Source organism: Balaenoptera physalus, assembly GCF_965194825.1.
Source record: "Balaenoptera physalus genome assembly, chromosome: 2".
In the NCBI taxonomy this organism is placed as follows: Eukaryota; Metazoa; Chordata; class Mammalia; order Artiodactyla; family Balaenopteridae; genus Balaenoptera; species Balaenoptera physalus.
In genome coordinates, this window is record NC_138883.1 from 652868 (window position 1) to 718914 (window position 66047).

Consider the following 66047-nt stretch of genomic DNA (forward strand, 5'->3'; position numbering starts at 1 on the left):
ACTGCCCAGAGAGACCAGGACAGGACAGAAGTGGACTGGCTCAGCCGCCCACCGTCACTCGCTCGCACCCCGCCCCTCCGACGCCCCTCCGCGGCTATCAAGAGACTGGACGCATCAAACAGGCAGAGCAGTGCCACGTTCCATACAAAACTGTAAACAAGAGTCTTTAAAATGACAGAGGCCTCCTTAGTCCCAAACTCTGAGCCAGAGGCCCCCACCCAGGGACCCCAGGGGACCAGACCTCCGCCCACTCTGTCCTCCCTTCCCACCCAGGCCCCCAGGAGGCGGCGGTGGGACCCTTCCCGCTCTGGCTCGGGCCGTACACAGCGGCGCCCACGCTGGGCGGACTGGCCGAGCAGGGGCTGAGGTCCGTGGTCCGAAGGATTCCTGAGATGAAGAAGCGGCCGGAGGGCCCCCGGGGTTCGGGCACTCTCCGCACCTGGCCCCGTTGGGAGCCCGCCCCCACCCCATCCCATGCAAACCGCGCGCCTGCCGCCACGCGTCTCAGCGCCCCGCGGCGGCCCCTGTCACGTGTCCAGGGCGTCTCGCGTGGGCGAGGGCCCGTGCGGGCGGCCCGGCTGGCCGTGCAGCGGCGCGTGCGGCGGCACCGAGTTGCGCTGGGGGGCTGGGGGCTGCAGCTCCAGAGCCAGCGCGGGCGGCGGGAAGTCGCGCACCTGGCGGCGGTACTCCAGGAAGGTGCAGGCCTTGGTGGCGAGCGCCACCACGTTCTTGCCCACGAAGATGGCCGAGACGCGGCTGTCGCGGAACAGAGCCATGTTGGCGGCGCGCGCCAGCACGGCCACCACGTTGACGGTGGCGAGGCTGAGCCCCGGGTAGAGCATCATCTTCTGCGGCGCGATGTGCTCGCCCTGCATGCTGACCTCGCTGAGCGCCACGCACGGCAGCACCAGGAGCAGCATGTAGCAGTAGAAGAAGGTGAGGCCCTCGGCCCACAGGGGCAGCCCGGTGCGCGGCGGCTCCCACAGGTTGGCCTGCATGTCCAACAGGTCCAGCAGGTCCAGCGCCACCCAGAAGAGGCGGCCGCGCAGGTCCTCGCGCTTGCGGAAGGTGCGCACGTACTCCATGCGGTCGAGCGCCACGAGCAGCAGGAAGAGGCCGGGCACGCACACCGACAGCAGCAGCGTCAGCGCCTTGCGCGCCACCGGGTCGGCCGCGCTGCGCCGCGCCGCCTTGTAGTTCTGGAAGATGAAGTAGAGCTTGATCTCCAGCACGAAGATGTAGAGGAACCAGAGAATCATGGCGTAGCCGCGCTTGGCCGTGCGCACCTCGGCGCCTACCCACACGGCCACGTAGCGCAGCACCAGCAGGAAGCACACGTCGCCCACCAGCACGATGATGCACACGCCGATCTTGCGCGGGCCCTGGCTCTGCTCCACCAGGTACGCGTCCATGACCGCCATGCTGCCCACGACCACCAGCGTGGTCAGGCACACGTGGCGCCGGTCCGGGGGCGGCAGCACCATGGTCGGCCGCCGGGGCCCCGACCTGGGCGCGCGCGGCCCCACGCTAGGCGGGACGAGGCCCTGCGGCGGCGGCGGCGGCGGCGGCGCTCAGCCCTCGGGCATGGCGCGGGGCCCGTCCAGCCGCCCCGAGGGCGCCGCTGCTCCCGGCTGGCGAGCTCAGAATCTGAGGAGATCAGAGCAGATAGAGTCAGGATGCGGAGGGGGCGGCCTCTCCCACCCCGGCGACGTGCTTCCCGCGAGGGGCGCTGTCCCCGCTCGGGGCCCCGGGCCTCGGCCGCACGCACGCGCCCATGTGCGCACGGGGGGCCGCGAGCCAGAGCGGGGCCTCCAGGGGGCGCCGCAGCCCCACCTGAGACCCGAGACCTCGTTCCCGCCACCGCCGGGGAGGAAATGGAACGGAAGTGGCTTCTCCCCGCCGCGCGCGCGTCCCCGGGGACCCGGAGGTTTGTCCCTACTGGGCCCACGCCGCCGTCCCTCCGGCTCTGGCGGCCTGCGCCGCAGGCCCAGGGTTCCGTCCCGTGGCCGTTCCCGCGGGAGCTCGGGCGTCCTCGCTCCCGGCGCCGCACTGGGCGGGAGGCGGGCCTGCGCTCTCCGCTCTGCGCGCTCAGGGAAGGCCGGAGGAGCCGGAGCTCTGGACAGGTTTCCTGATCCAGGACTGAGAGTCATCCAAGGCCTGCGGATTCCATCCCAAAAGCCTCTCCGTGCCTCCCAACCCCTGCCTCGCAGCCCCTGCATCTTCCCTCCCTGCCTGGGCAGACTCAGTCTCCCCTCCCGTCCACCGTTCACAGGGCGTGTGGACCAGTCTCTGCCCTGCTCCCACCGTGGCTCCCTACTGCCCTGGCTGCGTCTCCTGCCGTGTACATCCCCCCAGCCCCGGCGCCAGCTCGTCCACGCTGCCCTGCCACCATGAAGGGGGGGGCCCCCTGCCACTCCCTGCCCCCTGCCCTTGGGGGCAATCTCAGGAAGCCTGCCCTCCGCTAACGCCCACCTGGACCTGCTCTGGGTTCCATGGCCCCCTGCGCCCCTCTCACACCCCTGGCACTGGCTGTCATGGCTGTGCTGGCCAGAGTCCCGCCGCGGGCTGCGGGTCGCCACACCTGTGCCCGCTGACACCTGGGGGACGATGGAGGCCCTGCGCCCTCACCCACCCGAAAGTCACTTGCAGGCTCACTCCCAGCCAGGCTCCCCATCCCTCCTGCCCCTCCCACAGCACCCCTGGCCCCAGGGCTCTGTCTACTGCCCTGTCTAGACAAGGACATAAAATTTAATGTCACGTGTGACTGTGGAGCCAGTGCCCAGCCTGCCCCTGGTGATACCGCAGCCCCCACTGCCTGGGGAAGGAGGTCCCCTTCCAAGTCGGCACCTCCACCCCTGCCCTCACTGCAGTGCTGCCCCACCCAGCACCCACCTCCCAGGGGTCCCTGCCGCCACATCCAGGACCCCCAACCACTCTGAGCTCGGACGCGTCGAGTAGTAGGTGCTTCGGGAGGGTCATCGGCCTATTATGCCCCTGCCTCCACACTTTCATGAGCTCCTGCTCCCCACTCACACACCCACCCCGTGTCCACCCCCACTGGGTGGACACGCTTGACCCACGAAGCCCCCCCGCCACACACACACACACCTGGGCCTCCTATGGCTGCAGCAGCGGCCTGGGAATTTCCTTCATCCCAGCCCTTGGCCAACTAGCCAAACAGCCGCTGCACCGCTAACCCCTTCCTCCCCACCCATACCACGGCTCACTCACTCATCAAACATGCGCGCAGGGCTGAGGGTGCCGGGACAGACCCCGTCACAGAGGGAGCCCCGGCCCCTGCCCCAGGCAGCCAGCGCCAGGGCCTGGCCACCCCTCCCCCACACCCTGCCGGGCCTCTCCCTGGGGACTGGCCCTGCTGCCCTGGCCGTCCCGGGCCCGGCCCGGTGCCTCCTGCACGCCCCACTGCCCGGACCTCACAGACTCCGGAGCCTCCGGGCCCTTCACTGCCCGCCTCCTCCCCGGCGCCTCACACGCCCTCCCGCCCCTACCGTCCCTCAGTGCCCACATGGGTGGCAGGGGGAGAGAAAAGGGCCGCCCTCCCCCGGCCCCAGCCCGATCGGACAGAGGGCGGTGAAGGGGTTGGGCCGCTCCCCGCAGGCTGCGTGTCAGCTCCTCTGACCCCACCGCCCGCTCCCCCGCCAGGCCTCACCCCTGCAGCGCCGCCCCTGCATCCCGCCGCCCCTGCGGCCGGGGAGTCGGGGTTCACCGGGAGCCCCAGCCCACGCACCCTGCCCGCGCGCCCTGCCCTCCCTTACCCGCTGCCGGCCAGATGCTGCGCCGCGCCGGGGTCGGCTCCGCGGAGCCTGTAGATGCGCGGGGCCGAGGCCGCGCTCTTCTGCGCTCAGCTGCGCCCGGAGCCCGCGCGCGCGCCCCGCCCCCGGCCTGAGGCCCCGCCCCGCGCTCCCAGCCGCCTGTGCCCGCCTGACGGAGATGGGGGTCCCCGCGCCCCCGCCCCCTCCGCAGCGCCGGTTGCCAGGGCGACGGCACTGCGCAGCAGCGGCCCCCGGGACCTGAGGCACTGGGCAGCCTGACGCCCCCAGGGTCCACGCGCAAGCCCGGGAAGTCTCCTCTCCACCGTCCTCACCCAACAGCCGGAGAATCGCCCCGCGGGCGCCTCAGTTCCGCTCACGTCCTGAAATTCCATGGCAGCCCGTACCCGGGCCGCCCACCAGGGTGACCCCGATCGCCTGCGACAGGCGGCCTGCGGGACCCTGTGCCTTACCCGCGGAGCTAGCCCCGACGTGGGGGCCGGGCTGCCCGCCGACTATCTGCAGGTGGCCCCCCGGGGACCTCGTTTGGGGACACGGCGCCGCGTCCCAGAGAAGCCCTGCATCCTGGGTTTCTCCAGCCTTCCCGGTTCTTATCTGAGGGCGGAGAGCAGGGCCACCGGGCAGCCCTCATCCTCTTCTCCAGCCACCCAGGGAGCATGCTAGGGTTTGGAGGCTCAGGCTTCCTTCCCCCCCACCGGAGTCCCCACCCTGCCCTCACTGAGCACCGCCCCCAACATGCCAGCCATGCCCACCCCAGGATGGAGGAGGGGACCGCACCGGCTGCCTACCTGCTGCCTCTGACAGGAGGAGACCAGGTCAGAGGGTGAAGGGACACCCCGGATCCCTCGCACCGGGTCGGCTTGCACCGAGGCCCCGCATGTGCCTGCTTCCACCCAGGTGGCCGAGTCTGTGCAGGCGATGGGATCCGCCGCCCTCCATCAGCACAGGGGGCCGGCCAGCGGTGCACCGGGGCCCGCAGGGAGTGAGGACAGCAGGCCGCCGCCCTGGGCCGTCCATAGAGGCACACGTGAGGTGCCGAGATGCTCTTGGGCTGGGCCCTCAGGATGGTTGACTGGGGGACACCAGCCCCCATAGCCACTCACACACTTGCCCTCACTGGGGGACACCAGCCCCCATAGCCACTCACACACTTGCTCTCACTGGAAGAAGTGTAGTCAGGACCCTAGAGCTGCCTCTGTGCCCAGGGAGGGGCCCCAGACCCAGGGATGGTTTACCTTCCCCAGGGAGGTCTCCAGGGACAAAGGGCCTGGGTAGCAAGGCCACTTCCTGCAGCATGGAGGGAGGCGGGGAGGAGGCCCAGGGAGCGCAGGTTCCGCCTGGCCAGCGGGCACCACCAGCAACCGCCTGGCACAACCACCCTAGCAGGCCCAGGAGGCAGAGGAGGGCCAGAAGCACCTCCAGGGCCCCCTGAGCCCACACCACAGCCCACACGGCCTGCTCCCTCCCTCCACCCTCCGCTCTCAGGGAGGGGCTGCCCCCCAGGCGACCCTGCCCATCTCCTCCCTCCCTCTGCCCTCCCCACCTCACCCAAGGGCTGCTGGGAAGGCCCAATCTTTAACCCCCGTCCTGCTTGCCTGAGTCAGTGCTCTAAACACCACACACCTCATCGCCACCCCGGCACCCAGTTCTTGCCTCTCAATCCCCCTATTTGTGTGTCCACCTCCCGTTGGCGCCAGGCCCAGAGCCCTTGGGACGTGGGCTGGCTCCCTCTGGAGGATGTCATTAAATTAAGGGCCTGGAGATCTGGGATCATCCAGATTATCAGGTGGGCCATTGTCATCACAAGTGTCCTATTGGGAGGGAGGCCGGGGTGCAAACACGCACTGAGGAGGGTGGCGTGTGGGATCGCCGAGGGGGTCTCTGTGTGAGGACCGCCCCCCAGGAGACCGTCCTTCTGGAGCGATGTGTGAGGAAGTGACTGGGTGAATTGTCAGGGCACCTGTAGTTTACCCTAAATGGTCCACAATACAATGTACATTTATTTCTACACGCACACTCACTTCAATAAAGAGAAACCAAATGTGGCAGGACAGTGAGAGTTGCCAAATCGAGACCAAGGATTTATATATATATATATACACACACACACACACACACACACATTTTTTTGGGGGGGGGAGGCGCCACACGGCTTGTGGGATCTTAGTTCCCTGACCAGGGATTGAACCCAGGCCCTTGGCAGTGGGAGCGCAGAATCTTAACCACTGGATCGCCAGAGAAGTCCCTGTTGTCTTTTTCTTTTACGTCTCCTGGGTTCCATTTTGGGTGAGATGGGATAAACCCTGTCTCATTCGCTGAGTGCAGCTATAAAAAGAAGGTAATGCATGAGGTACTGAGGGCTCTGAAGACTGGGCAGTAACAGGCAGACTGGGGGGAGAACCAGCATGTGAAGCAGCACCAACCTGGTGGTGAGTTTCTGGATCTTCCCCCCATATCCCCGGGCTGGACTCTGCCTGGTCCAGAAGCCAGACAGGGGGGCATGACAGGGGCAGAGAGCTCCAGGAGGGGCCCCCTAATTCTGGCTCAGGGAGGGAAAGAAGAGAGACTGGGAGAAGAGAGATTGGGAGGGGGGGTTCTGTTTGCTGCTTTGGGGCCCCTGGGCAATCCCACCTCCACCCAGGCTGCAGTCAAGGCATCGGGGTTCACAGGCGCCTTTTTAGGGAGAAGACCCTCCTCTCCAGTCAGAGGAGACGTGGTCCCAGAGGGTGGGACCCAGTTGCCTTGAGCGGACGGGGAGAGCCAGGCCCTTCTCTCTTTCTCAAGGTGCAGGCACAGTCAGGGGGAATGTGCAGGAGGGTGGGGTGACTAAAGCCCCCAAGTTCTGCCAGAGGGCTGGAAAGGGGAGCCCCAGCGAGCCAGAAAGTAACGGAGACATGCCGGAGAAGGGGCTCCAGAAGGCAACCCATGAAGTTGTTCATGACTTCTGGGCTCAACCCCAAGCCGTGTGTGCCCGGGTCCGATCCTAATTGTCACCCTGAGTCCGAGAACTGAAATACAGGACACAGCACTGCACAAGTCCCACACTGGCCACTGGGCAGTGCCCACACAGGATGGATTCAAATAACACTGCAAAGGCTTTGAAAACAGAACTGACATTGAAACCACTACCCACAGAAGGCTATTTGGAATTTTCTGCCTGAACCCAACTGGGTTGATTGCATGCTAAAACAAAAATATCACCATTCTCAATAGGATTTAAACAAGACCAGATATTCATAACGTAACGTTTGAATGTGCAGAATACAATCCAAAATTACTCTACATATGAAGAGCCAGGAAAATCCAACCCACAAGGGAAAAGAAAATCCAATGCCATCATGTCACAAATATTCTCAACAAAATATTAGCAGATAGAAGCAAGCAACATAAAAAATAAAAACAAAGAAATACCACAACCAAAGGGAGGTTATCTCAGGAAAACAAGACTGGTTCAACATGCGAAAATAAATCAGTGTGATCCACCATATTAATAACCTAAAGAAGAAACCATGTGATCATATCAATTCATGCATAGAAAGCATTTGACAGAATTCAATATCCATCCATGATAAATACTCTCAGCAAACTAGAAGTAGGAGAAATTTTACTGAATTTAATAAAGGGTATCTAAAAAGAAAAAAAAAAGAGACAAAACAAAACTACAACTAACACGATAGTTAATAATGAAGGACTGGGTGTTTTGCCCTAAGATCAGAAACAAGGCAAAGATGTCCACTCTATCCATTACTATTCGCTATTGTACTGGCAGTCCTAGCCAATGCAATAAAATAAGAAAACCAAATAAATGACATAACAGAATAGAAGGGAAGAAATAAGACTCTCTCTATTCGTAGATGGCATGAAAGTCTATGTAGAAAATCCCAAAAGTTCTACCAAAAAAAAAATCTGAGTACTAATAAGTGAGGTTAGCAAGGTTGCAAGATACAAGGTCAAAACAACTTCAATCCTGCTTCTACTGGAAGCAAACAACTGAAAACCAAAATTTTTAAAGCAATAATATTTACTTTAGCTCCCCCCAAAATTAAATACTTGGGTATAAATCTAACAAAACACATACAGGATTTATATGCGGAAAATGTCTGTTCAAATTCTTTACACATTTTTCCATTGCATTATGGTCCTTTTATTGTTGAGTTGTAAGAAGGAATTCTTTTTATGTTTTGGATACAAGTCTCTTACCAGATATGTAATTTGAAAATATTTTCTCCAATTCTGTGGGTTGTCTTTTCAATTTTTTTGATGGTGTCCTCTGAAGCTTAAAAACTTTTGATGACACATGCCGCAACGAAGATCCCACGTACCGCAACTAAGACCCAGCGCAGCCAAAGTAAATAAATAAATAAATATTTAAAAAAAAAAAAAAAAACTTTTGATGAAGTCCAGTTTATCTATCTCATCTTTTGTTGCTTGTGCTTTTGGTATCATATCTAAGAAGGTTTTGCCTAACCCTAGTCATAAAGATTTTCCCCCATGTTTTCTTCTAAGAGTTTTATAGGTTTAGGTTTTACATTTAGGTCTATGATCCATTTTTAGTTAAATTTTATGTATGCTGTAAGAAAGGGATCTGTTATGGGTTAAATTATGGTGCCCCAAAAGATATGCTGAAGTCCCAGTACCTGTGAGTGGGATCTTATTTGGAAATAGTCTTTGCAGATGTAATCAACTTAAATTGAGGTCATATTGGAGTAGGGTGGGCCCTAAATCCAATGACTAGTGTCCTTATAAGGAAAGAGAGATTTGAAGACACAGACACATACACAGAGGAAAGACAATCATGTGATGACAGAGGCAGCTCTTGGAGTGACGCAGCTGCAAACCAAGGAATGCCAAGGATTGCTGGCCACCACCAGGAGCAGGAGCAAATTCTCACTCAGAGTACCCAGAAGGAACCACCCCCGCCAACACCGTGATCTCAGACTTCTAGCCTGCAGAACTGTGAGAGAACAAATTTCTCTTATAAGCCATCCAGTTTGTGGTCATTTATTACAGCAGCCCTAGGAAACTAATACAGGATCCAGTTTAATTCTTTTGCATATAAAAATTTCATTCTTTTGCATATCCAGTTGTCCCAGTACCATTTGTTGAAAAGACTTTCCTTTCCCACTGAATTGTCTTAGCACCCTTTCAAAAATCAATTGACCATAAATGTAAGGGTTTATTTCTGGATTCTCAATTCTGTTCCATTGGTCTATATGTCTACTCTTATTACAGTACCACACTGTCTTTTCTTTTTTTATATTTATTTATTTATTTTGGCTGCGCCAGGTCTTAGTTGCGGCACACAGGATCTTTAGTTGCGGCATGCAAACTCTTAGTTGCGGCATGTGGGGTCTAGTTCCCTGACCAGGGATTGAACCCGGGCCCCCTGCATTGGGAGCGCAGAGTCTTAGTCACTGGACTACCAGGGAAGTCCCACACACTGTCTTTTTTTTTTTCAAATAATAATTTTATACATAATTTTAGGAGGTATGAATGTGATAAAGAATGCTTCGAGTGGGGTGTGCTACTTTATTATTTTTTTAATATAAATTTATTTATTTATTTTTGGCTGTGTTGGGTCTTTGTTGCTGTGCGCGGGCTTTCTCTAGTTGCGGCGAGCGGGGGCTACTCTTGGTTGCGGTGCGTGGGCTTCTCATTGCAGTGGCTTCTCTTGTTGCGGAGCACGGGCTCCAGGCACGCGGGCTTCAGTAGTTGTGGTACGTGGGCTCAGTAGTTGTGGCTCGTGGGCTCTAGAGCACAGGCTCAGTAGTTGTGGCACACGGGCTTAGCTGCTCTGTGGCATGTGAGATCTTCCTGGACCAGGGCTCGAACCCGTGTCCCCTGCATTGGCAGGCAGATTCTTTTTTTTTTTTAACATCTTTATTGGAGTATAATTGCTTTACAATGGTGTGTTACTTTCTGCTTTATAACTGCACACTGTCTTGATTACTGTAGCTTGTAGTAAGTTTTGAAATTGAGAAGTGTGAATCCTCCAACTATGTTCTTCTTTTTTGAGATTGTTTTGGCTATTCTGTATCCCTTGCATTTCCATATGATTTTAGGATCAGTTCGTCACTTTTGAAAAAAGCCGTCTGAGGTTTTGATAGGGACTGCATTGAATCTATAGATCAATTTGGTGATAAACATAAGATGTCTTTTCCATTTATTTAGACCTTCTTTAATTTCTTTTTTTTTTTTTTAAGCTCTTTTTTTTTTTTTTAATTTTTTAAATTTATTTATGGCTGTGCTGGGTCTTCGTTTCTGTGTGAGGGCTTTCTCTAGTTGTGGCAAGTGGGGGCCACTCTTCATCGCGGTGTGCGGGCCTCTCACTATCGCGGCCTCTCTTGTTGCGGAGCACAGGCTCCAGATGCGCAGGCTCAGCAATTGCGGCTCACGGGCCCAGCCGCTCCGCGGCATGTGGGATCTTCCCAGACCAGGGCTCGAACCCGTGTCCCCTGCATTGGCAGGCGGACTCTCAACCACTGCACCACCAGGGAAGCCCTCTTTAATTTCTTTCACCTGTGTTTTGTAGTATTCAGAGCACAAGTTTTACCCAACATTTGGTTAAATTTATTCCTAGTTTATTCTTTTTGATGCTGTTGTAAGTGAAATTGTTTTTCTTAACTTCATTTTTGGATTATTCACTGCTAGTGCATAGAAATACAATGGACTTTTGCATATTGATCTTGTATCCTGCAGCCTTGCTGAACTCATTTATTAGTCCTAATATTTTTTTGTGGATTCCTCAGGATTTTCTATATACAAGTTCTTGTCATCTGCAAATATAGTTCTACTTCTTCATTTCCAACCTGGATGCATTTTTTTTTTTTTTACTTGCTTAATTGCCCTGGCTGGAACCTCCAAAATAATGTTGAATAGAAGAGACAACAGTAAACATCCTTGCCTTGTTCCTGATCTTGGGGGAAAGCTTTCAATATTTCACCATTAAGTATTACGTCAACTGTGGAGTTTGGGTAGATTCCTTTCATCAGGTTGAGGAAGTTCCTTTCTATTCCTTGTTTGTTGAATGTGACCAATTAGCTCTAACTAAGGTGTGAAGGTGATTCAACAGAGAAGGGATAGTACTTTCACTAAATTGGACATCCATATGCAAACAAAAACAAAAACCCTCAACCTAAACCTCAAATCCCATACAAAAATTAACTCAAAATGGATCATATACCTAAATGTAAAACTATAAAACTTTTAGAAGGTAATGTAAAAGGAAATCTTCATGACCTGGTGCTGGTCAAAAACAAACAAACAAACAAACAAACATGACACCAAAAGCACAATCCATAAACAATAAATTGATAAACTGGACTTCATCAAAATCAAAAACTTTTGCTCTGTAAAATTCAAGTTTCAAGGAACAGTTAATTCCTACCTTAACAAGTTTTTCCAGAAAATAGGTGGCAAAGGCTGTGATGAGGCCAATGTAATCTTGATTCCAAAACATAATAAGGAAAATATGAAGAAAAAAAAGAAGAAAATTATAGACCTGTTTCACTTCAAGCATAGATATGAATGTTCTAAATAAAATTTTAGCTAACCAAAACCAACTGTATATTTAAAAGTTATAGTATCATGATCAAATAGGACTTCTCACAGGAATGCAAGGATGGTCTGACTTGGGAAAGGGTGTTGATGTGTTAATATAATGTAATTCATTACAATAAAGTAAAGGAGAAAATCATATGATTGTCTTGATTAATAAAGACAAAGCACTTAATAGTGATGATTCTAAAAAAGCTCCTAGGAAAATAAGAGTGGAAGGAAACTTTCTAAAAGCTATAAAGAGTTGGGACTTCCCTGGTGGTCCAGTGGTAAAGAATCCACCTTACAATGCAGGGGACGTGGGTTCAATCCCTGGTCAGGGAACTAGGATCCCACGTGCCGCGAGGCAACTAAGCCCGCGCGTCACAACTACTGAGCTCGCGCGCCTCAACTAGAGCCCGCGTGCCACAAACTACAGAGCCCATGCGCCCTGGAGCCTGCGCGCCACAACTAGAGAAGAGAGAAACCCACGCACGGCAACAGAGAGCCTGCACGCCACAACGAAAGACCCTGCATGCCGCAACTAAGACCCAACAAGCCAAAAATAAAAATAAGATAAATAAATAATAAATAAATCTTTAAAAAAAAAAAAAGCTATAAAAAGTTATATACCAAAAGAGCACAGCAAGCACCGTACTTCATGGAGAACCTCAGCCACATGCCCCTGAAGACTGAGAATCAGGATCACCACCTCGGATTGGTAAGCGTTAGCAAGACGGCCAGAATGAAACTACCATCATCACAGTATCTTTCTACACCAGCAACAGTAGGCAATAAGTCTCTTCATATAGAACCCCTACCGGTTCTGCTCCTGTGGTTGGACCCTGATGAAACACACGGTGATAAAAGCAGCGTAGTATTGGTACATGAACTGACCAGTGGAACAGAAGGGAGGTCAGGATGGACGGGAGCTGAATATGGAGAAGGCCCAGATCCACGAGGACAGGATACGTCTGTGTGTAGACGGTGCTGGAAACTGGCTCACCACATGGAAGAGACCTGGATTCCTGCCTGACGCCACGCACAGAGGACTCTGACGGAAGGAGGTGTAGGAGAATATGATACGAGAAAGGGAAACACGTCTTCAAATGTTAATTGTGAAAAGCAAGAGGCAAAAGCATGATGAATTCAATTAACACAAACTTTAAATTTTCCATTCAACAAAGGGAAACCATGAGCAAATTTTTAGACAGATGACAGAATGCAGAAGATATTTATAATATGTAAAACCAATGAAGGATTCATATCTCGAATTTTCAAGGAACTTCTGCAAAGCAATTTTTGAAAGTCAGCAGCCCCCAAACACCAACGATTAAAGGATATGACCAGCCAGTTGCAGAACAGGAAGGCCCCAAAACTAAGCAAGTGCATGAAAAGATGGTCAAATTCAACGATCAGACAAATGTCAAGTAAACTGGGAGACCACTTAATGCCTATTCAACTGGCAAACCTGCAGAAGCTAGGACATGCTGAGGGAGGGTCACAGGGACCGAAGATGTAGGAACTGGTGGGACCGTGGACTGGAACATCCAACCGACCAACTGGAGAACTCACTGGTCTGCTCCAGGTGTGCACCCCAAAGCCCGGCTCCCACAGGTCCACCCAAGAGCAGGGGCTTTTGTGAGGCAGCCAGGGTGTCCACGTGTAGGAAATGGTAAATGTAGTGAATCTGGGACCTTATCCGCTGGGCAGAAGCAGTGAAGAGCTGTACACACAGCTTCGAGGATGGAGCTTTAAAAACACAATACAGGGAATTCCCTGGCGGTCCGGTGGTTAGGACTCCAGACTTTCACTCCTGAGGGCACGGGTTCAATCCCTGGTCAGGGAACTAAGATCCCACAAGCCACTCGACAAAAAAATATAAAGTAAAATAAATAAAATACAATAAAACACAATACAAAGTGGAAAGAAACAGAATAGGGAAACACAAAGACTTGAGTTGATTAGGGCCACAGTTCCCAAACTGTGTGCTGAGGCACCCCAGGGTGCTACAGTGAATTCTCAGGGCCACTACAGGGTATTTTTCATTTTTGAGGGAAACACGGGATACAGAGCATGCCAGACACGTTGTGAATAATTCGACTGAACTCAGAGTTTCCATATTGGATCGCACTGCTTTCCTTTCTAAGATATCTCTTTGCAAAGCTGGTTAAACAGCAGTTGCTGAAATAAAAAAGCAAACACCAGGCAAAAATCCACATGGATCAGGTAATGCAGGTGGCAGTGTCCAATCTGATTAAGGTTTGAAAAGGTGTGTAGAGTCTTAACAGTTTCAGATATCCTATTAATAAGTAATCGTAGTTTCTAAGAATTAAGGTTTTTTTCAATTTATGTGTTGTTGGTTCGTTTGGGGTTTTGGGTTTGTTTGCTAAACTGCTACTAAGTTGTTAGTACCTAAATACTTATTAAGCTCTTTGGCCACAATACACGGAAGTGTTAGGTATTTCTTTGGACCAAGAGGTGCTGTGAAAAAAATTACTGAGCCATTGCAAGCGCCATGAGCTGAGAAAGTGCAGGAACAGTGAGGGCAATGCTAGCTGCCAAAACAATCAGACCCAAGAAACAACTTTAGGGGGAGCTAACAGTCACTGCTACCTTCCTCCCAAGGGAGACAAGCCAGGGTGCCCCATCTGGTCCCTGCCCCTGGCTCACCTCCCAGGGGCTCTGCGGGCTGCACGGCTGTCTCCATCAAGCCATGCCCGGCTCTTGATGACCCAGAGATACCCTAAAACTAAACTAAAGAGAGGAACGCCTGCACACCCACGTTCATCGTAGCGTTCTTCACAACAGCCAAGAGCTGCAAGCAACCCAAATGTCCACTGAAAGCTGAGGGGGTAAGCCTATCGAGGTCTATCCATAAATGGAATATTACTCAGCCTTAAAAAGGCAGGAAATCCTGACGCCTGCTACAACATGGACGAACCTCGAGGACTTTACGCTGAGTGAAATAAGGCAGTCACAAAAGGACAGATCCTGTGTGAGTCCACTCGTATGAGGTCCCTAGAAGGTCAGATTCACAGAAACAGAAAGGATGGTGGGGGCCCGGGGCTGGGGGAGGGGGAATTAGTGTTTAGTGGGGACAGAGTTTCTGTGCTGCAAGATGTAAGAAGTTCTGGAGATCTGTAGCACAACTGTGTAACTATCTTAACGCTCTTGAACTGTACACTTAAAAATGGCTAAGATGGCAGAAAAAAGAATGAAATCATGCCATTTTCAGGAACATGGATGCAACTAGAGATCATCATACTAAGTGACGTAAGTCAGACAAAGAGAAATATTACACGATATCATTTATATGTGGAATCTAAAAAATAATACAGATGAATTTATTTACAAAACAGAAACAGACTCACAGACATAGGAAACAAACTTACGGTTACCAAAGGGGAAAGGGGGTGGGGAAGGATAAATTAGCAGTATGGGATTCATAGATACAGTCTACTATACATAAAATAGATAACAAGGATTTTTTTTTTTTGCGTTTGACAAATTTATTTAACCATGAAATGACCACCCCAGTCTAGATAAAAGGCAACAAGGATTTACTGTATAGCACAGGGCACTATATTCAATACGTTGTAATAACCTATAATGGAAAAGAATCTGAAAAAAAAAAAAAATATATATATATATATATATATATATATGTGAATCACTTTGCTGTATACCGAAAACTAACACAGTATTGTAGATCAACTGTATTTCAATTTTTAAAAAATGGTTAAGATGGCAAACTTAATGTTATGTGTTTTTTACCACAATTTTAAAAAATTGTCCCTAAAAGGGAAGGAAAAACCTTGGGAATTGTAAATAAAGACGGTAAGAAGAAAAACAACTTAAAAGAGGAGCCGCCAGCTCACAAGCCCCACAGCCAAGAGAGCAACAGCTCCCAGGCCCCAAATCTACCAGCGCCCACCAGGCCCCAGCCCGACACCCCTCACCCGCCTTCTCGCTGAACCCCAGAAGCTCTCCCGCCAGGGGCAGACGGGGCCTTTTGGAACGAAGACAGGACCTGGCCCTGAACGGTGCCCTGACCCCGCTCAGAAGAAACTCCGAAATCCTGACCTGGGGCACAAAAGCCTGCAGCCCCTGCCCCTCTGCGACCCCACCTCTGAGCTCATGTCCTACCCCCTCCCAGACTCCCCCCATGCAGCCCCCGCATAAGCACCCCATTTCCTTTGCCTGGACCACCCTCCTGGGTGGGACACTCAGCACCCTCTCCTCCCCTCCTTTACCGTCTGGGCAGGCCTCCTCTGACCACCACCCTCTGTCACCTCGCGCCCCGACCCCGCACGGCCTGGGCCATCGCCCCCTGATGCATATTCGTTTATGGTGTTTGCTCTCCCCCAGACCCTGCCCCCAGCCCCGGGGCTGGCACACGTTGGGCACCTCGGGAATCCTGGCTGATGGATGAGAGGAGGAACAGCCCAGCTCGCCCAAGAAGGACGGAGAGGCCGGCGCCCAGCTGCTCTCAGCACCCAGGACCCAGTTGGGGGCCCCGGAGCTCCAGAGGCACGACTTCATGGCCACCAGCCACACCCACAGGCAAGGACACGGGTGCCGGGGCCTATGGACCAAGGTCGTCAACGGTGCCCCGCCAACAGGGATTGTCTCCTAAATGCCGCTCCTGCCCACCCAAACCTGAACTTCAGCAGGCCCCGGGGAATACCCCTCAGGCTGCAGCTGGGCCCGGGGGGGCCTCAGTCCTGAACAGCCAGCCACGCCCCCAAGCCAAGGTCAAGCCAAGGTCGACCAATGCAGACAAGGACGAGGGAGAGGGAGGCCGGCAGGTGGGTAGTGGGGTAGGGCACCAAAAGGACCGTGAAGGTGGAGGTGACAGAACAAGAGCCCGAGCACAGGAGGCAGAGCGGTCTGGCCGCGGGAAGGCACCTGGACTGGCTCCTCGATTTCTGACCTCACGGTTGACACACCCAAAGGACAGGTGCCCTGGGGGCGAGTGGGAACCGTTAATAAACCCACAACCACAAAGCCCCACGAGGCAGCCCCGCTGTCCCAAGCTTACCGACAGATGAGAATCCCTTCCCTACCCCAGTCATGGCTGTTTTGCTTTTTTAAGATCTCCCTGTGTGTCGTCTTCTGTGACATGCCTGTGTTTTCTAGAAGACTCTGAGAGTTTTTGACTCCGGATCCCAGGAGGCCGCTGCAGTGTGGCCAGCCGGCCGTCCCCGTCACTCCCTCACCCACTCCCCTTGGCGGACGGCAGAGACCTCCCACATCCGCCTCTCACAAGACGTGCCCGTGCCCGTGTGCTTCCCGGGGGGGTAGTTCGAATCCAGCCCCACCCCCTTCCCGGTGCCCCGCCCACCCGCGGCCACACAGGGCACCTGCACGTCCCTGGCTACAGCGAAGGTGAACATCTTGACTTATCTGATTTCCTGTTTCCTCTTCTCTGCAGTGTCTGCCCCTGGGCTGACGGCCCTATCTGCTCCACACCAGTTCTTTACGGGCTACAGGTGTTGCGATACACTCTCCCGCTTGCTCAGGCTTGCCTTTCCACTGTCTTTACAGTGTCTTTTAATGAACAAGTTTCTAGTCTTGATGCAGTGACTTACTGTGGTCTTAGGAAGCCACTCCAGAGGGGAGCGTGGCATCCTCACCTCCTGCAGGGCTGTGTCTGTGGGTCGGTGGGGAACCCTGCAGCCCCAGCGTGCAGTCCTCACACATGCAGCCAGGCCAGCCTCCAGTGCACACGTGGGCCCACGCTGCCCCACACCCCGTCTGTCCCGTGGGTCTGGGGTTGGTGGGCAGGGTCTGAGCCCTGGGGTCAGGCCTGTGAACCTGTCATGTCACATGCAGAAGGGGACTGCAGTGGCCGCAGGGCTGGGGAGTGTTGGAGATGACAGCTCGTGTGAGGCCCGAGGTCCACAGTGGATTCTCCCCGGGGCCTCCTGCCTGCCCACCAGACCTCAGCCCCACAGAACGGCAGGATCAGGGCCGTGAGCCACTAACTTACAAGCGCTAACTTACCACGGCAACAGTAGGAGCCAAACCCCAGGGCCCACGCCTGCTCCCTGCAGCCTTGGAAAGCTCCTGCCTTGAGGGGTCATCACGGACGGCTCCACTCCCCCCCAGCTTGGCCTCTCGGGCGGGTTCCACCTCGTGTTTCAGAATCACCAGCCCAGGTCCCACAGACACACAGACACGCTTGTGGTTTTGATTGAATTGTACTGAATCTACAGATCAGTCTGAGAAGTGACAGCTCCGTAACGCAGAGTTTACATTTGAGTTTCTAAAACTTAAGTTCCTGAGGGCCAGTGGCCATCCCGGCTTCAGGGAGTCCACAGAAGGCAGGGAGTTTTCAGTGGACTTGCCCCGTGGGGCAGTCAGGAGGACGGCAGCAGGGGGTCCAGAAGTGCCTTTAAACACGCGAGGGCCGCAGGCGCGGGCCTAAGTCCCGTGTGCCCTGGACCCGACTGGAGCAAGCAGGGAGCCCATAGAGGGGCTAGGAGAAGGGGGCCAGGCCTTGGAGGGAGGGGCTCGGGCCAGAGGCTCTCTAGGGCCAGCCTGTGAGGAGAGGGTCAGGGGGGCACTCCTGAAGGGGGAGCTGGCTCGCCCCCCGGTCTGGTCAGTGCTCCCGAGGCCAGTGCAGAGGCGCCACAGGTGTGCCCCAACCCGAGACAAAAGAGGTCCAGAACGGCCCAGAGGAGCCGGTGCCCCTGGGCATGAGCCAGCACTCCCCAGGCGGACAGCAAAGGCCAATGAGAAGGCGTTGTGGCTGGGCCCTGGGGCCTAAGCTGGCCGGCAGCAGGTCAGGGTGGAGCACCCTGGGGGAGAGGGGAGCCCGGCAAGGGAGGCCGGGCCGAGGCCATGTCCGCTGGCGGGAGGGGGACGGGGCAGGTGCCAAGAAGCCAAGCCTCCTGGGAAGGAGAGGGGCCTGCTCTGGCAGGCTGGGGGCACATCCTCCGGACACAGATGGCTCTTTGTCAGGGCGGAGCCCAGCTCCCGGAGCAGTCTCGGGAACAAAGCCCGCTCTGTCCACAGTGGCCTCCCCCTCCCCCCGCGGGCACCACCCCCAGGAACGCAGCAGAGTCCCCCCCACCCAAGGTTCCCATCAGGCGTCCCTGCCCAACACAGACACGCACACACACCCACACGCACACCAGGCACAGGCGTGGCCCAGGTGGGGTGCACAAAGGGAGCCCAGGATGAGGGCTCCAAGGGCGCATCCAGGACACTGCATCCCCCGGGGCCCTGACGCCCACCCTGTGCTGCAGGCCATGCCTGTCCGTCCAGCACCTGGGCAGCCCTGGACCAGCCCAGCCTCAGCCACCACTGCCCAGGGACCCCTCGCCCTGGGCCTGAGGGGAGCACCGCCTCACCAGACAGAGACCTGGACGGGTGGCGGAGGGACAGCTGGAGCCTCAGCCCTGCAAGAAGGCCTCCACAATTTATTTCCGGGTCTTCTCCAGATCCTGAATGCCCACGGCCACCACAATGGGCCTGCCCCCAGCACTGCAGGCCGCGGGGCTGGGTACTGCCCCAAGTGGGGACCCGGGGCCCAGGGCCCAGGGCCCGGGGTCCAGCGTGCCTGTACCACCGGTGCTGTGTCTGTGTCACCCCTGCAGCTACCCGGCCCGGAATCTGCCCCTCCAAGGCCCAGCCAGGCTGAGGGGTGTGGGGGGGGGGTGCCCCCCGGAGAAGGGAGCGTCAGCGTCCCGGTGGCAGGATCCAGACGAGGCCGGGCAGGGCTCCCACCAGCCTGGCCAGCTCCTGCCGACACTGGCCCTGGAGCCGGCGCAGCACCACCTCCAGGCGGGCCTCCCGGCTCCTCAGCGCCTCAATCACCTCAGGGGCCCGCAGGCCTGGGCCCCCGGGCGCCCCAGCCTCAGTCCTCACCAGCCGGCGGGGCCCGTGGGGCTGGGCCAGGCTGCCGCCTCGCTCGCAGGCCCGCCGCAGAGCTGCCAGGTCCTGCCCCACGGCCTCACGCAAGGCCGTCCTTGCGGCGCTCCACTCGGGCCCACGGCCTCCAACCTGCACAGGGGACATGGCAAGTGAGCCGAGGGTGACCAGTCTCACCAGGACCCCGGCTCAGGGCCCTCGGCTCTCCCCGAGCCCTGAGCCCAGCCCCCAGCAGTCCTGCGGCCCCTCCCAGTGCCCAGAGCCCATTGCTCCCAGGAACGGGGGACCGACTCCAGCGCCAGCCCTAAGGCCTGGCCCCTCCAGGCTCCGTCACCCTCACCGAGCATCTGAGCCCTAAGCCAGAGGCCCTGGGGCCCCGGGGACAGGGCCAGCAGCCCGATCACCCCCGACAGCCCTGCAGGGCCTGAGCCCTCAGGACCACCCAGCTGCAGGCCCAGCTCTTTCACCGCGGCATTGCAGGGGGAGTGGGCCTGGCTGCCCCCAGCAGGCCAAGTCCTGCAGGGTCTGCTCAGAGCCCAGAGTGCAGACCCTCGGGGCACCCACCCCCAATCCCACCCACCACTCCAGGCGGGGTCAGCATGTCCTCTGCTCTACCGGCTTCCCACTCTCCCACCGCCGTCACAGAGGGGTGGCATGGGGTGGCCCTGACCCAAGGGGACGCCAGGCTAAGGGGACGCCAGGCCGAGGACACGACCTGGTGAGGACACCTCTGGCCCGCAGGGCAGGCCCATCCCAGAGACCCTGCAGGCAGCAGGGAGCGCCAAGAGGCTGTGCCCTCGGTGTCCCCAGGGAACTGCCCTGCCCCTGACCCCGACCCTCAGTGGGCACTGCTCCGTGGTTCGCAACAAGGAAGCACGAACAGCCCTGAGCCCAGACAAGCACCAGCCCCACTTCTTTTGAGAAACTGCCTGCAAACGTCACCGATGCTTCCGCTGTCACTGCCCAAGAGGGCAGGGGGCTCCAGCTTGGCCCGGCCGGAGGGGACACGGCCGTGCAGGGCCTGAACGAGCCACGCTGCAGGCCCCCAGGAAACACCCGTGCTCCCCAGGGGTATCTGAGGGGAAAACCACGCCTGCAGTTTGCTCTACGATGCTTCAGAAAAAGGAAATCAATGCAGCGCGCGTGGCCCACTGTTCACAGCCACAAACCCGGCGCTCGCCCAGGCCTGCTCATGGAGAGAGGAGGGTGGCGCCCAGGTGGGGTTGGGGCATGTCCACCAGCAGGTTCAAAAGGCCACAGGGTGTGAGCGGAAGCCAGCAGGGACGACACCAAAACTGCCCTGGGAAAACGAACAGACCTCCATCAGGGTGGCCAGGGTGGGGCGGCGGGGGAGTCTGGCAGGTGAGCCCACCCCTCTTCCAAGCAGACCAAAAGGTGCAAGTCCCCCCGTGGGAGCCCCCTGTCGAGCACAGCCCGGGCCAGGGCCCCAAGTCCTCACCCCGGCCTCCCAGGCCGCCCGCCGGGCCTCCACCGCCTCTCGCAGCTCTCCCTGCAGGGCCTGCAGCTCCCGCACCAGGGGCTCCAACGCTCCAGCCCCTGGCGTGGGGATCCTGGGCAGAAACGTGGGCTGTGAGGCCTCAGGGGGGCAGGCGTCCAGGACCGTGTCCTGCAGAGAGGGACCCCCAGTGAGAGGGTGGGCGGCAGGCCCGGGCCTCACAACCAGAGGCCCAGCTCCCCAGCCGGGAGGGACAGAGGCCCAGGGTCACTTCCCGCCCTCGGGTCGCAGCGCGAGCTGGACAGTGGCCCTCACCCCGGTGGGCCTAGATGCCAGGGAGGCACAAAGGCCAGGCTTCCGGAAGGCCAAGGCCCCTGAGAAGTCTGGGCCTCCCCAGGAGCTGGGAAGGGTGGTGATGGGACAGACAGACATCTGGAAAGAGACACACACACAAAACCCACAGGCCTGGGTGTGAAACCGGCTTCAGGGCTGGGTGTGGGGGGCTTCCCTGAGACTTCTCTTCCTGTCTGGAAAATGGGAAGACCCCACCACCACCCCAGGGCTGCTGCGGTCAGACGAGGGGAGGGGAGGGGAGGGGAGGGGAGGGTCAGGAGGTGGGTGGCACGCTTCCTGACCATCCACTGCCAGAAGACCAGCTCCCGGCGCCGCCACTCGAGGGCCGCCTGCAGCCGTGCGTTCTCCCTCTGCAGCCTCCGCAGCAGCTGCAATGCAAACCATTAAGGCCGCAGAGTCAGAGAACCCAATGCTCCCGGGACCCTGCCCAGCCCGCCCACCATCTCTGGCTCAGTCGCCTCGGCCCACCGGGCTCACCCGGCCCACCCGCAGGCTGAGCCACCTCCCTGCAGGGCACGGCACGGCAGGGCAGCCGCACCTCCAGCACAAGCAGGCCAAGCCTACCAGGCCTCTGACCACACCAGTGATCCCCCAGGCCCCGCAGGGTCGGGGGCTGAGTCCTGGGGCCCCCTCACTTGGGACTCCACCCCACATCCCCCGCTGACTGAGGGCTGCACCCCGGAGGCTTTGGGCGTACGGGGAGGCCCCGGATGGGGGAGACTGGCGGGTTCTGGGAATCCCTCTCTGTAGTCCCCTGGAGCCCGAAGGCAGGGCAGAGGCTGCACGGCGCCCAGCTTGGAGGCGACGGAGGACAGGCCGGGGACCAGGGTGGAGAACACAGCCGCGCAGCCCCCCGGCCCCGCCCTGCAGGCACGGCCCAAACAGCCCCACACCTGCAGACCCCGCAGTCCAGTGCACGGGCACATGCTCCCGCCCCACCTGCCGAGGCCACTGCGGCCTCGGGAAGCCAGACAGGGGCAAGGCCAGGCACGGTCCACCCCAAGGGCCCACGGCAATCTGCGGAGAGACAGATGGGCCCCACTGGGATGGCCCAGGCCGGCAGCCGCTGTGCTCCTCTCTGAACACAGCAGCCAGCACAGTGACTCAGCCTCCGGCACCGCTCCTCCTAGAAGGGAGCCCAGGAGTGTGCTCTGGGGCCGGGACAAACGGCCAGAGCCGGCAGCTGCCCTGTCGGCGGACAAGAGCCCTGCCAGGCCTCCATTCACAGAGGCTGGTGCCCGTGCTACGCACACCAGCGTGCCTGCCAGGCAACCAGGGGATGCACATAGCTGGACAAGGGGCTCCCGGGCCAAGGGCCCAGCCCATGGCCAGTGGAGCAGGGTGAAGGCAGGCCTGCGGTGAGAATCGCCCTGTGGTCTGGGGGAGGGCTGCGGACATGGGAGGGTGGAGCCCACATGCACACACACACACACACACACACACACACACACACACACACACACACACACACACACACACACACACACACACACACTGGGGGAGGGCTGCGGACATGGGAGGGTGGAGCCCACATGCACACACACACACACACACACACACCCCTACACACACCTGCTGGCCAGTGAGAAGAGCAGCTTACTCAGTTCCCAAGAACAGTCCCAGAGGGTGTCCACACCCCCGTGCCCCAAGCCACAATATAAAAAGACTACAGGGCCAGCAAGTAACCAAGGATGCTACCCCACCACTCCATAGCAGGCCTGGCCACTGACACGGCAACAAGAGATCATTCCAGAAGCTTCTGGGACCCATCCCAAGAGTGCAGCCCCTTCAGGTCGGCTGGTCCAGGCTGCCACCAGCTCCCCATCCACCTGGCCACACCGTTTTCAATCCTGTGGCACCAACATGCACCACCCTCCAGGAGGAAGGGAGCCGTACCCGCCCAGGCCCCCCACAGAGGCTGGGGTCCCAGGCAGCACCGGGCTGGAGCTGGCACAGCCTCTGCTCTGCTCAGACCAGGGAGGGGACCAGGGGCAGGGGGCCAGGGCCTCGCTGAGTCACCCCTGAAAGGGGACAGGGCATCTCAGTACACCCAGATGCTGCCTCAGCACCTTCAGGGCCAAGCACAGCCTTGCCCAGGTAAAGCCAGCCAGGCACCAGCCAGGCACCAGCCAGGAACGCAGGCTGGGCAGGCACCAAGGGCCAGGAAGACATCCCCAGGTGGCCGCCCTGACCCCACAATGGGGATGCAGACCCCCTAGGAGCATGCAGCTCTACAGCTGGGATCTGCTGGGCCTGCCCTGAGCCTCAGCCCTCCTACCCAGCCAAGTGCTCCAGGACAAGGCACTGCCAGCCTCACTCTGGACGAGCCAGAGCCCAGCACTCAAGTAATGGCCAGCCTTGGGCCTGTCCAAGGACCCACTGGCCGGGTGAGCCCAAGGGAAGGAAACAGTGATGATGGACGGCGGCTCCTGAAAAGAAGGTCAGCAGAGTGTGGGGCAGCGCCAACCCCCACCTCCCCCATCAACAGGTGACACATGCCGAGGCTCAAGGCACCCACACCATCAGCTCGGACCCTTGAGCAGTCTTCCTTAGTTCCAGTGGCCCCCCTCGGCTGGCTGCCAGCCCGGCCCAGACACCTGTACTCTTCCCACGGCCCAAAGTGTACTCAGCCACGTGCACACACACACAGCAGCACTGGCTGCTCCAGGGGGCAAGAGAGGCCCTGAGGTTGCACGTGTCTCCTACTTAGGCAAGGGGGTGAGCTTGGGGACTTCCCTGGTGGTCCAGTGGGTAAGACTCTGCGCTCCCAAAGCAGGGGGCCCAGGCTCAATCCCTTGTCGGGGAACTAGATCCCGCGTGCTGCAACTAAAGAGTCCACATGCCGCAACTAAGGATCCGCATGCCGCAATGAAGATCCTGCACGCCACAACAAAGATCTCACATGCTGCAACTAAGACCCAGCACAGCCAAATGAATAAAATAAATATTTTAAAAAAAACAAACAAACAGGAACTTCCTGGTGGCGCAGTGGTTAAGAATCCACCTGCCAACGCAGGGGACACGGGTTCGAGCCCTGGTGCGGGAAGACCCCACATGCTGCAGAGCAACTAAGCCCGTGAGCCACAACTACTGAGCCTGCGCTCTAGAGCCCACGAGCCACAACTACTGAGCCCGTGTGCCACAACTACTGAGCCCGCGTGCCACAACTACTGAGCCCGCGTGCCTAGAGCCCGTGCTCCGCAGCAAGAGAAGCCACTGAAATGAGAAGCCCGCGCACCGCAACGAAGAGTAGCCAGCCCCCGCTCGCCACAACTAGAGAAAGCCTGCATGCAGCAGCAAAGACCCAACACGGCCATAAATAAATAAATAAATAAATTAAATAAATAAATAAATATTTTTAAAAAAAGATGGTGAGCTTGGCTAACACCTACAGCTCAAAGCGGGTCCGCTGTCTGGGTCCCCGACCCTCCCAGGCTCCTTCTCACCTTGGGCCACGCCCACCTTGGTCCCACCAGCCCTCACCTGCCGGCCACCCTCCGGGTCTCTGAGCAGCTCCGTTTCGGTAACAGACAGGTGGCCAAGGCTGCGGTCGCTGTGGCAGCCACGGGTATATGAGTGGATCTGAAACAGGCAGTGCAGACCCCAGGCTGAGAAGGTGGGTGCCTCCCCCCCAACAGCTAGGTCCAGCTAGGCAAGGACCTTACAGACAAGGAAACAGGGTTCAGAGAGGGTCGGGCCCAGGAGAGTAGCCAGCACTGCTGGGAGGTTGGCCCGGGGCCCAGTACCCACCAGGAGGCCCGTGCAGACGGAGGAGCGCCCCACCCAGCTCCCAGGGGTGCAGTATAGGTAGAGCGGGGCGCCCTTGCTTCCCCTGCAGCTCATCAAGTGCCAGGCCCATGTGGTGGCAGAAACAGCCTCTGGACAGGCTCAGTGGTTCAGTGAGGCCAGTGGCAGGGACACAGACACAGGGAGGGCACCCCAGCAAGGTGAGGCCTGAAGGCAGCAGGGGGGTTAACTGGTGGGCATGTCCCACACAGAGGAGCAGCTGGAGCCCAGACAAGAGGCAGTGAGGGGTCCCAGGAAACGCTAGCTGAGCAAAAGACCCTCTCCCAGGGGCAGAGCGCAAGGCAGGGGGTTCTAGCACCAGAGAGCCCTGCGCTGGTGCGAGCCCTGGGCCACCTGCCCAGCCACCGCTCAGCTCAGACCATGCACTGGACCTGTGGGGACACCAGTGCCCCCCACAGCTGAGCCCTACCAGCCTTCCGGAAGCCCGCAGGAGCTGCCCACCGCCCGTGAGCCCACACCCAGGATGCGGTGGAAGGGCATGCCTTCCTCGCCAACTCGTGTTCAGGCAGCAGTGGCTCCCCAGGGCCCACTCTGGTGCTCAGTGACAGAGTCTGAAGCTTCTGGGGAGTTCTGGGGACAGGAAGGTTGACCCTGCAGGTTCCCCGCCCCCCTGATTCCCTGCCCCATAGATGTCCAGCAACACCTGCTCTAGGCCCCCTCCTGGACAACCTGGAGCCCTAGGGTCAGGCTCTGGGCCACCCCAGGCTGTGCCCAACAGGTCAGCCCCCAGCCAGGCCTGGGAAGGCCGCCCACATTCAGCCAAAGGATGGGCCCCAGCCTGAGGTGGGAATGCTGGACAGGCCTCTACAGCAGAGGACAACTGCCCCTGGGTGGACAACGCACGCGTGGCACTACCTTGCCCAGGAGGGCGCACTGCTCCTGCTGACTGGCCATCAGGTTTCGCCACCGGAACCGCAGCTTTCCCATCAGCCACTGCAGGTGGCGGATGTCCACACAGCCGTCTGCTTCCACACTGGGGGCAGGAGGGCCAGGGCTGGCCAGGGCCTCGCACTGGGGAGGGGGCAAGGGTCACGCACTGCTCCCACACCCCAGGCAGAGACCACGAAGGGGAAAGAGAAAGGAAGCCCCTGGGAGTGAGAGTCAAGAGATCCCGGAGGTGCCAGGAAGAGGTGGGTAAAGAGCCTGTGGGCACGCCCCCGGCCCTGACCTGCCTCCGTGTGCTCACCCGGGCATTCGGGGCAGCAACACTGACCCCCACAGGGCTGACTCCGCCGGTCCGGTGCCCACCCAGGATTCCCGCCCGGGCTGGGCGCGGCTCACACTCATCCCTCACCCACCTCGCACACGTGCATCTCGTCGCCCAGCTGCACGCGGTTCTGGGCCAGCAGCCGCTCGGGCAGGGGCTCGCGGGCCAGGAGCCAGGCCAGGGCCAGCAGCAGCTCGCGGCCGCCCTGGGAGCCGTCGTCCGGGAGCTGTGCCAGGGCCCGCCTAGGGTAGCCCTGGGTGCGCAGCGCCAACTTCACAGAGCGGACCTGGGCCTCTGCGGTAGGAGACGCCAGCTCAGGGGGGACACCCACTGGAGGTGACACTACCCAGACTCCTAAGGGACCCCCGCGGGACGCAGAGCAGAGACCATGCTTGTAAGGGACTAGCAGGGGCATTGGGACCTAACCTGGAGGCGGGAAGGGGCGGGGCTCACACGGGGGGGGCGGTGTCTCATCGGGGAGGCGGGGAAGTGGGCGGGGCCTTATGGAGGGCTGTCTCAAGGGTCGTGCAGTGGGCGGGGCTCTCTGGGTGGGCGGGGCCAGAGCCTTACCAGGCGGGCCTTACAGGAAAGCGGGGCTTACCCGGGGAGAATGAGGCCGAGGCGCCGTCGGGCAGCTGCGGCGAGAGCACGCAGAAGAGCAGCTGCCAGAACGCGGGGGCCTGCGAGGATCAAAGAGCGACGGTCAGCGGGGCTGGCGGCGTTCCTGCGTCCTCCCGGAGCCCTACTGGCCCCGGCCGCCTGCCCTGCTGGCCTCACCGCCTCCGGACGGTCGAACTTGGCGCGGCGGAAGGTCTCGGGGCTGGGTCCGGCGGGCAGCGTCTGACTCAACGCGGCGATGGCCTCGGGCAGGGCCCGGGCCGCGTCCGCCGGGTCCACCCGGCGACGCCGCCGCCGCCGCCCCATGCAGCCTCCACCCGCCTTCCTCAGATTGCGCGCCGCCGCCGCCTCCGCCGCGTCCCCGCGTCCAATCCCCGCGAGAGCTGCGTCCCGGCGCCCAGTCACAGTTCAGGTGCCGCCTCTGCTGGGCCCGCGCCCAACCACCGAGTAGGCTGAGACACGCCTCTAGCTCCTGCCCAATGAGCGTTGCCCCCGGAGTTTGAGTGCTGTCCTTTCTGTCCGGTGCGGAGGCATTTCCGGTGCGTCGGGGACCAATCGGCGTTGAGAGCCTCGCGGGGTCCGCCCCCCACGACTCAATCGCGGCGACACCTGACACTCTCCTTGTCCGGACCCCACCAATCAGCCCCTTGCACCAAATGGCAGCCTAGCAACCTCCGGAGGGTCAGCGGCGGCGCTCAGGGTGCCCCCTGCGGCCGGGAGGCGCCACCGACACGCGGGAGCGACCCTCCGCCTCCGGAAGCCCTCTCTGGCCTACGGAAGCTCTGGGACCCCGCAGCGCGTATCAGGCCGGAGACGCAGGGGCCAGCGCCCGGGTACCGGGGGACGTACCCCGACGGCTCAACCCCGCAGCGCGCGGGCAGGTGCTCCTCCCGAACGGCCGGTGACTCTCTCCCCCTTCAAACCTACGCCTGCATAGCCCGCCTGGCCCCTCCCCGTCCAGTCCATCGTCTGTACGGCTAGCCCCCGTTACCCCCTACCCCCATGCCCACCCCACCCCGGCCTCCCTCTGCCCTGCACCTTCAGCCTCTCCTTCCTGCCATTGAAGAGACAGCCTTCGAAGGAGTATCCGCACGGCCACTTTGGAAAGCAGTTTGGCGGTTCTTTCAGAGCTAGACTTAAGTCTACCAGACGACCCCACAATGCCAGTGCCCGGAACCTGTGAGGACTCGTGTTCCCACTCACGGACGTTCAAGGCAGCTCTGTTCATAACAGCCAAACCGAAACAACCCAAAAGGCCGCCAGCTGGGCAGTCAGCCCTAGGACGGAACCCTCTCGGCACCACTGATAGGGGTCAAAGTGCCGGGAAGCGCAGACACAGAGGAGGGCAGATGCAGAACACTATGTTGTAGGTGCCTTTCATCTATAGGAAGTGTCCAGAAAAGCAAGTGTACAGAGACAGGAAGCAGGTCAGTGGTGGCCTGGAAAGAGACCAGGACTGGGGAGTGGCGGCAGATGGGCATGAGGGAATTTCTGTGGTTAAGGAGAATGGTTTTGGAACTGGATTGTGGTGACGGTTGCAGAACTCTGGGAACTGGTTTAAAAGCATCGAATGTGCATAGGTGAGTTTTACGGTATGAAATTATTCCCCAATAAAGCTGTAAAGAGGACAGAGTGAGGGAAGGAGAGGAGAAGGGAAAGAGATAAGTGATGAAGAGAAAGGAAGCAGGCCTCCCTGGATCTCAAGTGCTCCCCAGACAAGCCCCCCTCCAGCCCTCACCAAGCCCACAGGAAGTGCGGTCACGCCTGACCCCCCACCTTCCGCCTGGTCCTCACCTTTGCCTGCCCCACCCGCCCACCGCACCAGCCCCCCGCCGTCTCAGGCACAGCAGCTGCTCACTCCCTGTGTCCCCCCAGAACTAACCCCTTCTCCAGAACTTGGCCTCTGACCCGGGCACCCCCACCCCAGGAGGCTGTTTCAGTGGCCACCCGACAAGCGCCAGGGCAGCTTACCTCCCGAGAGCCCTCCTCCCCCACGGGCACGGGGGCATTGCTGTCTGCCCCTCACCCCACCTTCAGTCCCCTCCAGTCCCCTCCTGAGCTGGGGCTGGGACCAGCACAGGCCTCCAGTCTGGCCCTGCCTTCTGTCTCCACAGCTCAGAGGCCATGCTGCTAAGGCCGGCCATAGCGCCCTGGAGCCTTCGCCCGACATGGCCCCTGATGCATTGGGTCTGGAACCCGACGAGCCCTTTCCCTCTCGGGGCCTCTGCCCCTGCTGGGTCTTCTGCTCGGAGTGCCTTCCTCCCCGGCCTGAGGCCTGCCTGACCCACTCTCCCGGTGGGGCTCAGCGCTCGAAGCGCTCACCCCAGGTCTGCCCCCCACACCCAGACTGTGAGCCACGCGGTGGCGGAGGGGCCAGGGGTCTCTGCTGCCTTTTCAGGGCCACCTCCCAGCAGCTCGGTGCGGACCTTCCGGTGCACCCACTCCCCACTCTGTGCCTGCTCTGGCCACAAGCCCTTAGCTGCTGGGCCCCCAGACGACAGCTCCACCCCCCCACACCCCACCACTGAGAAACCGGGCCTCGCTTAGTATCCTCTGCTCCCGCCTCGCCCGGCTGAATTGCATCTGTCCCCAGAAGCACTCCAGCTCCCACCCCTTGGAATTCTATGAATCACCCAAATCTCACACACGCACACACACACACACACACACACATACACACACACACGCATGTGCGCATGTGACCCCACACACCACCCTGGGGCCCCCCACGCCTGTCCAGCTCAGGCCTGCCGGACCCCCAGCCAAGCCATGGGGCAGGGCTGAGGCCATATGCAAGGCTGAGATGACCCCTCTGGGCTCCTTAGATCAGCCGAGCTCTGGGACGGTGGCCGTCTGCCAGGGCCGGAGTGTGAGTGGCCAGTGGGGGGAACGGCGAGGGCTCTGAGGGTGGCCCAGTCTGCAGCTGCTCCCTGAACGGAAACAGGAGTTTTCAGAAAGCCCCTAGCCGTTGCCGCCCAGCCAGTCGTCGTCACCTCAAAGGCCCCATCGGGCAGCCGGCCACTTGCTAGTCCCTACTGGGCAGCCGGCCACCTGCTAGTCCCCGGGCACGGCACGGGGGCAGATGAGGCAGGTGGTGTCCGGGTGGATGCACGGCTGGCCCGGTCCGGCAGGGTGGGGATGGGGGATGGGGACAAGGGTGGAGCGGCAGGAAGTGGGGAGGGCAGGCAAGGGCTCCCCACCACAGCTCCCCAAAGCTTCTCAAAAACGGAACCAGCTCAGCGGATTCACCCTGCAGCCTCATGTTCCTGCTGACCAATCCCAGAGCTGCAGGAGGGCTGGGGCGTCTGCAGGGCTGAACGCGGGGCTGTCCAGGGTGGCTCCCCGGCCGAGTACCCCCGTCCCCGCCAGGGCAGTGGGCAGCAAGGCTGGCTGCAGCAGGAAGAGCAAGTGCCCATCAGGGCCCCCAGCCGCAGCCCCCTGCACTGTTCCCCCGGTGAAGTGCACACACAAGTAGGTCTTCCAAGTGTCCGGGTTTATTGAGGGCTTGAGGGTCTACAGGGGAGCCCCATGTGCCTGTGGGAAGGGCCTGCCATCGGCCTAGAGGGGCAGTGGCCCGGCGGGCAGCCAGGGATGGGGTCTCCAAAACCTGTGCAGAGAGACAGGGACAGAGGTGAGTGCAGGCCCCGGGAGTGGTCGGACCTCACTCAGGGTGGGGGACCCCACTCTCGGGGCTGGCTGGGCTGGGCAGGGTGAGGTGGATGGGGGGGGGTACCTGGGTTTACTTGAAAGTGTGGCTCTCTGCCCCACCGCGCCCGAAGCCTGCGGAGAAGCAGTGGGCGGGTTAGGGGTGGCCAGGGGCTGTGGAGGTCAGGGTCAGGTGGGGGCTGCGCGGAGCATACCTTTGGGGCCGAACATGGCCGCGTAGCAGGGGTGGTTGCAATAGGGCTTGCCTTCATGCTGCAGAGAGAGGCGCGTGAGGGCCTGTCACCCCTCCCCCATGCCCCGGCCTCCCTCCAGGCCCCACCTACCTCGGCGTGACCCCCCGAGGTCAGCGTCTTTCCACATTTCTCACACTTCAGGCAAGGGCGATGCCAGTCCTTCCCCAGGGAGGTCACCCGCTCAGCTGCAGAGGGACAGACATGCCCCCCCACCACCCCCGTGAGGTGAGACACTGCTCCAGGGACACGGGGCACACCCACCTGGTCGCACAGCACCTTCTCCAGCCACCTCTGCTCAAGGCCTCGCCCACGCATGCCCGGTGGCCCACCCAAGGTCTCAGCGGCACCTGTGCCCCACGGGGGGAGTGGGGCACCTCCAGTCCCCAGCCAGTCCCGCCCAACTAGCGGGGGTGGGCGCTGGTCCTGAGCGCGCCCCTGAGGGCTTGGGTGGGGCTGCAGGAGGAGGCGAGGGGGCCTCGGGTCGGGACCCAGGCGGGCTGCCGGGTTGAGCCCTCCGCCTCTGCACCAGTGACGGCGGTGGGGCCTGAGGGGCGAGGCGGGGGGACTTCCCACTTCCTCCTGCCCCTCCGCTGGGTGGGCCCCGGGGCGCGGGGCAGGAAGGCGGCGCCCGGGATCTGAGTGCGCCTGGTCTCGCGCCCGGGACGCCGGTTTCCGCGTCTGTTTCTACTTAGCGCTGGGAGGGGCGGCCAGAGCCCCGCGTTCCTTCCTACCCCTCGGGGTCCCCGCCCAGGGCGCGCGCGAGAGGAGGCTGGAGAGCGGAACCCGGAGACGGGAGACCCAGAGACGCGGAGACTCAGAGACGGGAGACCAAGCGGGACCCGGAGAGACAGCGGGGCACAGAGATGCAGGGCCGTCCGACGCAGGGGTCCCGACCCGCACTTCCAGGCGGCCGCGGGCAAGGCTGAGGCGTGGCCCCGAGGCGGTGCCCCAGGTCCCCCTGCACCCCCGGCCCACCTGAGCGGCCCCGCGGCGGGGACCCCGGGCCGCGCTTCCGCGTGGGGCGGCGCAGAGACCCACAGTTCGAGCCGGGGAGGGTGGGGGTGGAGTGCGCTCACCAAAGTACACCTCCTTGTTGCACTTGGGGCACTTGGGCATGGTGGCGCCGGGTCCGGGGCGGGTAGCGGAGCGGGAGCAGAGCGGAGCGCGGGACTGGGTGGGTCGCGCCAGGTCCTCGCCTTTCAAACACCCCGGGACCCCGCCCCTTTGGGACCCGCCCCTAGCGCCCCGCCCCCTGAGCCCTGGACTTGGACCCGGAGGCCTCGGACCCAAGCCAACAGGCCGAGAAAGGCCATCTGGTCCACGCCCGCCTTGGGGTACGACCCGGGCCTAGCCGACGACAGAGCGTGATCCGAGCAGGGCAGGAGATCCGTGGGGACTCACTGAAGGGGCGGGGCTGGAGCACCCGGAGGAGCCCCGCCCCTCGCCCTGGACTCCGGACTCGCCGGGTGCAGGATCTGGGGCAGTGGACTCCCCAAGAGCAGGAGGCAGCACCCCACCCCCAGCCCCAGATACGCCGGAGCCAGGGCGGGAACCGGTCGCCTCTAAGATGCAAAGAGGTGCAAACCAGCGTGTCCTCTTCCCCAGATGGAGGTTTGGGGACACCTGCCAGGGGAGTCTCAGCCTGGTGGCCCTCCCCCAGGAACTCCCCTCGGCCTTCATCACGCGCGGGGCCAGGAGGTCCGCCCCGCCGCGCCCCAGTCCCCCACGCCCGAGGGACATCCCGGTCTCCGCGCGCCGCACATCAGGCCCGCCCCTGGAAGTCCATCGGGCCGCAGCGGGAACGTCCCCAGGGAATTCAGGAGAGGGGACTCCGAGACGGGGCATCCCTTTCCTCCACGGGGACAGCCATCGGCTTCGGGGGCTGGGGGTTCTGTGGCGGGAAGTGGGTGCGGCGACGCCCAGGCCGGCCCAGGCCGTCTGGGAGATGCCGGGGCCGGCGGGGGAGGGGTCTTTATCTCTGCGGGAAGCGCCGAGTGCAGAGCGGTCCAAGTCGTTCGTCCAGGGAAAGCGGGAGCGGCCCCGGAGCCTCCCCCGTGCCAGGCAGAGACCGCGGACCCCACCCGCCCCAGGAATGGGGGAAGACCTAGGGGGCGGGCTCTCTCGCGGGCTGCGGGGTCCTAGGCCAGCCTCTGCGGACCAGCGGAGAGGCCTGCATCTCAAGGGGGTGGGGCCCTCGAGGGGAGGCGGCTGGCCGGCCTCCCATCTGCCCCTTAGCCCAGGCTGAGGTGGAGGCCTGGGCGGGGTCCCAGTGCTCTGTGCCCTGGAGGACTCTGCCTGGGCCAGCCCTCCTCCATCACCGTCAGCCAGGCCACCTCCCTAGCCGTCTCTCCATCCTGCCCCCTGAACATTTACCAGCGTCCTCATGTCCCCTCAACACACCCGTCTCACCAAACAAAACGTCATCTCTGCGCCTGTCCAGGCCCTGTCCCCACGGAGGGTGCTGGAGACCATCCTCTGACGGGGCCCAGGAGCTCCGGCCTCCCCACGCAGTGACGCCCTGCCCTTCCCACCCGCCGCGAGCGCCCCCCACCCCCCGAGTCTGGCACTGGGACCAGGAGCGGAAGCCGTGGCTGCCTCCACCCCGACGGTCCCCCACCAGGCCCGGGGGGGGGTGGGGGTGAGAGCTCCCAGCCTTCAAGGGTCAGGGAGGCCGCACCCCAGCCTCGGTGAGGAGGACGGCCCGCTGGACTCCACACTCCCGGCGGCGGGCCCCCCACACCGCTCTCCAGTCACTCCCACCTCCCTGGGACCCCCTCTCTGAGGCCACAGTTCTGCGCCCCCCCGGAGCTGTGCAAGCCCTGGGGTCCACAAGGCAGGAAGCCCCGGTGCCCAGCTGCCCGCTGCCCTCAGGAGGCGGCACGCCCTGCCCTGCACTGGTGGAGCCAGCCCAGTCTGCTCCGGGCCCGGAGACTCAAAACCCCCTCTGCCTGGCACAGGGGCACCTCAGCGTGGTTTCTGGAGCCGAGGCCACCAGCCCGACCTCCCCACCACCCCCACCCGGCCCTTGGTGTCTCCTTGGCCTGCGCCTGATGCCACCAGGCCAGGCCAGGAACAGGAGGTGGTCCTGGCTTCCCTCATCTCCTGGCTCCATGACCCAGAGAGCAAGGTGGGCATGAGAGAAAGCAGGAGAGTGACGGGGTGGGGGTGGGGGGCCGGGTGGACGGGGCGCACGGAGACACAGACACAGCTAGGAAATGCAGACAGGCAGAAGCAGCGAGAGGGGGGGAAGGGCCAAGACCCCTGGTGATGGAGAGGACCGGGTGGGCGGGGGGCACAGGGCAGGACACTCTGGGGGAGGTGGGCGCCTGTCACAGCAGATCCCGGGCGTCAGGCCACACGTGTTGCACGCACCACCTTGCAGATCCCTGAGAAGGCTGCCCCAAGTGGGTGTGCTGGGCAGAGGTCAACTCCACCGGGATGATGAGCTGGAGGGGGGCAGTGACCGACAGGTTGCCTGGATGCTCACGCGCGTGTCCCAGTGCCTGCCTGGGTGGGCGTATCCATCTGGGTGTCTCTGGGGGCATGTGTGCACGAGGTCCTTCTCTGAGCAGCTGCCTTCCCATGTTTCCGTCCGGCCCGCTCCCCCAGCCCACTCAGGGCTCCGGGCCAGGTGAGGCTGTGAACCAGGCTTGTCTTCCCTTCTACACACCTGGCCCCAGGGATGACCCCTCCACCCCCCACCACTGGGACTCCAAACCCGCCTGACCCTGTGGGTGGGGGGAGCTGAGAGCCCCTCCTTGAAAACCAGGGTGATGAATCTCTTCCTGGCCTTCCCCGCTGTTATTGCCATTGCCATGGTCACAGCACGGGCCCCTGTGGGGAGGATGCCAAGGGGGGCCAAGGGCCATGGGCGTTGCTCTCTGGTTGGTACATAGCACGGTTTTTCCAGACACACAGACACACACACACACACACACACACACAGACACACACACACACTGGCTGGAACCCTCCCAAAGCTTCAGTCACAGACTGACGTGCCCCTCCAAACTCCCCCAGCTCCCTGTCTGTCCTGCCCACCTGTGGGGGTGGGGACCCCTCCAGCTGCAGACCCCCCAGCAGTGGGGGACTGTGGTGGGTGGACAGATCCTTCAGCCCCCTAGACTCTCTGGCCAGGCACACCCCCATTTGAGGCTTGACTGGGTGCCCGTCAGGGCCCTGACAGCCCCTCCAGGAGCAGGCTTCTTGCTTCCATCGGCTCACCTGCCCAGGATGCACTTGTGGGGGAGTGGCAATGACCTGGCCCAAGGTCAACCAGACTCAGGACCACTGGTCCAGTTCAAGACCCAGATCTGCCTTGCCTGGCCCTCCACCCCTTTCCTTACTCTTTTGGGGCCCTAGTGGCATTTACTGCACAAACCCATGGAAGGCACAGTGAAGCACCTCGCACACCCCAAGATGCGGCCCGCCCCAGCGCCACCAGCACCATGGCCCTGCGCTCTTCTCCCGCCCAGCACTGGCTGCAGGCACGGAGGTGGGGGGGCGGGGTGCTGCGTCTGGAGTGTGAGGGCAGAGCGGCCAGGACGGCTACTTGCCCCGGGCTGCTCTGTGCCCAGAATGTCCACCCTGCCCCAAGCCAGCCTAAGGGCATCCAGGGCCCTGCGACCTGGGGGAGGTCACTGCTGCCTGGCCAAGGCCACCTCCACGCGCTCACCCTCTCTCTGCGCACTCCCACGCCCTCGCCCGCGCAAGCGCCACCCAGGCTCAGCTGGAGGCCCAGACGGGAACCCTGCCCTGCAGCAGAGTTCTGGATGGAGAGGCCGGGCCGGGGCCCCAGGGCAGGGCTTGCTTGGGCTCCAGGCGCCAGGAGAATTGGTGAAGGCAGGGCTGGGCCCTAGTGACCGCTGAGGAATCCACCAGGAGGGTTCTGCCCCTCAGGGCTGGACAGACCGCCCCCCAACGCCATACACTGTGACGCTTGCCTCTGGCCTTTTCCCTACCATTCTCGAAGCCCCCACCCAGCGCCCAGCGCCCCAGTCTCCGGGCCCCCTCCTCAGTGTGGACAGGTGTAAGGATGTCCCCTGCTGGGGCTGGAGGCCAGCAGGGCCTGTCTGGTGTTCCTGCACCCAGATGCCCTGCAGGGCCAACATGTGCTCCAGAAACGCCGCTGAGCCTGGGGCCAGAGCTGGCTTCCTGCCTCCAGAGTCCACCCCTCTCTGCCCTTCCCCCAGGCCCGGCTGAGGCTGAGTCGTGGAGACTCAGACATTCCCAGGGCCTATTTTTAACAGCTTGTCTCCCAGGACCCCTTGTCTGGCCCGAGGTCCTGCCCCGGGCGGCCCTGGGGCTGGGGAAGGGAACGGACTCCGTGCTTTCCCAGAAGGGCGCTGATCCTGTCCACCAGGCCTCCGCCGGGCCAGGGTAGGCGAAGGCCCCTCTCCTCCTCTGCTGGAAGCAGGCGCGGGATGCAGAGGGGCTGGGGTGGAGGGATGGGGGCACCTACAACCTTGAGCTCCCTCAGCCAGCCCTGCCCTCCCCCTCCCCCTCACCCCAGGCTGAGCCTGGTTCCAGGAATCTCTGTGCCCTGGAGCCAAAGCCCATGCAGAACCGCCTCGAATTCCAGCCTCATCAGTCCAGCAGCTGGGCGTGTTCATGGCCACAAACTCACCCCTGCAGCCAGCTGGGCCCTGAGAAAATGTGCTGCCCACACCTGGCCACCCCGGTCTCCCACCAGTCCTTGCCTGGCCCAGCTCCCAGGGGCCCAGAGCCGGGGTCACAGGCACTAGGTGACTTCCTGACCCTTAGCACCCAGGGGGCCACAGCCCGTGACCAGTGTGCTGGTGCTTGGAGAAAGGTCATGCTCCCTCAGCCCTAGAGAAGCTCAGCCAGGCTAGCCTAGCTGGGTGGGGTCCCCAGGGAGCCTCCAACAGCAGAGGGCTGGCACTGGTGGGTCACTGGCCCAGGGGAAGGTGGAGGGAGAGGGGCTGGGGGTCTAGGGCAGGGGATTCTGGGCCTCAGGGAAGTGGGGGCCGAGGGAGCTGCAGGCCCCACAGAGATGCCTGGAGGGCGGGGGGACCAGCTAGGGCCCAGGTCTGAAATGGGGTGCAGGGTGGGTCTTGGAGGGTCCTGGAGAGGAAGTGGGGAAGACTGGACCGGTGGGAGGTGGGGTACAGCTGGGGAGCAGGATGGCGGAGGAGGCCTGGGCGCTGTGCCCAGCCCTGGGGTTCTGGATGGAACAGAGGTGGTTAGATGGCATTTCAGGGCCGCCTCAACTGGCTGGGACCGGGCTGGAGGGGTGGGGGTGGAGGCCGGGCAGGGGGGAGGTGGAGAAGGCGCCACACCGGACTGGCCTCCCCTGCGTCTTGCAAGGGCGCCCGAGGAAACACCTGGTTTGCGGGGAGGCTTCCTGGAGCTGGTGTCACCAAGGGAGCCCCGGCAGCGCAGAGCCACCCGCGGCTCCCACCGATGACACCCAGCGACCGCGCAGAGACAGACGGTAGCGGCCCCGCCCCGATTTCCATGACAACCCCGCGGAAACAAACACGGAGGCGCGACACCCTCCGCACGCAGGAAGTGGAACGCGCCCTCCCGGGCCAGACCCCGGCAGTGGGAGGGCACTGCGTCCCTGGCAGGGCCGGGCCGATCCTCCCTCGAGGCGACCCCGGCAGCCCTCGCCCCACCCCCAGGGCGGGCCTTCACTCGAGAATAGGCCCCGCCCTTCCCCGGGTTTTGGGGAAGGGCGCGCCGCAGATCAAGTCTTCCCCACGTAGTTTCCCCTGGAGTCTCCCGGAGGAGGGGCCCCGGCTGTGCTCTCAGCAGCCCCCCACCGGCCGGACGACAGGAATTTCCCATCCGACACCGGGAGCCCTCAGCGAGGGCGGGCCTGGGGGTGCTCAGGGAAGCCTGAGTTCTCCCCCAAACGACCCCCCAACCAAGGAGCCTCGTGCTGGCGGGAGGGAGGTGGGAATGTGGAGGGTGTTGTCCCAGCCCCTCCTCCGAGCGTGCTTGCCCGAACCTCCCCTCTGCCTGGGGTGGGAACTGGGCGCCCTTGGGGTACCTGCTCCAGCCCCTCCCACCCCCAGGGCAGGCCGACCCTCCCTGCACATCCTGGCTGCGTTCCAGGCGCCGGCCAGGTACGAGGAGACGCTGCCGCCCACGCTGGGCGCCAGGACTGGCCAGGAGGAGGGCGGCTTGGCACTTGCAGACACCAGGAGCCGGCCCTCCACCCCAGGGACACGGATGGCTGCTCGAGGGACAGTGAGCCGGGCACCCAGGCTCAGCTGTGTCTGGGCCCACGTACTGGAGGGCGGGTCAGGCACGGGCCTGTGCCACGGGCCGGGGCGCTGGGAGCTGTCCCTGGGGGCACGGCACACGGGGAGCCGGCTGCCTATGGTGCTGGGGACACGGGGCCCAGAATGAGCAGGCCCGGATGATGCGCTCGGGGTGGGGGGGAGCGAGGCATCTGGGGGTGGGGTGCTGGGAGTAGGCCAGGGCAGGGGCTGAGCACCGGAGGGCGGGTCTCCGAGGGTTCTGCCCCCGCGCCCAGAGTGGAAGAGAACGGGCGCCCTCTGGTGGGCTGCCCGGGAGCCGGCAGATAAAGGGAAGGCAGACGAGGAGGAGGCCTCCTCCCAGCTGCTGAGAGTTCCCGGTTGCAAAGGCAGAGCCTGGACAGCCTGGGGAGGCCAGAGGTGACTCCATCAACACTGCAAGCCCAGATGCAGGAATGCTGTTCAGGCAGGAGCCCCTAGGCCCCTCCTTCAGACTGTCCACATTCTGTCCCTGGGCTCCCACCAATGCTGGGGCCGGCCGACCACGCTCAGCCTCACGCCCCCTAAACCCTCTGTACTTCCAGGCTCCTCCTGGGCTGAAGGCCCACCTCGTCCCTGACCACCCTTCACCGGCTTCTCCCCCTGCAGAGGACCCCTCCTCTGGTCACCTGCCCCCTCTCCCTCCACATGCCATGCCCTCTGCTCTTTCCCGAGGCTGACCTCTCCCCCTGGGTCTCTGATGGGTCGGAGGACCTGGTCACCTGCCCCCTCTCCCTCCACATGCCATGCCCTCTGCTTTTTCCCGAGGCTGACCTCTCCCTCTGGGTCTCTGATGGGTCGGAGGACCCCCTGGTTTTGGTGCCCATGTCTGGGGACCAGGACCCCACCCCCGGATGCCTCCCACCCTCCCCATGTCCAGCTAGCCTGGTCCCTCTCAGGGGCCCACCCCACCTCAGTGTCGGCACCACAGCCTAAACCAGCCCCCAAACCAGAGCCTCCCCGCCTCCCAGCCACGCCCATCACCGTTGGGAAGAGGACCCCTGGACGAAGGGACGCTATCCCGGCTTCACGTCCACGCCACAGACACAGACACAATGCGGGGGTCGTGCGATCCTCAAACCTTTCATTGACAGCAAAACCCCCGGCAGTCGAATGTGAGCCACGTGAGGGTGGCGGGCGGGCGCTTGTGAGGCAGGGTGGGAGGCGGGCAGAGGGCCCCTGGCAGGGATGTCCCTCCACCCTTGGGACACTGTGAGGGGCGTGGCTGTGGCTGTCACGGGCAGGGGGAGCATAGATAACACTGTGGGCAGGACTGGGGCAGCAGGAGGGGGAGCGTGGGGCGGCCACCTCAGAAAGACCCACCCAGGCCACAGGGACACTCAGGGACGTGTGGGCCACGAGACACAGACATGGGGACACGGGGGGCCAGGAGGACACAAAAGGGGGTGAGGGGTGGCTGGAGACACAAAGGCAGACACACCCAGAGAGACAGGGTTGGTGGGCAGGGCTCTGGAGTCAGCTCAGGGGCTTCCTCCCCAACACGCAGGCCCTGGACCCGCAGGTGCTGAGGTGGGACTGGGCAGCGGTCACTCTCCCCTCGTAGCCAAGCAGTGGGCCCCTGGCCAGGGGCCTGCGCAGACGGACCCATGCCCCGCAGAAGGGCCTGGGGGCCTAGGGCTGAACTTTGCCCTCGGGGTCCTTGTCATAGATGTAGCTGCCAACAGCTCCGGTGTTCACCCCTGTGGGGAGAGAGGCAAGGGTGGTAGGGGAGGGGTGGAGGAGGGGGCGCCCTGCGTCCCAGACCCTCCTGGCCACACTCACCCTTGGGTCCAAAAAGTATTCCGTAGCAGGGCTTGTGGCAGTAGGGCTGGCCGTCGTGCTAGGGACGAGATGTGGGGGTGAGAAGCGGGGGCCACAGGGTCCTCACTCCCCACTCCCCCTGGTGGCTTTCTCCGGGTCTCTCTGAACCCGCGAGTTCTCAAAGCCTTGGCCAGGTCGGCTCACCTGGGGGGAGCTGGAGGGGAGGGCAGCGCCGCCACGCCACGCCACGCAGCACTGCGCGCACGCGAGCCACGAGGCTGGCCACCAGGGGGCAAGGCCCACCGCCCGGCGCCCCCCTCCCCCCCCTCCCATCCCCCGGCAGCTGCGCGCCCCGCCCCCGCCGTCCAGCCAGCGCCCCTCTCACCTCCGCGTGCCCGCCTGGGGTCAGCGTCTTCCCGCAGCGCTCGCAGCGCAGGCACGGCCGGTGCCAGTCCTTGCCCAGAGACGTCACCTTCTCAGCTGGGGACGGGAGAGATGGTGAGGCCGGGCCACCCCCCCGCCCGGTGGAGACCTCCCAGGCTGCGGGTTGGCGCGCCACTCACCGAAGTAGACCCTCTTGTTGCAGCGAGGACACATGTTGGGTTCCCCGGTGAACGTGGTGACGCTGGAGGCTGGGAGGGGGAGGAGTCAGGACGGGGCACAGCAGCTCCGACGCCCACCCCCTCCCCCCGCGGTCACTCAGCCCAGCCCACCTTTGCTGGGCCCCTTCGGGGGGCCGCTGGCCTTCCGCTCCTCAGCTCGGGCCACGGGGACCTCGATGGGGCCAGTGACCTGAGGTTTCTCGGCAGAGGGCTTCTCGTAGATGTAGGAGCCGGCACCTCCGATATTCACCCCTGTGGGGTGGTAGGCACTGTAGGGGGTTGGCCAGTGGGCTCGCCCACCACCCAGCCCTCACAGCCACCCCCCAACTTCTCAGAAAAGGGTCCTCCACGGCCCACTGTGGGGTCAGGACCCCCACCCAGAGGGCACCCGTGGGCTGCAGATTTCCGGGAAAGGCACGGAGGATGCTGGTCCTTCAAGGACGGGAGGGGCCGGCACGGGGAAGGAGAGAAGGGGGCCGGGGGAATCCAAGGGTCCACAGCGTCCCGCCAGGCCAGCCCCAGGTCTCTGCTGGGCCGAGGATCGGCAATGGCCATGGTCCCCAGCGCTGGAGCAGATCACAGGCCGTGGCGCCCCACCCAGGCTCACCTTTGGGTCCGAACAGCGTGGCATAGCAGGGCTTGTGGCAGAAGGGCTTTCCGTCATGCTAGGCAGAGGGCAGGGCATGAGGGCGGGGGCCTGGTCTGGGCTCCCCGGCCCCCCTCCCTGCCCGGGGGAAGGGCTCACCTCGGCGTGGCCCCCTGGCGTCAGCGTCTTGCTGCAGTGCTCGCACCTGAGGCAGAATCTGTGCCAGTCTTTGCCCAGGGAGCTCACCTTCTCAGCTGGGGCGGGAGGGGGATCAGGGCCAGCGCCCTCCTGCCCTCCCGCGCTCAGCCGCCTGCTGCCCCCCCGTCCTCCCCGCTCCTGGGCAGCCTCTGCGCCGGGTCCCCTTCATCCCCACCCGGGAGCCACGTGGCACCCGCCTGCTCCCCCACCGCAACCACCTTCTGCTGCCCAGGGGCCCTGCTCTCCCGCTGGGTCTCAGGCACCCTCATCACCCTGGGTCACGGGCTGCAGCAGGGAACTTGGACGGGGTCCCAGCTCAAGCACCTGCTAATCCCCTCACCAGGACACCTGCCCCTCCCTCACACACATCCCCAAACCCTCCAATCAGGCCCTAATGGAGCTGGCAGAGCGCCTCCGCTGAAGGGTGGCCCCGAGCCTCCAGAACCCCTGCGGAGAGACCAGTCCCTGTCGCCGCCATGGGACACCCGTGGGACAGGACGCCTGCCTGTCTATATTTGGCTTCCTCGCCCTAAGCTCTGAGAGCAGCCCCCCCCCCACTCCTGCCTCCGGCTGCTGCTTTGGCGCTCAAGGTCTGAGACCAGCTGCTGAGGGTCACGTTGGGGCCCCTCCCTGTCCCCTGCCCCAGGCTGGGGCTGCTGGGCCACCTCCCAGTGGACGGAAGCTGGGGCTTCCCCAGGGGTGCACAGCAGGAAAAGGGCGGCGGAGAGGGCAGGAAGAAAGGCTGGAGCTGAGTTGGAATTCCTCCCAACTGGAAAGGGGCCCGGCCAGAGGCATCGGGGAGGAGGGGGGGTCAGGTGGGCTGGGCCCCTTCCACCCTGGCAGAATCTGGCCAAGCCCCAAGAAGAAGCCAAGGACCAGTGGCTCCTCTGGTCCCCCTCACAGAGGGGCCCCTGCCTGGGCCAGGCCTCCCCCAGGGCCCCAGCAGAGCAGGGAGAGAGGGCCTGGCCGGGGGCACCCCGAGCCCCAGGAGGCCTGTGGGTGCTGCTGGAGGGCAGTGAGTCCCCCTGGTGGCCCAGGTTCGGAGCCCTAAGCGCCGGCTCCCCATGGCCCTGGTGGAACCTGCTGGCCCCGGCCAGGGGCAGCACAAGCTTAGATCCCTCTGGCCACTCCACCAAGGAGGCTGGGACGCAGGCTGGCCAGGCCTCCCCCCAGGTCCATGCCAGGGCAGATGGGAGCTGGCTGAGCCCAAGGCGGGCTCGAATCCCACACCAGCCTGGCATCCTCTCCCAGTCCTCCTTCTGGCCAGTGGCGGCCGAGGCAGCTGCAGCTCAGGGCTGCCAGAACCACTGGCTGGTTCATAGGATGTGGGCACCTGGGGGTAGGGGAATGACCCTCAGACCCACTGGCCAGGTCGACGGCCACACATTACCGGCCCAAGTTGGGAAGGCAGAATCGATTGAGTCTAATGGCTCGGAAGGGAACCGGCCCTCACCCAGCTGCACGGTTGTTGGGGACACAAAGGCTCGGTGTCCCTGAGGTCACCCTGGGGTATCCTGGCCCAGGTTGCACTGTGCACACGCTTGGGGTGTAGGCTGCTGGGGTGCAGCCTGATTGGGGGTGGGAGGGTCTGGCCCCCGGCCCCTTCCTCCACCAGGGCCTCCAGACCAGGACAGAAGCCAGCCGAGTCTGAGCCGCCTTTGTTTTCTGCTGGGAGCCAGCGGCCGCCCAAGCAGGCAGAAGTGCTTTTCCGGGCTGCCCACGGGACTGTCGGCCCGGCCCTGAGCTAGCCTGACTGGGAGCAAAGCTGTGGGCAGCGGGGCTGGCAGGAGGACCCTGGCGCTGGCCCCCACCCTGAGCCTTACAGGATGAGCCCTGTCTGGGATGGGGACAGAGGGCTGGGCGGACTCCTGGGGAGGCATCCGGAAGCCCCTCGGCTTCCAGCCAGCCCAGAAGCACTCCAGGCCAAATCCGGTCCCTCCCCTCTGGGAACAGCAAACAACGTCGGTCGGCCTCCTCCGGCCTCCTCCTCCTCCTCCTGCCTGCCGGGAAGCCAAGTGGCCATCTTCAGCTCGGCCTGTCCCCAACCCAGACCCGGACCACTGCCCCTAGGATGACAACAGAAGGATCGGATCCCCTGTCTGTCCCTGTCTCTCCCTGCCCTTCTGGCCATCCTGGCTTGTGCCACCAAGTCTTTCTGTGTGGGCGTTGGTGGGAGGCTCAGTGGGCAGGGACTTTGCCGCCCTGGCAAAGTCGAGGAGAGGATCAGCCAGGATGAGGGAGAGTAGGTAAGCCAGACAACAGGGTGGGAGCGCCAGAGAGTGGGTGAGCCAGTGCTGGGGGGGTGCTGCCAACCCAGGGGGCATCCTGGCAGAGAGGACCCCCTCCTACCCAGCTACCTCCTCCTGAATGCCACTGTTCTGACCTTGAGGAAGCAGGGGGCCTGGCCACCTGGGCTCCAGCGTCCTCTCCTGCTTGTGGGGACTCGCTTGTCACCCCACCCCCGGGAAAGTCCTGGGGGAACTTGCGCCAAGGAAAGGAGCGCGCTGGGACACGCAGGAGGTAGAGGCCAAGGTCGCCCCCGCGTGGACTGAGTCCAGACAGAGCCCAGCCCTGGCCCAGCCCGGCGTGGGCAGAGGTCGGGGTGGGGGTTGGGGTCACGGGTCGAGGCCACGCCAGCCCGGCCACGTGTCCGCGGAAGGCGGGACTGGGGTCCGCGCGAAAGGGCCGAGAGGGGCAGGAGCGCGCGAGAAGCGCCCGGAGCTTGCTGCCCCGCCCGACCCCGCCCCGCTCGGCACCGCCCGGAGAACCGCGATGCGCCCCCGAACCCAGAACTCTCCCGCAAGCCCGGCCGTATTCTGGGGGGACCACGCGCCCCCGCCCACCGGGCCTCGGGCCCCTGCCCCACCCCCATCGTCCACTTCGGGGTTCGGGCGTGGCCGCCCCCAGCTTGTCGCCGCTCCGCCCTTCAGCCGCACCCGCGTGGGCAGCGCGGCGAGCCGGGTCGGGGCCGCGCATCCTGGACCGAGAAGGGCGGCGGGGTGCTGGCCGGGCCCGGGCACTCACCGAAGTACACGGTCTTGTCGCACTTGGGGCACTTGGAGGCCATGGTCGGTGCGCGCCCGTTCAGCCCGTGTCCTCCGCCCGCGCCCGTCTCCCCGCCGCCGCCGCCGCCGCCGCCGCCGCCGCCGCCGCGCCCGCCCCGCCAGCCCCGCCCGACCGGCTGTCCGTGCTCCCATTGGTCTGCGTCCGGGGCGGGGCGTCAGGAGCCCGCCCCCGGGGTCCGGGCGCCGCGGGGGCGGGGGCGCACCTGCAGGGGCGGATGGGGGGCGACGGGACCCGCCGGGCGCCCCTGGGTCGCGCGCGCGAGGTGGCCTCTACCCAGGCGCGCCCTGTCCTCGCCTGTTTCCATGGCAACGTCGGGGGAGCCAGCGGGGCCGCGGGTGGGGCTGGGAGTCCGCGGCCCCCTCGACTGGGGGCGTCCTGGCCAGCGGGGCCTCGGCCCGGAAGGGCGGCGTCGGGACAAGCAGACTGACTCCCCGACGGCGGACCGGCCCGCCCTGCCCGGTCCTGGCGCCCGGGTCCCCAAGGGAACCGTACCCCACCCTGCCGCGCGCCGCCGCCCCGCTTCCCTTTGTTGCTCGGTTTCTATAGCAACGGCCTTGCGGTGGGATAGGAGCGGGATTCCGGGCGGGCGCGCCACCGGTCCAGGCCCGGTCCCGGCCCCGCCTAACACTGTCAGTGGTGCTGAAGGCCCAGCGGGTGGAGGGCAGGGCGCCCCCCACTTCCAGAAACAGCGCGAGAGAAACTGCTGGAAGGGGGTTGGGGAGGGGGTGCCTGGCAGCGAGGGGACCCGCGGGGCTGTGCTGCAGGCTCTGAAGTTGTCCTCCCCAAGCTCTCCCACCCGAGGGAGGTAGGGAGGAGAGGAGAGGAGGGAGGAGATGTGGGGCCCCTGGAGTGCCCCTTTCGCGGGTGCTGTGGCCGGCCAAGTGGGCGGGCCCTGCCATCAGCTTCTACCCCTATCCCCACCCCCGGCTCCCGCCACGGGCATCCCTCGTCTGGACCCCACTAGCTTAGGGCCCAGGGCCTCTGACCTCCAGCCTGGTGGCACCAAAGCACCCTCCTGGAGGGCCGGGGAGCTAGGGATCTGCCAGCATTCAGGGTCTCTCCCCGGGGTCCACAGCCCTCCTGCCAACAGGGACCTACCTACCTGACTGACCACTCCCACCCTCCCCACCTGCACCTGGAGCCATGCAGGACCCGGCCCTAACCCAGGGGTCTGGGGGACCTGGAGGACGCTGGGGCCACCTCCCAAGGGCTCTGCCTCCTCATGGGCTCTCCTCTGGACCTCCATCCCCAACTGAGCCTCAAGTCTGGCAGATGGACAGACCCCCAAGCCCAGACGACTAGGCCCAGTCTGGGCAGCGGGCTCCAGCCCCCTCACCCCCTGCCCTGTGTCTTTGAGGCTCTGTGCTGGACACTGAGGTCTGCCCCCCACTCCCCATTTCCTCTGCCTGGTGGCGTCCAGCACCTCTCCTGGCCCCCGGTGCCAGCGTGTTCACAGTGGTTGGGTGAGCCAGTCTCACAGGGCAGTTTCGTGGCAGCCCTGCCGTGGCCCTGCTCCCGGCGGTGCCCCCACCCATTGCACTCACACCCTTCAGCCACTGCCATTTCCGTGAGTGAGGACAACAGCCCAGAAAGATGTGGCCCCCCTCACGCCTGACTGACCAGCCTGGCTGGCCCGCTCTCCCTCCGCACTCCGGCTCTGGCCCCAACCCAGCCAGGGCAGAGACCAGAGGGGAGGCCTCAGCGGGCCCCCCTTCTCGGACAAGGTGGCCTGCAGGTCAGTCATTCACAGCCCGCTCCTGGCTCAGGCTGGGTGTCCGGTGTCTCTGAATAATTCATGGGCCCACTGCCCCCACTTGGCACCTGTTACCACCTCCTCTGCAGCTTGGGAGCCCCCAGGGACCCCCAGGCATCAGCCTCCGTGACCCCACCCCGCCCCTGAAATTTGCAGGACTGCTGTGGAGGGCGGACTGGTTGGGCACTGGTGTCGCCCAGCTTGGAGAGTGAATGGGGGTGGAGCGAAGGGATGGCCCTGGGCCCTGGCCAGATGCCCTGGAGCCAGGGAGGGGAGAGTGGGGCGGCGCAGGTACCCTGCCTGCCAGCTGCAGTGCCTGGGCTGATGCACTAGGGCTGTTCTGGGCCTGGCGGGAAGGGGCACGGATGGCCGCACACAGAGCAGCATCACCTGCGTCTGAGGCCACTGAGGGCTAGAGACGGGGGCAGGCGCAGGCCGGGCCAGCTCCTGGTGAGCAGGCCGTGGGGCTGGGTGAGGACAGCAGGGCCCGCGGGAAGCAGGCAGGGCCCCGAGGTGGCCAGGCCAGGTGGCCAGGTGTTAAGGCAGGTCCCTCCCCTAGGGCCGCAGTGCTGGCAAATGGCACGCAGGAGCCCAGTCTCGCTTTCCAGCAAGGCCCCCAGGGCTGCGCCCAGCGGTGGGCGGTGGGAGGTCCCAAGCAGGGCAGGCGTCCGGGCTGAGTCCCTTGTGGGGACTCTTGTCCCCCTGAGATGGCCCTGGCCCTGGGGGTTGGGGGGGGGATGGCTACAGCCCCCTGCCAGGCCCACGAGAACAGGCCAAAGCTGGCAAACACTCCTGGGCACCCAAGACCTTGCTCCCCCCAGCCCATACCCACCTCCCACCCCGCTGCTAAGGCCCGGCTCAGACCTCCCGGGCAGCCGAGAGGCGGACACGCAGCCCAGGCCCTGCCCAGCACAGTGCTGGGGTGGGGGCGGGGGACCCCGGCTCCTGGCTCTCCGCAGGGCCTGCCTGTCCTTGGGACAGAGATCTCGACCAGCCTGGGGGGAGGGCCAGGTTCGGGGGAAGGGAAGTCAGTCCCCGGGCCTGGGGAGAACCATCCTCTCCCCTCCCCACCCCATCCTCAGGCCCCAGGATTGGAAAAGGCCCCAGAGGAAGCTAGTGTCTTTCTCAAGGTCACCAGCCTGGCCTCCCAGCCCCCCCACTCCCCCCACCCCCCCCCACCCCGCCCCGGCTGACACTGCAATGAAGCCCTGGGGCAGCAGGGGCGGCAAGGGGTGGTGCCAGGACTGCAGATTAGAATTGGCTGGGGGGGCGGGGCGGGGGCGCCACAGCCACTCCTCTGACACCCTGGCCCGCCACCCTGCTGGGCCCTGCAGCTGGGTCGTGGAAGGCCAGGACGCCCCTTATCTGTCTCCAGCGAGGGAGCAGGGTGGTTTCTATTTCAGTTCCCCAGCTGAGATGCCCACACGTCACAGTGGGGCTGGAGGCACAGGAGGCAAAGCTCGGGAAGGGGAGCCCCTTGGGGAGGGCCTCGCTGACCCCCTCGGCCGGCGGAGGTTAGCGTGGCTCCCAGACCCCTCCCTGCAGTGGCCTGGCCGCACCTGTCCCCTGGGCCCAGAGCGGGTGTGCAGGGGCCAGCCGAGGCAAGATGTCTGAGAGCGGACTTGCTGAAATCTGAGCAAACTCTCCCTGTGGAAACTCCACACCTGCTAGGGGTGGCCCTGCAGTTCCTGGCAAAAACCCGCAGACAGCTGGGGCAGGGCTCTGCCAGGAGCAGGCTGGCCGGCCGGCTGCCCCGGCTATGCTGGCTGCCCCGACGGAAGCCAGGCACCTGCCAGTCTGGGTTCCAGGCCAGGTCCAGACCACCCCCTGCCTTGGACAGACACAGGGGATCTCGGCTCCCCCCCCACACCGAGTGAGCGCCAGCGAGCCCTGGCTGGACCTCTCCTTGCCCCCAGGGCCAGGTGGTGGGCACCGGGCCAGGGCTTCCGGGAGGCAGGTATGCGGGCCAGGCCGGCCGCGTGCTGCTCGCCGGGGCCTCTCCCTGAGCGTCCTCCCCCATGGCGGGCCGGGAGGGTCCAGGCTGGGGGCGCCCCTGGAGCCACCCTGGCGAGGGAGCCCGAGGCCAGCGCCGGCTCTGCCCTGGGGGTGACGTGGGCCCAAGACAGGGAGAGGACTGAGGACAAAAGACACGGAAAGGGCTAGTTGGATTTTTGTTTTTATGAGTTTTTTTTTCTTTGTTTTTTTTTAATATGAAAATTACTTGAAAAGACAACGGGCCAACCCCACCAGGCAGCTCGGCCGGCCGCTGGCCACGCCGATCCTAACATTCCAGGTGTAAGTTACAGAGCTTAAGTTCATCTACAAAAAAAGTAATAAAAATAAAATTTAAAATGGCACCTTCAACAGAACACAACGAAACTCCCGGCCGGCCCGCAGGCCCGCGTTGCAGGGCGAGCGCTTGGGCGGCTCCTCAGCTCCGCTCCGGCCAAAAAGTAAACACAAAGCTAAAAAAATGACTCCTCGGAGGCCCTGGAGTAAGTTAGGCGGCGCTTCTCCCCGTGGGGGGCCGAGGAGCAGTCTCTGCGGGGGAGGGCGGGCGGGGGCGCTACCGAAACCGGGCGGCGGGCGGGCGGCGGGCGGGCGCGGTCTGCGGTTGGAGGGCCTCGCGGGCAGGCGGGCGGCACCTAGTCCTCGATGACGATGGGCTCGTCGTTGACGGGCGCGGGCGGGGCCGGCCGCAGCGGCAGGGCCTGGCTCGGGCGCAGGGCGATGGGCTTGTAGGGCCTGCGGGCCGCGCGCTTGGTCTCGGAGGACGAGAGCAGCTTGCGGATCTTCCTGTGAGCGAGACACCGAGTGACGCGGACGAGCGACGCGGACACGGTGGCCCCTGCCCCCTGCCCGCCGCCGGCCCTGGAGGCCCCACCTGGTCTCCTCGGTGGCCATGTAGAACACGTCATCGGGGGCGTCGATCCAGTTCATTCGCCGCCGCTTGACGGGGGGCAGGGAGCCCCCCCGGATCAGCCGCACCTTGGTGGGGTACGCCTTCCCGTTGAGCAGGAGGTTCCGGCTTGGTCCCTGAGGTGGGGAGGCGCCAGGGGTCAGCCCGGGGCCTCCGCGTGGGCACCCGGAAACCCCGAGGTGGCGGTCCCAGCGGGGAGCATGGAGGCTCGGCCACCCCGGGTGCGCAGGGGGCCCTCCGAGGGCTGTGGAGACCCGCCGCCTGCCCCTCCTCTGGTCCCACTGGGCCTCCCAGATGCTCCCGTGCAGCGCCGGGCAGGGCTGGGGGGCCTCCCCCAGAGGCCCGTGGGAGCCGTGGGAACACACGTGTGTGTACGCGTGTGGAGGACGGGGGCCCTCCCGCTCACCATGTGCCTGGTCTGTCCGTGATTCGCCAAACCTGACAAGAGGAAGGAGAACAGGCTGTGAGGTCCGAGGCAGGGCGTGTCCTGCACTCAACACACTCGCTGAGGACCCGCAGCCGAGAAGCAGGAAACCCGGGGCCAGTTCCCCCCAGAGCCGCAGCCCACACCCAGGTGGTGCTCTGGGTGGGGACCAGGAGTCTCGGATCTGAGCTCGCTCCCTTGACTGGGCCGCGACAACTGGGGCCTGGTCTACAGTGGGTATAAATACGGTGGCGCCAGGGAGCCCCTCTGCAAGGTGGCCACTCCCCGGGCAGCACCACTCAGACCCCGGAAGGCCGGGCCACCCTGGGCTTCCTCCCGAGGGGCCCCCAGCCCCCCTCGCAAACCCTGGGGCCAGCCACCCAGGGAGGAGCTGGTGGAAGCTCCCAGGAGTGGCCAGGAGGCCAGGCTCTGGCCAGGGTTCCCGCACTTCCACCCCGTGGCCGGGGGTCTGGAGCCACAGCAGCTGCCAGTGACTCAGGAAAGGCGCCGTCCCAGGTCTCGGTCCACACTCCCAACCGGCGCCCAAGACCTGTGGCTCCCAGACACACATGGAGCGAGTCTGGGGGCGGCCGTGGGAGCGCGCGGCCGTGAGGGCTGGTCTCCAGCACCGGCGTCCTGCCAGAGGCCTCCCAGGACCAGCTCCTCCCAAAAGTGCCCCTTGGCCACGGTGCGTCTCTTGACGAGCAGACAAGAGCTGTCCAGCCCTCCCCTTTGCAGACCGCCTCCTAACTTGGAGTACCCCAACCCCGGCAGGGCAGAGGGAGGGGCCGCGGCACCGGGCCTGCAGCCCTCGAGGCCCTGTGCTACTTACCCAGGTAGGTGCCTACCAGAGAGATGGGTGGCGGAGAAAAGAAAGCACACGGTCAGCGTTACAGGGGAGTGCGTGCATGCGGCGGGCCCAGAGGGTGGATGCAGCCGCAGGCGCGTGGGTGGGCCAGTTAGCCCGTTAAGGCCCCACTGGTGCCAGGGGCCGGCCCTCGCCCAGAGCCAGCTCCCGCCACCTGCTGCTGCCCCGGCCGCCCCACAGCACCCCAGGAGGCCAGCTGTGGCCTCCTCCCAGGGCTCGTGTGCGGCCCCCGATAGCCCCGCCCGGCTCCCCCCCCCACCCCCCGACCCCGGGATCTGCACGCTGGGGCTGAAGTAGATAGGTACAGAAGCACATCGATGTTGGAAAACCCGACAGAAGCAAACGGATTTCATCCCTCCCGCTAACTAACGGCTTTTTAACAGGTCGAACCCCAAAGCTCAAAGCTGCCTGCTGATGAGCACGCAGTCCCTCACCCCCTTCTGTGGGTGTGATCAGACCATCCCCAGGGCACCTGTCACAGGGGCAGATGAGCAGCCAGCCCTGCTGCTGGGACCAGGGGCTGCGGCAGCCTCCCCGCCCGAGGGCTATGGTGGGGAGGGCGGAGATCAGCAAGCAGGGAGTGGCTGGGGGTGAGCTGAGCCAGCGCCCCGCCCTCAGAGCCCCACCGAAGGGTCGTGGGTGAGGCAGCCGGGGCAGGGGAGGCCTGGTGCCGGCAAGAGCCTGTGTCCAGTTGGAGTGAGATGGCAGGGCCCGGCACCAGTACCACCGGCTGACCCTCAGGATGTGCCTGCTGGGGCTCCCAGACACAGCCGAGAGAGGGAGCGTCCAGGGGACAGGGCTGGGCCGGGTGGCCACTGGCCGCTGCCACCTCCCAGGTCCCCACATCCGGCCCACCTCCCACAGATCCCAGGACAGCCAAGCCTCGGCCAGATCCCCGGGGCCAGTACCCCTCCAGTCGTGAGCTTGGGAAGGGCTCTGGATGTGTCCATGCTGGCTGCCCCACGGAGCTGGGGTACCCACACCAGACCTGACCTTGCCGTCACGAGGGGCTGGCAGAAGGAGCTCCGAGTGCACTTCCCACGTTCTCCCCTTCAGCTGGTTCCCTGTTCACCTCCCCCCCACAGTGGTCCGGCCGCAGGCAGACCCCTGGGGGGCCCTGGGACACCCAGGTCTGACACGTCCCCCACTGCCACCGTGGCTACACCCTCCTAGAGCAGCCCCAGCCCACGGACACCCCACCCCCAGCTGCGGGGGCAGAAGCTGGGCCCTGGGCAGGTGAGAGGAGCCACACTCCAGAGACGCCCGACGGCAGGAGGGTCCCCCAGAGGGCTGCCCCAGCACACACCCCGCGAGCATCCCACCCCGCTCAGGAGACGGCGCTGCTGCCTCAGCTCTGGGACCCTCAGCCCTGGGTGCGCCTCCCTGCGGGGCCCTGACCTGAGCGTCCACCCGGGCCTCGCCGACCCCCACCCAGCCATGCCGGCCACGCCACAGCTCTGTCCCATCTGCCCCCCGAGGGGACCAGGGTCCCACAGCCCCCCACCGGGGCAGGGGCGCGGGCAGGGTTGCAAGCACAGCGCAGGCGGCCACACAAGCTGAGGCTGGCGGCATGCGGACAGTCGCAGCACGACGGCAGACAGTACCGGCGGGCGGCAGGGGCACCAGGGCTGCCGGAGCGAGGACAGTCCACTGACCGGCGCTGGGCCCGGAAGGAGGGGCGGCCCGCGAGCCGGAGGCCCCAGGGCAGGAGGCAGCGTGTGGGCGAGCTGGGGGCCCGAGGAGCAGCGCTCCGGTCTTGGCAGAGTGACAGGTGAATCGGGAGGAGCCGGGGCAGCAGGGTGCGGCCCAGCCCGCGTGGACTGCCCTTGGACGTGCCCCGAGCCGTCCGCCGCGCACGCGTGAGCACAGCACACACAGGCACGCGCGGAGGGCCGGGCCTTACCCCTACTGGGCATCAAGAGGCGCTTCTTCACGTTGCCTGGCAGCGCCCGGCGGCAGGAGAGAGGAGAGAACACACGGTCAGCGGGTGCGGGCGCGGCGGGGGCCAGGGCCGGGTGCCCCGGGGCCACGGGCCGTGCTGGCCAAGCCCAAGGCCCCGCCGGACTCACCGTCCACCCCGTTGTGCTGCTCGTAGCTCCTCTTGCCCAGGATGGTGGGGGAGCCGTTGTTGATGACGGGGGCCGACTTGGCAGGGCTCAGGCCGCCGAGCACGCCGGACACGCTCTTCACGGGGTCGGGCTTCGGGGGGCGGGGGTGGGCCTCTGCAGGGGCAACGCGGGCAGGTGGGCGCGCTGCGGGTCCTCAGCAGCAGCCCTGCCACCCGACCGCGGGCTGCCAGAGCCCAGGCCCATGGCGAGCAGGGCCTGGGAGGGCACCGCAGTCCGGCACCCCCGGGCATCCTGAGAGCAGGGACAGCTGCTGGGGCCGGTCTCCTCGGCTCCTCAGCCCCAGCCCAAGGGCCGCATCCCCGGCGACCACCAGCAGCTGACAGGCTCCAGACACCCGTAAACAAGCGGGTCCACTCAGTGGCCACGGGAGCTGACAGCACAGGGCTGGCCACTAGCCAGACGATGGATGTTAACGGCCCAGCTGGCTGGCCGAGGACGAGCCCACAAGGGCCGGCCCGGAGGGTACGGGCTCACACCTGCCAAGGCGCCCCAGCCCTGGGTGGCTCTCAGGGAACAGAGACCACCTCCCCCCCACGGGTCAGGGCGAGGCCAGCCCCGGGACCAAGACTCCAGACAGCAAGTGCTGCCAGAGCCACTTGTGTATGCTGGGAGCATGCCTGGCTCACGGTTCTGGAATGTCCCTCACGAAGAGAAAGCCACCCCCAACACTGGGGGGGACCAAGTCAACCCAGCCAAGCCCAGGGCCCTGCCCCCCTCCCCCCGGCCCAAGCCCCTGGCTAAGTCCCAGGAACAAGCCGGGGGGAGCGGGGGGAGCGGGGGGCGGGGGCAAAGCCAGCCGAAGTGCTCAGGGTCCCCAGGCCACAAGGGCCCTCCCTCCAGGCTGCTGCCTAGGTGTGCACGTCTCCCAACCCCGCCGTGCCCCTGCCCTGGGGGGTAGGGTGCGAAGAAGCCCCCGCAGGAGACGCCCATCCAGGCTCAGAGGCGTCACGAGAGCCAGTGCGCCCGACCCAGACTCCCGGGGACTGCAGGGGCGAGGGGAGCAGGGTGTGGAGAGGCTGGGACCCCTTAGGGGGGTTAGGGATGCAGCAGCCGGGGGCCAGGGCCGCGCTGGAGGAGAGCAGGCTCACCGAGGTGCCGCAGGACGGCCTCCAGGGGCTTCCGCGCGGCCTGCTTCAGCACCAGCGGGCTCTGAGAGGCTCCGGGCAGCCGTGCCGTGCCTGTGGGGTGTGAGGCCCGGGTCAGAGCTCCCGCGGGGGCTGCACACCCCGTCGTCACCAGCCCTGCTAGCGCCCCTCCCGCAGGGACACTCACACTCAGCCTTGATGGCCGCACTGTTGATGGGCATGTAGGGGTGCCGGGCGGCGTGCCACGGGCGCAGGATCTCACGGCACAGGCGCCGGGCGATCCGCGTGAGCTTGGTGGTGTGCAGGTAGAAGGCCTGTCTCGTCTTCATGGCAAACTTGGGGCTCCCGCTGCTCCGGGCTGGGATGCCGTGGGGGCTCTGCGGAAGGGGGCGAGCCGCCCCGACACAGCGCCATGACCGCGGGCCGGACCGCGGGGCGCGCGCGGGGGCGGGGTAGGGGGTACCGCCTTACCATGTTACTGCGGTTGGGTCCTGGCCTCTCTCCATCTAACCGGGTTGGCATTTTCAAGCCACCATATTTCTTCCAATATGTCCAACAAGACGCGCAGAGGCGACACTGCATGTTAGGGGGACCCCAAGAATACCACTGGTAAGACTGGGTGGCTACGGACAACAAAGTTGGAAATAGACGGATTCTTAAGCAGGACCAGTGACGGCAGAGAGCATCACACAGCTGTCGCCCGCCCGCGCCCGCCCCTGCCCCCCGCCCCGCGGGCCCGGGCACCCGGTGCTCCCCGAGAGGGCTTCCCCCGCAGGGCGTGGCCGCCGCCCCCAGGCTGGGCCCCAGGGCAGTGCAGGGGCGCCCAGGGCTGTGGGCTGGGGGGCACCCGGATGCCGGGCGGGGCACTTACTGTAACAGCTCTCGCAGGCCCGGCCAGCCCCAGGGCTCTGGCCTGGCGCCCCCGCACCGTTCACCACGCCTGCCTTGACGTTATTGACGCTGATCTGGTTCGGGTTTGGCTTGTTACTTGGGTAAGGAAGGGAGAGAGGGAAGACGTCACGGGAGCACCAAGCCCTGGGCGCGCGGCTCCGGGGCCCGGCAGCCCCCGTCCAGACCTGCCTGGCCACAGGGCAGCCCCCGTTCAGACCTGCCTGGGGGTGTGTGGTCTTTCTCCCCTCGAGCTCTAGAAGCAGCTCCCACCTTGTCGACACCCCAGCTCCACCTGCCTGCGCTGAGCTCAGCTCAGAGTTGAACCCCGGGCCGGGCGGATCCAGTCCTGATGCCCTGTGCTGCCCCCGGGCCACCACGGGCTTCAGTGACAGGCCCCCGACTCTCTAGGACTCAGCCAGGGCAGCACCACGGGGCCACGTGGGACGCGGGGATGGTGCCGTGAGGGGCGTACTTACTAGTTGGGGATATAGACTTGCTTTAACTTGCTCTCCGCTTCAGCTGCTTTCAAGCGTTTCTTCAAACACAGAACAAAGGGTCAGGGCAGCCAGCAGGTGGGTCTGGAGAGGGGATCCCCCAGTCCCTGCGCTGCCCCCTCACCCCAAAGTTCCCACAGGACCCCTCAGCCCCCACCCAGGCCGAGCCCTCACCTGCTGCACGTATCTGTCGGTGGTCTTCCACATGTAGTAGTACTCGATGATGCTGGTGAGCGACTTCCAGGGGAGCTGGGGGGAGAGGGGCGCGTCAGGGGGTGGGCCGGGGGCGTGGCGGGGCCGCTAACCCCACCAGCGAGGGGGCGAGCCTCCCCCAGCCCGCGCCAGGGCCCCTCTCGGGCCTCGCCCTCTCCCTCTCAGGCACGCTCCATTCAACGCCGGTTCCGGCACCTCTGCCCTGCTTGGCCGGTGGTGGGCGCTCCCTCCCCCTGCGCGAGGCGCTGGGCGCCAAGACGCCAGCCCCACCCACGACCGTGGGCTGCAGCGCTTCCACCGGTACGCCCTCGTGCTCGCCCTGCTCCCACGTCCCAGCTCCCCCACTGTTCAGGCGCCCCCTCTGGGCTCCACAGGCTGCGTGCAAGTCCAGTGCGGCCGTCAGAGTCTTGCCGCTGCCATCCCGCGCCCTGCGTTTCCACGCCACCTCCGGGCCAGTCTCAGCCGAGTCCCGCGGCGCGGATTCACCCACAACGTCCGCCCGGGCGCGTCGACAATTCAGACTCTGTGCGCACCTGGGCCGACGTCGCACGGGAGCACGAGGGGCCCGGGACGTGCGGGAGACGTGGCGAGGTGAGCGCTTTATTTCCCGCCCGCCTTCTCGCTCCACTTGTTTCTGTGTGAGGAGGCCTTGCTGCTCTGCTTAGGTTTTCAGGGCGTTCTGCGCATCTGCCTTGCAGAGGGGGCCGGCTGTCCGGGCTCGGCCTGTGTCCACGTCACCAGGGGCTGCGCGGGTGCCTCTGATGGCCTCTAGGGACCGACACTGCTTCTCCACCCTCAGTGGTGCCGTCTGCCTTCTGACGTGGGTCCTGTGGCCTCAGCCTCGTCTGTTACTGCCGAGGTGCTGCTCAGAATCAGGTGCTGGCAAGGCCGCCGCGTCCTGGCGCCCCTTTGGGACTCGCAGTCAGGCCGGCCCGGCCGCCCCTGCTGCCCTCTCTGCACAGGCGCGCTCTTCTGAGTGACCACCGGTTCGCCTCCTTCCAGATGAGTTCAAGTGTATGTTAGGGGCTGTAAGGGCAGGAGGGGTCCCTGAGGGCACAGGCCCTGCCCGTGCTGGAATTCCCACGGGCTCACTGGTGGACACTTTCAAGGGACACAAAGCAAGGACGTACACGGAGACGCTCGGCCACTTAGGAACAACCAACACAACCAAACAAACCAAGTCAAACAAGACCCGGCGAGGACCCCGGCGACACCAGCACGGACCCTGGCCTTGGTGGCACAGCCCAGGCCCCGCCAGGCGGCCCTGGGCGTTTCCTCTGGAGCCACTAACGGACAAGGGGACGGAAGCACGGCGGCCGGGCGGGCACAGCAGGGCCCTGAACCTACCCCCCGGTACTCACAAAATCTTGCTGAATGTCAGTGAAATCCTTCCCATACTTCTCCAGGGCCTCCTCGAAAAGGCTGGCCTCCGAGGCCGACCACTCCTCCATCTCGTCCCTGCAGAGGACGGGCCCGCCCTGCGGCACCAGGGCCGCGATGGCCTTGGCGACGTCGTACACACTCCTGTGCAGCGTGTCCATGGCGTGGAACTGCAGCAGGAGAGGCGGGGTCGCCCGGGCCCCAGAGCTGGAGCGACCCCACCCCGCCCGGCCCCAGGCAGGAGGCACACCCGGGCCGTGTGTGGGAGGCCACAGGACCCGGGGGCTGGCCCTCCCTCCCACCTGGGAGGGGCTAAGGACAGTCTCGGGGGGCAGCCGGGGGCCTCTGGGGAGAGTGCAGGGAGGGGCCGAGCTGCTCGGAGCAGCAGAGGGAAGCAGCCGTGCTCCCAGGCCCACTTCGCCAGGGGCGGGGCTCCAGGAGGGGGCGGCTCAGCCAGCAGACAGTGGGTGGCTGACCCCAGGGCCTAAGTGCCCCGGGCAGGAGGGGCCGGCCGAGGGCACGAGCCGTCCCCTAGGAGATGCCGCTGCCTCTGAGGTGGCAAGTGTGGAAGGAGCAGGGCGGGCTGAGGACGTGCGGCCCGCGGCCCAGCAAGGGCCCGGTAGGGCCTGACCACGTGCCGGCCGGCAGCCTCTCACCAGCATGAGACAGGGTCACCACACAGGGGCAACGAGAGCCCTGCGCTGTGCCCCCCAGGGAGGGCTGTGCCCGGGGGGCGGGTGCTGACCTGAGCAGATGCACAGGGCCGCGGCTGCCCGGTGGCCCTCTCACTTACCAGGGTGATGTCCCGAGAGGCGGCCGCGGCGCTCATGTGCAGGCTGGGCTGTCGGACAGAGCTGCTGCAGTCCAGGGCGCGTGCGAAGGTGCCCACGGAGCTGAGGAGGAGGAGAGACGCTGACCACTGGAGCGGACAAGCAGGAGGGGCGGCCGGACCAAGCCGGACACGCAGACGCGTCCAGACTCGGCTGTCTCGGGACGGAGCCCTTTGGTCTGGAGCACGGGGACGTCGTTTCTGAGACTTTGCAGACCTCTTCTTACAAAAGAGAGTCTTCAGGTCCTGAGACTCAGGGCCCCATTCCTACACTGTTTCCGACGGCGCCCGGCCCAGGCGCCTTCTGGGCGTGCGGCCCCCGTGTGCTTGCAGGAGCTCCCCTCCTGTCGGCCCAGCCCAGGGACCCCTGGGGGGCCGGCCTGGGCAGAAGCTGCTCCTCGGACGGCTGCCCCTTTGTGCCCAGGAGGCCCTGCGTCTCCAGGCCACATCTGCCCAGTCCCAGAGCCAGACAAGCACCTCTGTCCCGCCCTACCGTCCGGGGAAAGAGCCCCATCTGCGCCCGGCTTACTTGGCCTCGGCCGGTGGGCGGCCCCTGAGGTCCACGGGTGGGGTTGGGGGTGGAGGTGGAGGTGTCGGGCTGCCCCCCAGACCCGGGGACGCAGCAGCCCCCCAGAGCCGGCTCCACCTTCAGGGAAGGGCCAGGTCCCACCCTGCAGGCCTCCCTAGGAGCCACGAGGGGGTCTCAACAGAGCAGGGCCCTGGACCCTCTGACCTCCCAGGCCCTTCACTGGGGGACCCCCTGTAAGACAGGCACCCCGCCGCCCGCCGCAGGGATGGGGCAGTGGCTGAGGCCCCGTGCCAGCTCATGCCCGGGGGTCGGGCGGGGCGTGGCCGCCCCAGCCCGGAACTCACCGGGCCACCACCAGGAACTGGTCGATCTGCTTGTCCACCAGCGGGTTGCGAGCCTCCCACACCTTGGTCTCCAGCTTGGACTGGTCTCGGCCGTCCTCCTCGCCTGCCAGGAAGAAACACTGCACGGTGAGAATCACCGAGGCCATGAGAAGACCCCCGAGGCTCTGCGTGGAGCCCAGGGTCGGACGAGGGACCGGGCTGCTGAGACAGGGAGTGTCGCGCTGGGAGGGGCGGGGAGGGCGAGCGAGCCCAGGGACGAGCCCACAGCGCGCGCACACACGCACGCACGCACGCACGCAGGAACGCGCACGCACAGAGGCGGTCGGGCCCGGAGCTCCAGGGCACGCTCGACACACGACGGCCTTCACCTCTGGAAACAGTGAGCGCATGGGGCTGGCAGCCCGTGGCCCCCGTGGAGGAGCTTGAATAGGTGCCGTCAGGAGGGCCCGGGGAGCACAGCCAGCTGGAGAGAGGGGCGGAGGCGGCTCGGATCTGATCAACCAAGCTCTTTACTCTGAGACGCTGCAGGGTCAGGTGCAGCTGCTCCCAGCCCCCAGCGGCAGCCCCGTCACAACGAGGACACTGAGGTCGACTCAGTGCGGACCCACACGCCTGCCACCCAAGGGCCCCCTTGGTGCCAGAAGGCTCCGTCTCGGGGCATCTTCCCTCTGCGGGCGGGAGCCCCGCTCCTCACCCTGTATGCGGCGGGCATGGGGGCTCAGGGCCCAGCCAGGAGGGTTTCTCTCCTGGGCAGCTGCCCATGCCAAGTGCCAACTGCCACATGCTCCAGGCAGCAAGAGGCAGACGAGGCCAGCACGAGGGTCCAGAGAACGCCCGCCCCGAGGTCACACCCCCGCTCAGCTCAGGCGCTCAGCCTGCACGTCTGCAGACCCTCTCAGCCTCTGTTACTCTCGGTGGCGACCGACTCCCAGACCCAGGGCAGGACCCCTCATGGCACTCAGCAAGCCCGTGGGGCCCTGTGGGGGCACGTCATGCGGGGCCGGGCATGGCCGGAAGTCACCGAGGAAACACGTGCTCCCTCGCCCTGGGGAAGGTCAGGCCCTGCCAGGCTCCCGGGGACGGTGCTGGGACAGGGGCTCACGGGAGAGAAGCCCCGGATTGCAGAGGTGCAGGAGCGACCCGGGGGTGGGGACGAAGAGATCTGAGGGGTCAGGGTCCTGGGGGCTGCGTCTGTAGGACGAGCACAGGTGGGATCTTCCCAGTGTTGTGGGTTGGCTCCTTCCTGGTGGTGACTCGGCACGGAGAACCCTCCCCAGGGACAGTGGGTACCAAGGAAGGCGGGGCCCCCCCTCCGGGATCCAAGGTCCGCGGGCCGCGACCAGCCCCCAGCGACTGCCGGGCAACTGAGCCCAGAGCCACAGGCACAGCTAGCTGTGGCCCCACCTGTCGCCCACGCCCGCTGGCGCACCCTGCAAATGTCTCACGCATCCAAGGCGGAGGCACGGCTTCACCTGCTGGGAAGGGTCCAGGCTCCAGGAGGAGAACAGGGAACTGAGGCCTAGGCCGACCCCACCTCGCCCCAGCGGCCCAGGGGTCGGGAGGAGGAAGGGCTGTAGGGATGCCGCCCCTGGCCCTGGGGCTGCAGGTAGGGCTTCCCCGGGGCGCCCCGAGACCAGAGACGCATCCTCCCGCCAAGCGCCCACGGATGGCCGAGAAAGCGAGGTCCTCGGACGTTCCAGCCACTCAGTGTTCTCCTGTGGCCGTCGTGTGGCCTCTCCTGTTTCCCACTGGATGTGGCCCTCACCAGGCCCTTTATCTCAGCCAGGCTGGGATGGTGTAGACCAGGAGGCCCCATGCGGCCCCTGGAGAATGCCCGCCCCTGGAGCGGGGTCCCGGTGCCAGGTGCACCCCGCCCAGCAGGGGGACGGGCTGCACCAGGAGACCAGCTGGGCCAGCGCATCCGGCTCTGCTCAAGTGCGAGGAGCCCCCACGAGTGACACGAGCGGCCACAGGGCAGGACCACAGGGCAGAGCGCCAGGGCTGGCAGGAAGGGCAGCCTCGCCCACCCGGGACGCAGCCGGACACCCGTGAACAGAGGGAACCGCCCCCGGCAGGTGCTTCCCGTCAGCCCTCCCTCTCACGTCCGACCGGGGGCAGGAACCCCCCATAAGACAGAGACAGAGACCAAGACCAACCAACGGGGGAAGCAAGTGTGTGTGTGCGAGGTGCACACGCATGGGAGGTGTGGCGTGCGTGTGCGCGCAACAGGAAACACGCACACAGGCCAAGAGCGGATGTTTAGGACAAGCGGACCAGCTTCTGGGGATCAGGCGTCACGTCTCCGAAAGGAGCGGCAGCCACGGAAAGAAGGGACGTCCGGTGTTTCTCCAGCACAGAGGAAACCGAGGCACAGACCACAGGGGAGCCAAGCCCAACCCGCGGCCCCACAGGTGCTGGGGACGCTCGCCAGGAGGACACCGCGCTCCCGAGGGACACAGGGGCCCCGAGGCCACCTGGGCGCCACGTGGGGATGACCCTGCACACAGGGGACCAGCTCCGCAGGAGCACAGGCTCCGAAGAGAACAGGCACCAAGACGCCATCACGGACAAGCAAGTGTGCGGTTCAGCCGTCAGGCCTGCTACATGGCAATCACGCGGCCGCGCAGGAAGGAAGGGGGGGAGGGGAAGTGGCGGGTACCACGAGGCCCGGACCCCGCTGCGCTCCCGGTCAACCTGAGCTGCCTGAGTGAGGCCACCACCCAAGTGACCCGGGCTCAACCACGTGGCCCCAGAAGGAAGCCCGCCACACGGCGCCCCGAGCCAGACAGCACCGGCCTTGCTGGCCACCACGGGTCCACGTTCCTGCCTGAGCTGCTTGGTCGGGGACAGAACGGGCTGAGAAGATGGGGGTCAAGCCCGCCCACGACCCCCAGGCTGCTGAAGGACTGAAGGGCAGGGGAGCTGGGCACTGCGTCCCCGTGCACTTCGGCCTCGCGGACGGCACCACCCGCTACAAGTCAGTGAAACAGGCAGATCCATTCAAATGAGTTTTTGAGAGAGAGAAAGAGCTTTGAAAAGGTTATGAAAACAACTGCCAAAAGGAAACAAAATCTCCAGGTGCCAGGGAGGGTCCGACGACCCCTCCTGCTGGGGGTCCTGGGGCTTGCTGCCCCATCCCAACATCCAGAGCCCCCCGCCCTCCCCGCCAGCCTCCCGGCCCACCCTACCTTCTTTCAGCAGGTCGGTGATGTCTGCCTGGTACCGGTTCCCTACACGGATCTCCCCCTTGTCAGCCAGGAGGGTCTTCTGCTGGGGGTCATAGACGAGAGAGTAGAAGAAGAAGTCCTGGAAAACAGCACACGGGGCGGCATCAATACACAGCACCCTCGGCCATGCTCATGGGAGGTCAGCAGACGGGAGGGGACGACCGTCAGGAGGGACAGCGATCTGCTCGGAGACACAGAGAGCTGACAGGTCAGCAGGCTTGAGAGAGCAGGTGAGGCAGCTGTAGGACCAGTTCCCCAAACTGCCGCGTGCCCACCAGCAGCAACAGTTTGAAAACTGAGTTTATAAGAGCATTTAACAGCAACAAAAATCCTAAGGCATCTGGGAATGAATCTGACAGATTCTGGGCACATCCTTTGAGAAGATGGTGCCGTTTTCGTGCAGTTGTCACAGGAGACGTACACAAAGGGGGTTACGTTACAGAATGTTCTGGACTCGGTGCCCAGAGCTGTCAGCAGAGCAGCAGCCTGCGGCCCTCAGCCTCGGAGCCTGTCTTCACCCCGCACGCCCGCGCCCAGGCTGTTCCGGCTGGAACTGGCACAATCCGGCCTTCCTGGCCCTTCACTGCCTGGCACTCCACGTGCCGGTGCTGTTTCTCAGAGGCTGCTTGGCAGAAACCAGCCTGCCGACCCTGGGCTTCCCCTGGGCTCTCCCCGTGTACACCGAGGGTCGCGGCACCCCGTGCCAGGACTTCCACCTGTCCCCGTGTCCCCGTGTCGCCTTTCTCACTCCCTCGTGGTTGCTTCTCGCGGCCCCTGCTCCCCGGGCGGCGGCCAGCTCCTGCGTCAGAGCCGAGGGCTCCTCTGGGTGCAGGTCCGTGTGGGCTGCGGCTGCACCCGCACCCGAGGACTGAGTCCCTGAGGCCCGAGCAGGACGGCGGGCCCGGGCGCAGTCAGTCGGTTCTCGCCCGGGGCCGCCCAGACCGTGAGGGAAAGCCGCCCCAGTGGGCCGCCTGCCGTCTCAGGTTAACAGCCACCCACCCCTAGACAGGTGAGCGGAGAGAAGCAGAAAACACGAGGCGTGCGCCCAGGAGACACACACAGGTCCCTGAATGGGGCCCAGGCGCCTGCCAGAGACCAAGTGGTTCACAGCCGCCTTTTTGCTCACGGCCGTCCCTCCGCGTCACCACCTCTGTGTGGCTGTCACCAAGGGGTCTTTCTAAACTGCAGACAGCAGCCCCCAGTGGACACACGCCTGGGGGCCACGGCCCCTGCCCTGTCCCGTGGGCAGGCACGCGGCGGCTCCCTGGGGCCCGGGCTGCCCTGGGGGCTCTTCAGCGCAGACTCCAGGCAGCGTCCTCCCGGCGGTGCCCCAACGCCTGACCAAGTCAGGCCTCGGTGAGGCCACGGCACCGGGCCTGCCCTCACTGGACCGCTGTCGCCATGGTCCACGGTCCGACCCCGCGCCCACCTTGCCCCTCTGGGCCCCTGGGAAGAGCCGGGCCCTGCCTCGGGGGGAGGGGACCGTGGCTGAGAACGAGTGTCGCCCACAGGCAATGACGCTCCCGCTAGGAGCTGCGGGGTGGCCGCACGCAGGTCCCGGGGGGGCCCGCAGGGCGTGGGGACACGTGGGGAGGGGACCCCGGACCCACAACCACTCCTCGCCTGACCCCAGGAGCTCCCTTACACCGCGACCTGTCCCACTAGGTAACACCCGTGCCCGCGCTGCTCCTGACCCCGCTGGCCTGCCATCGTCCCCAAACACGCTTCTCGCTGCTCCCAGGACTCACGCGTGCACCCTCTGGGGACGTTTTGGGTCGTTCCGCCTCGGGGGAGGGGCGCTGGGCGGCAGCACGGACAGCCCGCAACAAGCACCACCCGCCCTGGGGGTCACCGCGGGCTCAGGGTGGGCAGCTCGTGTGTCACGGCAAGGCCCAGGCACCGGCCGCCGTGGCTCCGCTCCCACCCTCGCCTGTGGGATGAGGAGGCCGGTGCCCTGGCCCCAGACCCTGGCAGCACTGACGTTCTTGATTTCATAAACTCAGAAACCCTCTGGTCGCCCGGCCAACACAGTCGTGGGTCAACCCAGCGAAGACTGGAGACGGTGGCCTGGACTGCGGTAGGGCCACACGCCCGCTGGGGAAGCCTGACGGCGACCACGGCGGCCAGCAAGGGTCCCGTCGTCCCCTCCAGGACGAGTCGTGCCCCTCCTGGGGGCGGGGGGTGGTGGGGAGAGCAGACCCCCGGGAGCCGTCACGCCCATTTTGGGCCCTCGCTCTGGAGGTGCGAGGAGTGGGGACTGCACGGGACACCGGGAGGGGCCGTGACGGCGCCTGGCCTTAGGGCGCCACAGGCAGGGAAGGGCCTGAGCCCAGCGTGAGGTGGGAGCAGCAATGCCCACCTAGACCAGACCAGCGGAGCCAGGACCCGCCTCTGCCCCCACCCCCCAGCCCCCAGCCCATGGCGTTGCGGCCTCACCTCCCGTTCCAGGTAGGACTTGAGGGACTCGGTCTCGTTGAGCAAAGTGACGCTGCACTTCCCTCTGCAAGACAAGGGCGCGCGTCAGGGGAGCTGGGCAGACTCCCTCGTGCCCGCCCCAGGCCCCCGGGCACCTGATGTGGGTGGCGGGACTCCCTCGTGCCCGCCCCAGGCCCCTGGGTACCTGATGTGGGTGGCGGGCAGTGACTCCAGCTGTCTTGAGAGGAAGAGCTCTCGATGCCTCAGCTGGTGCTTGAGCTTCTCGGGCAGGTCTGCCATTTCTGGGTTTTCCATTTCCTCCTCTGTTTCCCCTGAAGGACAAAGAGCTCCTGTGAGCTGGTCCCAAAGACACACGCTCAGGCGGCCGGACAAAGGCCCACCCGCTGGATGCACAGGCCCCTCCCCGTGCTGGACCCGGGGCAGGTGGCAGTGTAGGTCCCCGCAGGGCACCCCAGCAGCCCCGGGCATCTGAACAGGAAGGAGAACAACGTCCTGTGCTGGCCTGGGAAGCAGCACGTCAGAGAAAGAAGGCAAAGCGAGACAGCAGCTGCTGCACATCCAGAACAGGGGGCAGGACCCACCGTGCCCCGCAGCCCTCCCTGCGCCAGGAGCCCCTCAGGCCCACCTCGCGGCAGGGCACACAGGCGCGGCACGCGGGCAGCCTGGCGCACAGACCCCAGGACCCTCCCGCAGGGGCGGCTCTTACCTTCCTCGCCGTTGTCGGCCCCCGATCCGGGTTTATAGCAGACCGACAGGGCTGTGTAACAGACAGACAGCACCCAGATGGCGCGTCAGCGACAGCGCACCACGCCACTCACTCCCCGCCCGGCCTGGACCGAGGGCTGTGAGGCCGGGAAGCAGGGTGGACAAGGGGGCTGCAGACCACCCAGCCGGAGCCAGAGAACACCTGAGCCTCTGGACATCCCGCCTAGCTGACCTCAGCTCCTGCCCACCCCACGCCCATGCTGCTCAAGACTCTCCGAGCAGAGCCCCAGACAAGCCTGGGCAGCGAGGCCCTGCTACCTGCACACAGAACACACCTGCCCCTGCGAAGTCGGGAGAAGCAAGGACGGGGCGGGGGACACGGCCGAGCCACAGCGTGGGGTGCGGGGGGGCGCGGGGGACGCATCCCAAGGCCAGGTCAGCAGCGCGTGCTTCCTGCCTGCGGATGGTGACCCGGGGGGCCTCGGCCACACCTCCAGGGCTGGGCCATCGATGGGCACAGGGGAAGCCTGAAACTCGAAACTGGCATGCGGTGGGGCTGTGGTAGGTCTCCACGATGTGGACCCCAGCACATGCAGCCCTGGGGCTAGGGCGACCCCAAACACACGCTGGCGGTCTGGGGTCGTGCACAGTGGGGTGGGGGAAGCCAGGCACACGGCGAAACCCATCCCCTGCCCCAAGACCCAAAGGTAGGGGCGTGCAGCCCAGCCCCCCAGGCTCTGGGCCACCACAAGGCCCCTGGCCCTCTGCTGCCCCCCTGTGGTGGCTGCAGGGAGTCCTGGTGCCCCTGGGCAGGGGACCCCCGCCCCCACCTCCAACAAACCCTGGTTGCAGGCAGCTCAGACTGAGGCCAAGGCTAGGGGCGGGGGCGCTGGGGGAAGGGCGGCAGGGCCGGTCGGCCCAGGCCGTGGGCCACGGGAGCCTGTGCACCCACACCGCTGGCCTCGGCACCTCCCTGCCCACTCCTGGGGACGTCACCAGCACCTGGAAGCCAGCCCACCATCCCCACACCTCATCCTGCTCACGCCCAACCGGTGACGGCACCGCTGGCCCCGCTGGCCCCACAGCACGGCTAGGAACCGGGGCCAGGGGCAGCCAACCTGGCCCCTGCCCGCAACAGGCCCTTGGGCATCCATTTCAGGTCTGCAGACACCGCCCCTCCCCGTCCTGACACTAGCTCACAGTGGCTCTGAGACCCCCAGCCCACCAGGGCGCCCTGCCATCAGCAATGGTGAGGAGGGACCCAAGAACACACACCCCAGGGCCATGCTTAAGGCCTCAGGGGTGGCCAGGGCTTGGGCCAGGCCGACCTCCAGCCCCCGGGAGACCAGGAGAGAGCCTCCCCACAGCCCCCAGGCCCTGTCCACAGCGGACCCTCAAACGAGCGTGGGCTGTGGCGCTTGGCCTCTAGGAACCCAGGGCACATGGCCCCTGGCGCGAAAGCCCCTCCCTCTGGGATCCAGGGGGCCCGGGCCCTGGGCTCAGAGCTGGGGGGCCTTCCCCACAAGGCCCAGGCAGGCTCCAGGCTCCCACCCTACCCCGGCTCAGCTCACACACCCTACTGGCTCTCCCGAGCCCCTGCAGCGGGCTCTGGGGGGTTCCAGGGAGGACCTGTCACCCGTGCCCACTGTCCCCCTCGGGCAAGGCCTTGGTCTCAGGAGGACAGCTCTGTGGGAGGGGGCCACACACCTCGAGACAGGGCCGTGGCGGAGCAGAATGTGGCCTGGAGACCCCAGCAAGGGCTCTCCCGCTCCGGGGAGGCCTGTGTGGCCCCA

General features: G+C 64.4%; 5 protein-coding genes across 14 annotated transcripts in view; all 5 read right to left on the reverse strand.

Annotated features, from left to right (window-relative positions):
- Nucleotides 1-397: 397 nt before the first annotated feature.
- TMEM121 (transmembrane protein 121) lies at nucleotides 398-3909 on the reverse strand. Of its 2 annotated transcripts, none has more exons than XM_082449944.1 (2): nucleotides 3777-3909; nucleotides 398-1647 (listed from the first exon to the last, which is right to left on the reverse strand). In XM_082449944.1, exon 2 carries the CDS (start codon nucleotides 1482-1484, stop codon nucleotides 528-530), a length of 957 nt encoding a protein of 318 aa, XP_082306070.1. In that variant the 5' UTR covers nucleotides 1485-1647; nucleotides 3777-3909; the 3' UTR covers nucleotides 398-527. The 2 variants fall into 2 exon arrangements, with proteins under 2 accessions (XP_082306070.1, XP_082306071.1); XM_082449945.1 differs by lacking the exon at nucleotides 3777-3909 and adding an exon at nucleotides 3671-3690.
- Nucleotides 3910-17514: 13605 nt separating this feature from the next.
- TEDC1 (tubulin epsilon and delta complex 1) lies at nucleotides 17515-27660 on the reverse strand. 4 transcript variants are annotated; one of them, XM_082449940.1, is made up of 9 exons: nucleotides 26810-27660; nucleotides 26634-26712; nucleotides 26124-26362; nucleotides 25681-25836; nucleotides 24502-24600; nucleotides 21300-21386; nucleotides 20980-21096; nucleotides 20668-20835; nucleotides 17515-19340 (listed from the first exon to the last, which is right to left on the reverse strand). In XM_082449940.1, exons 1-9 carry the CDS (start codon nucleotides 26954-26956, stop codon nucleotides 19017-19019), a joined length of 1416 nt encoding a protein of 471 aa, XP_082306066.1. In that variant the 5' UTR covers nucleotides 26957-27660; the 3' UTR covers nucleotides 17515-19016. The 4 variants fall into 4 exon arrangements, with proteins under 4 accessions (XP_082306066.1, XP_082306067.1, XP_082306068.1 ...); XM_082449941.1 differs by lacking the exon at nucleotides 20980-21096 and having other exon boundaries at nucleotides 26810-27656; XM_082449942.1 differs by lacking the exon at nucleotides 20980-21096 and having other exon boundaries at nucleotides 26124-26326; nucleotides 26810-27654.
- Nucleotides 27661-30122: 2462 nt separating this feature from the next.
- CRIP1 (cysteine rich protein 1) lies at nucleotides 30123-31780 on the reverse strand. Its single transcript, XM_082449946.1, has 5 exons — nucleotides 31626-31780; nucleotides 30640-30734; nucleotides 30511-30568; nucleotides 30384-30430; nucleotides 30123-30257 (listed from the first exon to the last, which is right to left on the reverse strand). Exons 1-4 carry the CDS (start codon nucleotides 31663-31665, stop codon nucleotides 30390-30392), a joined length of 234 nt encoding a protein of 77 aa, XP_082306072.1. The 5' UTR covers nucleotides 31666-31780; the 3' UTR covers nucleotides 30123-30257; nucleotides 30384-30389.
- A 7098-nt stretch (nucleotides 31781-38878) lies between these two features.
- On the reverse strand, nucleotides 38879-44134 carry CRIP2 (cysteine rich protein 2). Of its 2 annotated transcripts, none has more exons than XM_082450597.1 (8): nucleotides 43986-44134; nucleotides 40923-41017; nucleotides 40785-40842; nucleotides 40289-40429; nucleotides 40139-40207; nucleotides 39961-40055; nucleotides 39597-39654; nucleotides 38879-39514 (listed from the first exon to the last, which is right to left on the reverse strand). In XM_082450597.1, the coding sequence occupies exons 1-8, from the start codon at nucleotides 44026-44028 to the stop codon at nucleotides 39447-39449; spliced, it is 627 nt and encodes a 208-aa protein (XP_082306723.1). In that variant the 5' UTR covers nucleotides 44029-44134; the 3' UTR covers nucleotides 38879-39446. The 2 variants fall into 2 exon arrangements, with proteins under 2 accessions (XP_082306723.1, XP_082306722.1); XM_082450596.1 differs by having other exon boundaries at nucleotides 40923-40968; nucleotides 43986-44123.
- A 3809-nt stretch (nucleotides 44135-47943) lies between these two features.
- The window catches only part of MTA1 (metastasis associated 1), a 38069-nt gene continuing 19965 nt past the window's right edge, over nucleotides 47944-66047 (reverse strand). For 2 of the 5 annotated variants that reach the window (XM_082449161.1, XM_082449164.1), the window contains 18 exons: nucleotides 64256-64306; nucleotides 63734-63860; nucleotides 63550-63613; nucleotides 61075-61192; nucleotides 57887-57989; nucleotides 56978-57077; nucleotides 56166-56354; nucleotides 54766-54840; nucleotides 54574-54632; nucleotides 54078-54193; nucleotides 53678-53829; nucleotides 53394-53583; nucleotides 53210-53299; nucleotides 52062-52214; nucleotides 51896-51931; nucleotides 49107-49138; nucleotides 48665-48816; nucleotides 47944-48576 (listed from right to left, as the gene is read on the reverse strand). In XM_082449161.1, the coding sequence (XP_082305287.1) occupies nucleotides 48426-48576; nucleotides 48665-48816; nucleotides 49107-49138; nucleotides 51896-51931; nucleotides 52062-52214; nucleotides 53210-53299; nucleotides 53394-53583; nucleotides 53678-53829; nucleotides 54078-54193; nucleotides 54574-54632; nucleotides 54766-54840; nucleotides 56166-56354; nucleotides 56978-57077; nucleotides 57887-57989; nucleotides 61075-61192; nucleotides 63550-63613; nucleotides 63734-63860; nucleotides 64256-64306 (1958 nt within the window). In that variant the 3' untranslated portion in view covers nucleotides 47944-48425. Of the gene's footprint in view, nucleotides 48577-48664; nucleotides 48817-49106; nucleotides 49139-51895; nucleotides 51932-52061; nucleotides 52215-53209; nucleotides 53300-53393; nucleotides 53584-53677; nucleotides 53830-54077; nucleotides 54194-54573; nucleotides 54633-54765; nucleotides 54841-56165; nucleotides 56355-56977; nucleotides 57078-57886; nucleotides 57990-61074; nucleotides 61193-63549; nucleotides 63614-63733; nucleotides 63861-64255; nucleotides 64307-66047 lie in introns of those variants that run through there. The other 3 variants (XM_082449162.1, XM_082449163.1, XM_082449165.1) reach the window with 3 other exon arrangements.

Coding starts and splice junctions, on each gene's coding strand:
- TMEM121 (XM_082449944.1), bottom strand. CDS start 1,484: ATGGTGCTGCCGCCCCCGGACCGGCGCCACGTGTGCCTGACCACGCTG.
- TEDC1 (XM_082449940.1), bottom strand. CDS start 26,956: ATGGGGCGGCGGCGGCGGCGTCGCCGGGTGGACCCGGCGGACGCGGCC. Junction 21,387..24,501: donor ACCCGGAGGGTGGCCGGCAG/GTGAGGGCTGGT, acceptor TTTGCATTGCAG/CTGCTGCGGAGGCTGCAGAG. Junction 19,341..20,667: donor GGGCGGCCTGGGAGGCCGGG/GTGAGGACTTGG, acceptor TCCCCTGTGCAG/GTTGGAGGCCGTGGGCCCGA.
- CRIP1 (XM_082449946.1), bottom strand. CDS start 31,665: ATGCCCAAGTGCCCCAAGTGCAACAAGGAGGTGTACTTTG. Junction 30,735..31,625: donor CAACAAGGAGGTGTACTTTG/GTGAGCGCACTC, acceptor GTCCCTCTGCAG/CTGAGCGGGTGACCTCCCTG. Junction 30,569..30,639: donor CCTCGGGGGGTCACGCCGAG/GTAGGTGGGGCC, acceptor CTCTCTCTGCAG/CATGAAGGCAAGCCCTATTG.
- CRIP2 (XM_082450597.1), bottom strand. CDS start 44,028: ATGGCCTCCAAGTGCCCCAAGTGCGACAAGACCGTGTACTTCG. Junction 40,208..40,288: donor CCCGAAGGGGCCCAGCAAAG/GTGGGCTGGGCT, acceptor TCCCCCTCCCAG/CCTCCAGCGTCACCACGTTC. Junction 39,515..39,596: donor AATACTTTTTGGACCCAAGG/GTGAGTGTGGCC, acceptor CTCTCCCCACAG/GGGTGAACACCGGAGCTGTT.